The 72,089-nt window shown below is 39.9% G+C and overlaps 1 protein-coding gene across 1 annotated transcript; it reads left to right on the forward strand.

The window, feature by feature from the left end:
• Window positions 1-26,408: 26,408 nt before the first annotated feature.
• LOC113768903 lies at window positions 26,409-27,779 on the forward strand. Its single transcript, XM_027313410.1, has one exon. It carries the CDS (start codon window positions 26,409-26,411, stop codon window positions 27,777-27,779), a length of 1,371 nt encoding a protein of 456 aa, XP_027169211.1.
• The last annotated feature ends 44,310 nt before the right edge of the window (window positions 27,780-72,089 follow it).

Consider the following 72,089-nt stretch of genomic DNA (forward strand, 5'->3'; position numbering starts at 1 on the left):
GAAATTAATTAAAACAACTTGGTGGAATAAACTAAAGTTTGGACAGATTTGGCAAGAAACTTGCGCCCAAGGAAACCCTAGCGGCTGGATTTTTTTTTTTTACTCTAAACCAACACAAAACTTCAAGAACAATATAACAAGACACCAAAATAAGAAAGAAACACAAGTTATGAACAAAAGTTTTTTTTCGGGATGAACAGTGTCGCTACAGTAGCGATGAACAGTACGATGCTACAGTACCTTTTTTTTTTTTTTTTTTTGTAATAACAATCGGACTTGACACAAAGAGAGACACGACCAGATTTGCAAAATAAAATTGACTAGGAAGCTTACGAACAAACTCAACGGGATATACTTGATGTCGTCGACTAGCTCTGAATACCAACTGATGTGCGACGGATCTAGACGAACACCAAGTTGGGATGATTTGCGGAACTTTGACCCTTCTAGAATCACAAGCCACGAACTAAGGAGATTCCTTAACCCAAGACTAGCAAATTTAGTGAACCAAAAGTAAAGATAGAAGAACGCCACAATCAAGGAGACTACTTGATTGATAAGTTCAATGAACAGCTTGAGATTGATTCTCAAGTATTCAAAGGAAATTCTCTTGAGACAAGAGAGAGTGAATAAACTCACGAATATTTTATAAAATCTGAATTCCCCTTTAATGAATGAAAACCTAGGCTATATATAGCCTTACAACTTGAAAACCTAAAGTGACTTGAAAACCCTAACTCGGCTAGGCTAGGCCTTTGGCCCGATTCCACTACTCAAATCCACTATCTAATGGTCAGCTTATAATCGATCCAATGAAAGCTTTAAGCTGGCCCAACATAACCCAATAAAAGCTAATTAACCAACTTAAGTTATAGTGAGCCTAGACTCTATAAATCGGATTCAACTCAACATGAGGTCTTGGACCGAATTTATTCCTAGCAAATAAAATAGAAATCTAGAAAATAAACTACTAACTATTACTAAAAGATTCAATCTCTTGCAGCCCAAAACATGGCCCATAAGCGGCCCATATTTCGTATCATTCCCCTCCTCTTAAAAAAAAGATTTGTCCTCAAATCGTGTTTGGAAATGAATGGTACTACAAGAGTTGGCAGTATGAAACTTCAAATCTCCATATATTGGCTCTCTTAGAATGGATGATACTTGCATACGTCATGATTATTGTAATTCGGTGCACATGTCTCTTGGTTAGCTTGAAAATGCTCACAATCCGCCATGGGAAACTCAAGGCTTTGCTCCAACCACTCCAAAGCTCTCTAATCAGCATTGTGTCATGAATGGTCGAATTTGGACCTACACAATAAATCACACGATTAGGATTTGTAGGTATAAAATCACTTGACAGCTTACCATTCACATTCACAAGATAAGGATATTCATAGTGATGCTCAATCAGGTTAGAAAAGTCTCGGACATGATTGTGCAAAGTTATAAAATTCATTGCAAGTTGATTGTGGGTATGGCCTATCTTGCACAATGGAACAGATCGAATAGGTAGCTTTTGAACCCCTCAAATTGAAAATAAAACCAGGTGAAAGGGAATCAGAAATTTGGACCAATGAGAAAGATTGTCACCAACAAAATAAGAGGAATGTATAAACAAGTTTCAAGTGTAGAAACTCCCTTTGAAACTTCATTATTCCTGCCCAACAAAGCAAATCGGCTCATGTTGACGTTGAAAATTCAGTGCGATTGACAAGAAGAACAAACACTTAGTGCAAAACTCCAGTTTGAAAAGTTTGATATTCACCAATGGATTTAGGCATAGAACATGCCAAGATCACTCAATTTTCCTTGCTTAACCTGCATAAAAGTAGAAACACTAAACAAAGTAGAGTCAAGATCGTTTAGAAAAAACATATGATCTCACATCCTTTCTCACATCAGCTTATTCTAATTTTTAATCTCTTTCACATGCTAGTAGCTGGAACTTTTTTTTTTGCCCCTCATTATGTCTCAACCCTCTTTCTCCTTTCAACTCCCTCGAATGTTTACCTCTTCAGTCACAATTCTCTCCTCCAGCTCTTTCTTCATACTATAACGCTCATGCTCCACTCTTCATGATGCTAGCATTCCAATACAAAGTTGCTTAGAGTTAGCCGACACAAGCCTGGTACGACGGGCCATTAAAGTGAAGAATACTTATTACGTATATCCATCAGATTTGACTTCTCGGTATTAAACATCCACCATTGTCCCAACAGCACATTGCGTCACGTTGAATGGGACACATCACACAACACCCTTATCCACGTAATTAGACCAATTACCGAAAAGCGAACAAGTGTGTGCTTAGTAATCCAAATATCACCACTATCACTTTGCAACTTGTAAGGGGCGAAGGATGATCAAATGCGTTGAAGAGTTCTTTCTCAAACCAAGACAGTACTTGCGAGATTAACTTCACAAACCCTTATCAATGGCTAGCTGCAAACTTTATCCTTGATATGGCAAACGTGTATAAAACATCATTTTTTTTGAGCTTTTGATGATTGCCAATGCTCAGTTATCTCACGCCAATGCCACAGTATTTATGCCTTTAGGCACAGATGGTGCGAAGCTCCAGTTGAGCATTCGTTTGTCTCATACTTTTATTACCTGCAAAACTCAACAAAAATTAGTAGAACAGTCCTCACTCGCTCCCTTACGTGTTTCGCTCACTCTCGTGTTTTGCTCAAGTGTTTAAAACACTCTAATGATCTCACCAATTCACTTCTCAAACCACTTGTTTGTTTCCTTTGAAGAAATCAGAAATTTTCTCAAGGAAGTTCAATCAAACTTTAACCAAAATAGCTCCCAATTGTATCAAAGGAACAAGGAAACAAAAAGTAGAAATGGAAAGCTCAAGTAATGAATAAGGAATGGAAGAGGAAAGAATTGATGTACAAAGAAAAAAAGAAAGTCCAAGTACGATGATGGAGTTCCCAAGTGCTTTACTTAATTGCCCAATTGATTTTTTTGGAAACAAGTTAGGTGTTGGACTTATTTGGAAATTTCCTTAAAGTCGGCTAACCAAACAGAAGTATTACCAAAATTTTTCCGGATTCCCTCTCCAAAAGCCTTCCTAAAGTCGGCTATAACAAATCAGAATTGTTCCCAAAAAAATTCCAGATTTCCTTCTCTTTTGAAACCTCCCAAAGTCGGCTGCAAAACAGAATTTGGTAGCTAAAAAATTTCCAGATTTCTGCTCCTTTTCAACCTTCCAAAGTCGGCTGCAAAACAGAATTTGGTAGCTTCCTAACCGCTGAAAATTTCCAGATTTGGTACCTTATCAAATCAGAATTGCTTCCATGAAAAAAAATTCCAGATTTCTTGTCTTCTTGAATTCCCCTCAAAGTCGGCTGGAATTTCCTAAAATTTTTTCCAGATTTGGTAGCTTCCTAACCCCAAAAATTTTCCAGAATTACCTCTTCTTAAATCCCCTCAAAATTTTCGTCCCTTACTCTCCCTCAAGAACAACAATTCGGCCCTCCCCTCTTTGCTCCACACAAGGACAGTTTTGACGTTTGGTGCTAAACAATGGCTTCACAAGATGACACAAGCAACGTCACCCAAGAATACCCCAAGCGGCCTGCTCAAGAAACTCCCAAGAGGTTTACTCCTAAGCCAAGAAAGCCCCGTATGGATGCAAGGACGTACAAGAAACTGTTTATACGTAGGGAGGTGCAAATATTCAAGAACCAAGATGGTCAAGTTCCTCAAAAATCTCAACGGGTGATACAAGTGATCAAGACCCAAGGTGTGCAAGATTTTCAAGAGGAGGTTGGTCAAAACTTTTGAGTATGCTTTTCTTGATGTAATTTTCTGGTTTGTTGGAACAATTGCAACAAGACAGAATTGGCAAATAAAAGTGCGGCTTCCTCCTTTGTGGTTTGTCACCCGAATGCCCTTTGTTTTTTTTGTTTTTTTTTTGACTCTAAGAACACACAATTACTCGGCTGTTCTTGGGTAAAATTCCAGAATTTAATGTCAAACCAATGTTCTCCTTCAATCCTCCAACAACTATCAAGACATGTATCAAAGTTTCAAGACTTCAAGATTAGTTTCAAGGAACTCAAGAAACCCTAGATTATTGTAGTCCCTCTTCAAGATTCCAACCCCAAACAAGTTTAACCACAAAAATCAGTTTAGGAAATTAATGAAAACAACTTGGTGGAATAAACTAAAGTTTGGACAGATTCGGTAAGAAACTTGTGCCCAAGGAAAACCCTAGTTGCACGTGAAAACCCTAGCCGTCGCAGAATTAATTTTTTTTTGTTTGATATTTAAACAGAATATGCAACGAACAAAACACGGCTACACTTGAAGGCAGGCTTCAAGACAGAATCACACAACAAGTAATGCACGAAGTGGACACGAAGCAAAAGAAATCAAAGAGTGACTCAACAAGACAACAAAGGCGGACAGAAATTTTTTTTTTTTGTAATAATGACCGGACTTGACACAAAGGAAGACACGACCAGAATTGCAAAATAAAATTGACTAGAAAGCTTACGAACAAACTCAACGGGATATACTTGATGTCGTTGACTAGCTCTGGATACCAACTGATGTGCGACGGATCTAGACGAACACCAAGTTGGGATGATTTGCGGAACTTTGACCCTTCTAGAATCACGAGCCACGAACTAAGGAGATTCCTTAACCCAAGACTAGCAAATTTAGTGAACCAAAAGTAAAGATAGAAGAACGCCACAATCAAGGAGACTACTTGATTGATAAGTTCAATGAACAGCTTGAGATTGATTCTCAAGTATTCAAAGGAAATTCTCTTGAGACAAGAGAGAGTGAATAAACTCACGAATATTTTATAAAATCTGAATTCCCCTTTAATGAATGAAAACCTAGGCTATATATAGCCTTACAACTTGAAAACCTAAAGTGACTTGAAAACCCTAACTCGGCTAGGCTAGGCCTTTGGCCCGATTCCACTACTGAAATCCACTATCTAATGGTCAGCTTATAATCGATCCAATGAAAGCTTTAAGCTGGCCCAACATAACCCAATAAAAGCTAATTAACCAACTTAAGTTATAGTGAGCCTAGACTCTATAAATCGGATCCAACTCAACATGAGGTCTTGGACCGAATTTATTCCTAGCAAATAAAATAGAAATCTAGAAAATAAACTACTAACTATTACTAAAAGATTCAATCTCTTGCAGCCCAAAACATGGCCCATAAGCGGCCCATATTTCGTATCATGATTACAAAAAATTCCAGAATCTGGAAAATTTTCCCCAACATTCTGTCCGAATTTGTAACCCTATGTTCGAGGCTGAATTGGCCTTAGTTCAAAGAATGAAAGTTGTATATAATGGTATTTTATAGGTGCCTAAAAAATTTCAGCTCAATCGGAACAACGTAGGTCATCAAAAGTCCAAAATACCCTTACTGTTTTAAGTTTTTTCCCAGCAGTCCGTGTGATCAGTTTGTCCAGTTTATCACATTTTTTGACTAGGATCCGTACTGATTTAGCTTTTTTCCAAAACATTAAAGTTGTAGTATTCTGACTTATCTTTCAAATACCTCTAAGAACACCAGAATTGGACTTTTGTAGCCTGAGATATGTCCATTACAGTGTAATGCGGTTAAACAGCCGACAAAGTGGATTTTGGTTCTGTAATTTGAGGATTTGACTAATTTACATTAGAAACTGGACTAAGTGACCTTCATGAAAATTGTAGCCCTGAGTCTTAGCTTCGAAACGGCATAGGTTGTGCCTCAATCCGATAAGCGTAACCTCGGATATGTTATTTCCGCATCCATACGTCAAATCTGTCTTTTGCTAAATTGAATTTCTGCACTTGCTATTATTGTGAATCTTGATCTTATGATATTGTGAGCCTATGGAACGGCTCTTGACATGAATTGCTGATATATGTGATGTTGGGTTTTGGTTGAGGAAAAATAATGAAGCCTAAATGGCTGGAAAATTAGGTAAACACAAAGGGCATGCTGCCCGAATTTTTACTCGAGAACTAGAAAACTATATTTGCAACTTGAGTGAAGGTTAAGTGATTACCACTTGAACTAGCGAGAACTTTTGCTACTTTGTTATCGATGGTTATACGTTAAAACCTAAACGAACTTGTACTCTTGAGGAAAAGATATAATGGCCAATGTAAACTTGTATTTCCTTGTACTTTCAACTCAAGTATTGTTTCCAAGTATATATGCTACAAAAACCTTATGATTTGAAAAGCGAGCAAGTGTTTCACGAATGCCTTTCAAATGAATTTCAATTGGTTGATTCTTATGAACGGAATGTTTAAGTTTCAAATCTTACTCGTGTTTCAAAGTTCTCAAATCGGATTTTTATCGTAGATCTGGACTCCAAATCTGGAGTATAATTGAACGTGACTACTTCAGGCACTATAGTTTGAGTGAGTGATCCCTCAACTATTTCCAAAGTTACTTTTGAACTAATTCTTGCAATTATTACTCCATTGCATATCATTTGGGTTTGGGTGTATGCCATGACATAATTTGGCTCCAATGAGTTCCTGGAAAGTCTTGTGCTTAGAACCAATGTCTCCACTATTGTTTACACATTCTTTGGAGTACGATGGCTCCTTACTTCTGTTTCATGGTTACCTGATCTAAACGAGCATTGGATATTTAAGTACAAGAACTTCACTGGCTCACATGAGCAATAAATGAACATTTGATTACTGCATCATGACATCATATCAATGCTTTATTGTGAAAAAATACTTGGCTGTTGATTTTACTGGTCACTCGCTGAGCTTCTAGCTCACCCCCTATTATCTTCTTCTCCCCCCAGGGATCGAAGTAAAGGAAGAACTTGTTTTTGGATCTTTGTGTGGCTGGATGGCGTACATCTTGTATAGTTTAGTTTTAGTTTTGGTTTATGTACTTTTGGGCTTGTATAAATATTGGAATTGAATCGGATGTAAATCTACATTTTACGCTTAGAACTAGTTTCCGCTTCGCTTATGATATGTAATTTTGGAGAATTGGATGTATTATTTGAGTTGTACCTTGTAATTTACTTGAGAAATGTAGTAAGTGAGTGAGTCCCGGCGAGAGCTGGGCAGGCGGTCCGCTAAACCCTTTGGTTCGCCTTAGGGGGAGGTGGGGTCGTTACACCATGTATCCTACCTTGTGTTGTTATACGCTTTCCTAACTGTTCAATTTGGTTAAGTTATTTCTCGCTGTTTGATTTACGTGACTGCATGTTTTGGGGCACCACTGAGCTTTAGCTCACCCCACGTTTATTTATTTTCCTTGACAGGTTCTGGAAATTGAAAGCTTTGAAACTTATCCATGTTTCGTTTTGGGATGTATTTGTACACTATGACTATTTGTGTGGGCTGTAGTGTGTTAAATTTGGATAATGTACTTTTATTTTGGATTGCCACTTGAAGCTGGAAAATGTGTAAAACTTAATTTGGATGCTTGGCTTGATTGTTGTATTTTGTTGTATGAATTTTTTCTTAGTTGGGACGGTACGATTCTATTCCGCAGTTCGCAACACGTGAAATGTTTAGGAGCCGTCGTTTGGCTATTTTAAATCACTGCTATCTCTGAAGTTAATGTGATTTTAGCGACGGTCTTCTTCGGAGGAATTGTTTTGTAATAGACTAGGTTATTCTTCGAAAGGTTTTGGGTTAGAATGCTTGCGTGAGTCCTGGCGAGAGCTGGGTAGACGGCCCGCCAACCCTTTGGTTCGCCTTAGGGGGAAGTGGGGTCGCCACAGGTGGTATCAGAGCTCTTATCGAGCTCAAACCGGGAAAAGGTTCTCGGACTGTGGGGATTGGCTTGTTAAGTGTGAAACAAAAGTCTATAGTTGGGGATATTAGATATGTATGTTGGGTAGGAATCTCAAATATAGGTAAGTTACTCTTGGGACTGGCCAGCCTGAGATGTGAATTACCCTATTGTCGGATTCTTGTACCCGAATACCAGATATTTCATTCAATGGTGTATTTGCAAATTGGGAAGAATTTAGTATATTGCATTATGATATGACTAGAGATTAAATCCAGAAAAGTAGAATCGAAAGTTTCAAGTTTAGCTTTTGAAAGATAAAAGTGAAAAGCCAATAGTGAGATCCTGAAGATTAGTGCCAATTCTGTACTTAAGATGAATAATTTTGCTAGTCATTCACATGGTAAGTGGAATGTATTCCATCTTTTACCCAAAATATTGGTTTAGACATAGAGATTGAGCGAAATCGTAGTTTATATTAAGTAAGAACTATGCAGTTGTGAATAGCTCTAAACCTTGAGGAGAGTTTTTAAAATTGAGGTGAGATGAGTTTGACGAATTTGCCATGTGAGGTGAATTTTCGACGGCATTATGGCTCCTTAAATTTTGTTGGAGAATTATTTGGGGGTGAATGTCCAATAGAATAAAGATAACTAGTTGATAGGTTATTTAAAAAGCCAATGTATGAAATGTTTGAGATCATTTAGAATACTTAAGAGCCATTGATGTACTTAAGTAATGATCATGTTATTCGATTTAATATTAGACGTGGTAGATCTACAATCCACTAAGGTTAAGTTGAATCTAAACTAAGGGTTAAGCTATTAGCTATGTGGTTATAATAATTTGTGTATTGTTGTATTGATTTCTTTCATGCTTATAAAGATTGAAGTTTGAGTTATGTATAAAAAGATTGAATGTATTCGTGAATTGTTTGGCTCTTGAAGTTGTATGAAGTTGGTGTGCAATGTGACTCATATTGCGAGTATGAAATTTGATGATTACGCGTCTATTTTGTTATAATGTTGTAAAATACATTAGTCTTTGGGATTAAATAATTCCTAACTCGAGTAAAATTTGATAACCAAAGTAGTGTAAAGAAACTATGAGATTGATGAACAATAATAGGGAAGTGGTGATAGGATCGGCGAAAATTTTTGGTAATATCGCTACTGGCCGAACATGTTTAGTTACCTTTAGCCCTGTTTTCTTACAAATCATTGGCAAAATTTTGCTTAATATTTTAAACGTTGATTCTTGAAAATGAAATTTGAAGTTGAAAGGAAATAAATTTTAAACCTGGTTTTGCCAAAATTTTGTTCAAAAAAAAAAAAAAAATCTAGTTTCGTTTATTAGATTTAAGAGTTGACAATGACTCTTTTCACCGTGTAAAAATTTCCAAATTTTCTTAAATTCTATGAGCATCGGAAATTTTTCCTAAGATAAATGAAATGTCAAATCCATTCTTGTTTTTCCTATTTGTTAAAGCTGTAATTTAAGGTCAAGATCCATTTATTTACAAATTTCATCTTGAAAGAATGCCTTTTGGGACAAATGTAGAATTTTGAGTGGTATAGGACTGGTGCTTTTTGGATTTATGGAACTTAAAACTACAAACAAGTTTAGTGTGAAATAAAAGTGTCCTTTTAAACTTTATGGCCTTAAATTTGAAAATATTGATCCGATGTGAACTTGAAAAGAGACACGAGAAAAAGTTAAGATTAACTCGTCAAAGGATATTAATGGTTTGAAACCGTTAGAAGAGTTGTACAGATAAAAGAAGGAAAGATTGATAGATAGTCTTGTACAATCCAATGGGATCCTAGCACTTGATCTAAGTTGAAACTGAACAAGGAGATGAGATCTACTGGTATTATGATGAATTGACCTGGTTGAGTAACTAGTAATGTTCTTCCTTGTGAACTTAATGATTTTTTTACATATATCTTGTGATTGGCCCTATAGGCATGTTTTAAACCTTTACGAATATTTGAACTTCTCTTATAAATAAGAATGAATATTGGTCGTGAAATGGGAGAGTAAATAGTTAAGTTTTATGTGGCATAAAAGTTAATTCTCAGATTAGGTGTGAAGAGTAGAGGCTTTGGACCAAAGTTTAAGTATATACGAACCTGCATGTCTGCTTATTTTCTTAAAAGCATTTTATTCTCAAAAAGTGATTTGTGGGGTTAAATGGTTTATCTTGATCAAACGTTCAAATAACAAATGTTGAACTTCTTATCAAAAGTCGAATGTATTTAGAAATTTTGACTATCAAGATCAGAACCAATTTATTTTCTTCTTGTCTTCCATTCGAATAGCCATTTTATTTATATGTACATAGACCACAATTTTTCCAAATGTGTATTTGATATTCTGTTATTAGTTTGGTTACGAAAGGTACGTGGAAAAAAAAAACTTTCCTCAAACGAATAAGATTTTCGGTTTGGGACAAAAGAATTGGGTCAATTCTAAAATTGTTAATTTTGAAAATCACACACTAGTAAATAATTTTGGACAATTGGAGTACGACAATTTGGTGAGTGAAGTCTTTTATAAAAATATATATGTTTGTACTCAAGTTTTGAACTACATAATTGAGTCATTTGATTTAGTCGAAAAAAAAAATATATATTGTTAAAGTTGAGCCTATAATGATGTTATAATTGTTGCAAGGGCCAATGGTAGACAGACTTTGACAAAGATGCTATCAATGGGAATTTAGAAGGAACCCACCCATGTAGCTACCCCTATTGACCATATGACTGATATCTTAGAACGGTTGGTGGAATACCAAAGCTCTAGGCCAGTCAACTAACCTAGGAACCAAAAGAGTTGCGAAAATGGAATGACTCTTGAAATTCGTCTATCTAGGTTTCATGGGGAATCTGACCTCAAAATAATATGATTGAATCGAAGGAATACAATAAGGCCCTAGTGAGAATAAGAATTATGACTGTTGTTTTAAACAACTTTGAAGGTAAGTATTGAACAGTGCACTAAGACATGAAATTTTTCTTTGGGAAAAGACTTCCTTATTCTGTCGTGATAGTGATTAACGATGGTAATCTCGGTGACATTTAAGAACTCGCTGGGTTAAGTAGAAAGTAGTTAAGGTTTATATTTTGGAGTAACCATCAGTAAAAGGATGAAAGAGTATTACGGCTCAAGCTTCCAGTATGAATAGTTGCTTATTTTGATCCTATGATTTGTCTGGCAGGCTAGCTAATTGATTTAAGCCAACTAGTAAGATGACAACTTTGGAAGACATGCGTAAGGAAATGGACATCCTCCGAAATGAGGTAGAATTTCAAAGGAAATTGGCTGACTACTGGGAAGGACGATGGAAACAAGAATATGCAGAAAAAACTGAGCTACTACGCCAAAATATAGAACTGGAGAAGGAAAATAAAGAAAACCCTCGAAAGCGCCAGGCCGCCACTTTTCATGGAAATTGTGGATATTGTGGTAAGGTTAACCACACTGAGGCCGCGTGTTGGTTAAAGCAAAGAAAGTGTCTGAGGTGCGGTAGTACCCAGCACAAGATTTCGAATTGCCCTAGAGCATTTAAAAACAGGAAGAACTCAGCAGTTAACTAAGTCAGCTACAGAGCGACCAAGTGCCAGATGGAAGTAATTCGTGCTAATGGCCATGAATGGGGTCCTAGTAGTGAATGTTTCACAAATCAAGAGGGTTTGACCTCACTCGAGGAATAGCGGTTATAGTTACCCTAAACTAGAATAGCACTTTTGGAGGTTGTGATCCTTCGCTATGAATGATATGTACGCTATGAATTATATGTACGCTACGAATTGTATGTACACTACGAGTATCCTTTATTTTTAATTGCTTTGCTATTAGAAATATTATAACAAATAAATGGTTAAAATAAGTGCCTAATTGAATATAATATATATATATATATATATACATACCCCGACCTATCTCTTGAGAAAGTAAGAATTTTGAGGACAAAATTCATTTTAAGGAGGGAAGGATGTGAGAACCCCAAAAATATATATAAGCCTGTGCATATTTCATTTGCATTTCTTTTAATTCTTTAATAAATTTCTAGCATTATTTTTACTTGTTCGTAATTAAGTACGTAAAAATAGGTTTATGTGAAAAATAATATAATGTTCCTACGTTATGAAATTTCTTGGTTTTGCTAGATTAAATTAATATCTTTAGAGTTAGATTAAATTTTTTCGCCTTAACATAAAATGTTAGAATACTTAAATTCCATTATGCTAAATTAATGATACTTGAGCCGATTAATCTTATTACTTTAAAATAAATTACTCAAAACTCAATGATTAATTCCAATTAGTTGCTAGCATTATAGGTTAAAAAGGAAAGTTTTCACAATAAGTGCGTAAAAATAATTTTTGTGCAAACTGACACACTGGTATTAAATTATTATTTCACTTGATTCTATCTTACTAAATCGATAAATATTCGATAAAAATGGTTTAGGTATACTAGTGTATAATTAGGCGTTCAAATCACACTTGGGGATAATTTTTGGGATTAAGTTAGAATTGAGAAATTAAGTTGAGGTTAGGAAGCAAAGTGAAAAGACTAAAATGCCCTTGCAACCACAACATTTCCATGCAAACCAAACAAACCCTCTGACAGCAATTTCAATCACCGCAACTATCGGCCAATCACATTTTCACCAATTCGATACGCAACCTATTCGTACACTCAATCCCTTCTACTAAACCGCGGCACCATATACCTTTCTCTCCATTTCAGATCTCAAAACCACCATTTCATTTTTCCTCTGCACAAACTCCTCGCAAACCATTTCCTCTTCCTTCTTAATACCAAGATACCGCCACACTTCACCATTTCATCTCTGACTCACCACAACACCTCTCCAGCCGCAACTCAAGAACCAGGACCAGCCGACCTGCGCTTGAAGCCGAGAGGAAGGAAAGAAAATTCTGGAATTTTCGTGTGTGAGCTTAGCTGGTATTTGAGGTAATTTCTGGACTAATTAGGTTGATTACTAGTAGAGAAAGCTATATCAGAGCTTGCATGTATGGATTGTTCAGTCGGTTGATGAAATCATGTGACGACCCCACTTCTCCCAAGGGCGAACCCAAGGGTATCGGCGGGCCGCCTGCCTAGCTCGCGCCAGGACTCAAAACTTAAAGCAATAAAACTAGATAAATCGAAAGAGCACTATATACAATATATATACAATCCCAAAAGTTACATTTACATCCTCAAAAGTCTCGAGTCAAACAACTCTAATACACTATAACCACAACCAGCAGAAGATAGACCCTAAGAAGGGTCCTTATACAAACCACCAAAACTAAAACAAACATCCTAACTGTTTAACTAATACAAGCCAATCTATCTATACTAGTGTACGAGCCAAAAGTCCCCGCGTCGGCCCCTGCTAAGGAAAACAAAAGGAAAGGGGTAAGCTATATGCTTAGTAAGTAAACAGGGGCGAAAGCATAAATTTCACGTAACAACAGTTACACAGTAAGAGTAAAGCAAAAGCAGAAAAGTAACATCACATAATAAGGATACAGGTGGCTCCAAAGCCAATTCATATGCCATGCGTGATCTCCTGCCGACACTCCGTCGACCACACTCAATGGTCCGTAGAACTTCACTTGTACACCCACCGACACCTTATCACCCTCACTGGCCAGTCACCTCACAAACTTGCCCGGGCGAACGAAATCACAAACTTGAGCTTGAGTCACAAGCTCGGGTCACAAACTTGGTCACCTTCTCGGTGAACCGGATTCACAAAATTGGTTCATAACATGAACCTACAAACTTGGTGACCTCAGACTAAGTTGGACTGACTTCGACCAAGCCCTAACCGGCTCGAATAGTCCATACAGGTCTTAGATCGGGCCCACGAACTCACAAACTTTGCAAACTTCACAAACTTTACTCGAAAGTCGCCCCGAGCCACAAGCTCAAGGGTTTTGGTTCCAAAAGGTTCATATACATATGCCAAGTACAATTATACATTCAAATTAGGGTTTAGGTCGAGTGCGATAAAGTACACCCTCGCCTAAGTACCCTTTTCACATATCTCAAACACATAGCAAAGAAAACACACCAAACTGGCCTGAATACTTACTCAAAACGGAAATAGCAAAAGTACGAAGTCGGATCGAAACGAACAGCTAGTAGTGGACCCCACCAGATCCGCCCAGCTCACCACCGTCTGAAATAGGAGATTGTGTCACATAATATCGTAAACGGCTACTATCGTGCCTCAAACAAACAAAACGGCAAAAACGGCACGCGCGCACGTACATATGACGGACGGAAACGGAAACGGCCGTTAGCGGAAACGGCAGATTTGACACTCGTTTCTATTTTAATCATAAGTTGAGCTACGAATATCGGATTAAGGCGTATGAGATGCCATATCGAAGCTTACAGGATGAACAACAACTGTTATGAAGACATCCAGAACTAAAACTGGAGGCTTCAGTCCCAAATGAACCAAACACAATCACATACGAAATCTGGCCAATGCACAAATGGTCAGTTTTGAGTGCAAACTGTTTTCTATGCTACACATGGGCAAAAGAGCTGAAAATTGGCAGTTAGATAGTTCATTCCAAATGGAACAACTTTCATGAAGGTCGGCAATCCAAATTCGGAACGGAAGTTGGTCATCAGGACCAAAACAGATCTGACCAGAAAATGGTCATTTTCACGGGCAGGCCTTATTTGCTCGGCTATATCTCAGGTTTTATAAATCCGATTCATGAAATTCCAAGGGCGTTAGAAAGCTCTGATATAGGGCTATAAGTTTGGTGTTTTGGTCGCAAGCCCAAACAGCTTGTAACCTAGTCAAACGTGAAGCCAAAGTTCCAGTCGTAAACTGTCCGGATATAAGAACAGAACAGAATTTGACGGTCAAAACAGGTCTGAGTATTTCGTTTATAACTCAGGTTATACCACTCCGTTAATCCTGAAAATTTACAGGGATATCCAGGACTTAAGGGGCTACAACAATGTAGAAGGCCTCTCAATCCAAATCCTAGCACAACTAAGTCAAAATGCAGAAAACCAACCCAGAACCGTAATTGCAGGTTCCCAAATCACACAAAACTGTAATCAGTCCAAGTCAGTCTATACAGGTCCAAAAGCATTGATTCCAAAGGCATATGAAATCTAAGACATCAAGCTACATTTCATCAGAAGACACCAACAACAAAATCCAAACCAATTCCAGTCAAAACAGACAATTACTATCGCAGTTCGGACATTCTGTTCACCAAAAACAGCAACAGTAAAAACGGCATAACTCACTCTATACTACTCCAAATGCCCTGAAATTTTGCAGGCACTTTAACTTCATCAATACCTACAACTTTCATGTTTTGAGAAAAGTCCAATTCGGCCTCTATATATGACCTAAAATTTCGGACAGAATGTTCAACCAAGAACCCTAATTTTCCAGAAATTCTTCCAAATCCAAAATTGAGTGCAATTATCAACTATTCACACCTACTAGTGTCATTATAGGCCATTGCCAATCATCATAAACAACCACACCATCAAGAACATATGAAACCAGAAAATTCCTCAAAAAAATAAAAACTCAACCAATTCACTTCAAATCAAGAAATAAAATACATAATCCCTCACTTAAGCCACCATTAGGCATAAATTCAACATCATTAAATATAGGAGGGTGTTCATATACCACTTACCAAGTAATCAAGAGAGAGGAAGATGTTGGACACCTTAAGTCTTCAAACAAACTTCACTAAACTACTTACTAGCACCCAAGGGAGAAATTTTATGGAGTAGAATCTAAGTTATGTGGTTGGTTTTGGAAGATTGAGTGAAATGGAAACTAGAAAGTTGAAGAATTTCTTTCTTCTTTGCTCAAGGAAGAATCGGCCATGAAGGAGAAGAAAATGGTGATTTTTGAGCAATTTTTCAAGATATTTACTCAATTTGGTCAAAAGTCAAAAATTGAAATAGTAAATCTTAACTTGGAACCACTAAGAAGGTGACACTTGTCACCTCTTAAATGCAATCTTATCTTTTCTTTTCTCTCTCACATCAATCAAATCACCTCCTCTACTTATCTCCTAACACCCGATAAATTTTTCACAGTATCCGAAATTTAAGCTTATTGGCCGAATTTTCCCGAACTTTTCGCACTAGTGGGTCCCACGTCCGAAATCCGTTCTTCTTTTCTCAAAATCTAACCGATACTAGAAAAATCATCTAAAACCCATATTTACTCATAAAAATTATCTGGAGAAAGTTCTAGTAAAGAAAAATGTAGAAAAGGCGGGCGATAAAGAAAAGAAACAAAAACCCCACTTAAACTTTCTAATAAAATAAACTAGGGTTTCCAACCTTAACCGAGGTTAGGGTTTTACTCCTTAGCCTTAAAACCCGAATTCCATCCCACCGATTTACGAATAACCCTCATCTCAGCTTACGGACGGACTGGGGCCTCACAAATCAAGCCATTAGAAAATTTCTGTTTTGGCTAAATGGTTCTGCCGAGGAGCTGGCTTGGAATTGTAGCTTCATCTCTGATTCCCTGCGACAATCTGAGCGTAATTAAGTGTTTAACTAATCACAAACAGGAAAATTAAGTCATCTTGTAACATGCATGTGATGTTAGGCATCCGGATGAGGGTATTAAGAAAAGAAGAAAATTGATGTGTCAAAGGTTGAGACTGCCGAGAGCTTAGCTTGATTATTGCAGCCTGATTTGGTCTAATGTTGTTGTTTGAGCTTATAACCATAATTAGATAGTTAATAACAAGTTAATTAGGCTCTGCATGTAGTTAATTAATTAGTTTAAACCAGAAAAATAAAATCAAAATAAAACCTGCCACATGCATGTTCATCCGAGCCAAGCTGGAATAATTTTTTGGAAATTTTGATGTTGATGGCTGTGATTTGAACTCGATTTCTGAATTGGAAATGTTTATTTTCTAGCTAAGTAATTGCATGAGGAATTTGAGAGTTTAAAAGCATGTTTTAACCAAGAAAATAAAATGAAAACAGAAAGTTTCTTCATGCATGTTCATCCGTGACTGGTTGGACAGATTTCTGGATTTTTGCTGGATGATTTTAGGGGCTGTGTGAATCCGGTGTTGAAGTGGAAATCTTTAATGGCTAGCTAAGTGTTTAAATGCTGAATTTGAGTACCTAACACCATGTTTAAACCAAGGGAAAATTTGATCTAAAGTATATTAGTTGCTGGAATTTCTTTTGTGATAGCCAAAGGTTGAGTTGGAATCTCAGCTTGGTTTTTAAATGTTTCCTTGAAACATGATGGATGGAAATGCCTGGAATATGTTGTCTTGGAGTTCTATAAGAAATGTATGGATGGTTGAATAAAAACATTTTGGTGTTAAAAGAGAAAAAAGAGTTTTTCACAAGTGAAAAATGAAATTTCAGATTTTCGGATGTCCCTGATCAGTCTCAGTAAAATGTTTATATCTTGGTGTAGGAAAATCCGTTTAAGGTGCCGTCAGTGGCATTTGAAACTAGAATCATAGGTCTTTGTTCTGTATAAATTTCATATTTTTCCTCCATGTGTACTGCTGTCTGTGAATCCTCAAAGTAGACTGTTCTGTATTAATGCCCTGTTTCTTCGTTAAACTGAATTTTGACTTGGATCGAGCCTTTAGCTTATTTGTGGTTTGAATCCTTGATTGAATTGTGGTTGGAAGTGTTTGATGGTTGTCAAGGGCTAATGATTGATGAAGCCCTTGGCCATTTGAATGATTTTATAAATGTTAAAGGGTGATGACATTTGATTGCTGGAATTTCTTGGAGGCCTTACCTTCATTTTGTTTTAGTTAAGATGTAATATGAGCTTGTCCAAAACCAAGTGCTAATGATTGACGAAGCCTTGGTCATTTATTTATTCTTGATTTGATATGAATCTATTGAAACCTAGGGCTACTGATTGACGGAGCCCTAGTGAGATTTCTATTTGAAATGTGAGTTGGTTATATTGACAAATCTGAAATATTATGTAAATTGGAATCGTAAGGAATCCATTTTGGGTCCTGTGATCTTGAGAAAGTTTTAAACAGGCATTTTAAATGTAACTTCACTCTAGTATGGTGCGATAAAACTCAGTATCTAGTGTTTTGCTTAAAATTTTCCAAACCGACAATTTTCCTTTAGCTCAAAATAGCCCTGATGGTTATAGAAAATAATTTCTCTAGCTTTGAAGTTAAGAGGTTTGTCGACTTATTTCAAGAAAATAATACCAGTTACCCTTTTATAAGGAAAAAAATATCTCAGGAAAACTATAAGAAACATTTCTACTACTTTTGTCAAGCTTCAACTTAAGTAGATTCTTGAATTTACTATAGGAAGTAAACTAGTAATATAGTAGATAAACCTCGATTTGTATAAGCTTAAAAACTGAATAGAAACTTATAGTTTCAAAATTTTGGTATTCTAGGATATTGCGAGGACGCGGAATTCGATTCCCAATTTGACATCTGAACTTCACTCTTGGTGAGTGTTCCAGCTTGTTCTATGCTTACTTGGTTAAAGTGCTTTCTTGACTCAATATGTGATAATTTGCAAAACTAGTTTTTGATCCATCGAAGTGAGCAGTGTGTACTTTATCGCACTAGCCGTTCGAGTGGTGACTTGCGTGAATCATTTTCTCGTGAATCCATGAATCTAAATGTAGTTGCGTCGTTGGGTGAATCCCTCGACTTCTGAATCCAACTACCATGAATCTAAATGTAGTTACGTCGTTGGGTGAATCCCTCGACGCATGAATCTAACTACAATAACGTCGTTGGGTGAATCCCTCGACCAATCATCTACGGGTATATCTCGAGTATACTGCGTCCTTAGTCGGTGTGCGGGCCCGGGACAGGGGTAAGAACGGTGACGGGTTAGGATTACAATGAGTGGATCTACATGGACTATAAGTAGTGAGAGTTGACGGAGAGTCAACTACGATGAATGGTGATCAAGCGAGGAAAATGGCTCCTGAGAGCCCCTGTATCCTACCTTGTGCTGTTATACGCTTTCGTATCTGTTCAATTTGGTTAAGTTATTTCTCGCTGTTTGATTTACGTGACTGCATGTTTTGGGGCACCACTGAGCTTTAGCTCACCCCACGTTTATTTGTTTTCCTTGACAGGTTCTGGAAATTGAAAGCTTTGAAACTTATCCATGTTTCGTTTTGGGATGTATTTGTACACTATGACTATTTGTGTGGGCTGTAGCGTGTTAAATTTGGATAATGTACTTTTATTTTGGATTGCCACTTGAAGCTGGAAAATGTGTAAAACTTAATTTGGATGCTTGGCTTGATTGTTGTATTTTGTTGTATGAATTTTTTCTTAGTTGGGACAGTACGATTCTATTCCGCAGTTCGCAACGCGTGAAATGTTTAGGAGCCGTCGTTTGGCTATTTTAAATCACTGCTATCTCTGAAGTTAATGTGGTTTTAGTGATGGTCTTCTTCAGAGGAATTGTTTTGTAATAGATTAGGTTATTCTTCGAAAGGTTTTGGGTTAGAATGCTTGCGTGAGTCCTGGCGAGAGCTGGGCAGACGGCCCGCCAACCCTTTGGTTCGCCTTAGGGGGAAGTGGGGTCGCCACAGGATATCTCAGGGCTTGGTTCCAGCCCGGTTCCAAGGGTAGACGAACTATTCGAGCCAGCAGGGGGTTGGTCGAAGATAGTTCCATGCTAACCTTGGGATTTAGTTCTTTGTTAAAGTTTTGATGAAAGCTAAGTTATTTTGTTTCGCTCGAGCTGCTGTGTGCTGTTGACTGGCCAGCGGGGGTTGATAAGGTGAATGAGGAAAGTTAAGTGGAGTCTACGGTCTATGAGTACTTTGGTTGACGGAGTGTCAACAGGCGTTCAAGCTCGGGGAATTGAACTGGCTTTGGAGCCACCTGTATCCTACCATTGTGTTGTTACCTTTTTGTTATTGATGTGAAATAACCCTGATTACTTGTTATTTGGATGTGAGTTTACATTTATACCCCTGATTACTCACTAAGTATATAGCTTACTCTATTCTATTTGTTTTCCTTAGCAGGGGACCGACGCGGGGATCGCTCGGGAAGGTGTTTAGACTTTTGATTATAGAATAGTTGAATTTGTACTTGTTCTAAGTTGACTAGTAAGATATATATAGTTGTCGTGTTGGTTGTAGTTCTCAGCTTTTCTAGGGTTTACTTTCTGGTACTTGTGGTATGTATGATTTGATGTATTAGTTTATGCAACTTTTGAAGCTGTAATAGAGTAAATAGAACTTTCTTTTGGCGTGAAATCTATTTTCTCATGATAAGTAGTGAGTCGTGGTGCGAGTTAGGCAGGCGTCCCCCCGATACCCTCGGGTTCGCCCTTGGGAGAAGTGGGGGTGTCACAGGTGGTATCAGAACTCCTAGGTTAGAGGACTTGGGCAGTTGGGAAATGTGTTATAGAACATCGAAGTATTCGATTGTATTTAAGATGAATCGTGTCTCTTAAGTTGAAATGCCGGAAAACTGATTCGGTGATGTCTTGTTGTGTAGGTACGGAGGCTGGTGGACCTAGCGATACCGGTTGACCTAGCTACACTACGAATTGGACTGAGTTATCTTCATCAAAGTTGTAGGCCTTTGTCTTAGCTTCAAAATGGTATAAATTTCATCCCAATCCAATAAGCATAGCCTTGGTTGTGTCCGTTACGCAAAACAACGTCAAATATGTCTTTTGCTAAACTTCATTTCCGCACATGTCGTTAGCTTGATTTTGTACTTGTACGACTTTGAGCCTATTGAACGGCTATTGAAATGAGATTATTTGGTGTGTGACTTTGGGACTGTTTGAGGAAAATATTGAAGCCATGAATGGCTGGAAAATAGGTAAACACAAGAGGCATGTCGCCAAATTTTCACTAGAGATATAAACTAGCCTTTGGAGTTCTAGTTCTGTCTTTTGCAAATTTGACTTGGATACACCGAAAATTGGGTTGAGGTGTCTTCATGGAAGGTGTAATCTTTTGTCTAAGCTTCGAGACATTACCAAGTGCCTTTTGATCCGATAGCCACAGCTTTGATTATGGTCCAAACCGTGTAACCTATTGTTATACCTTTTTCATTTTCACGCACGCGTACATGCATGTCTCAACCGTTTTTGCCGTTTTGGAGCGTTTAAGCCTAATTTTGTTATTTAGTTACCATTCCGGCCGTTTCGACCAATTTCGACATTCTTTTGGCATTAACGTCGTTTTTGACCGTTTTTGATTATTTTCGACCGTTTTCAATCGTTTAAGTAATAAACTGCTATTGTATGGCCGTTTCACTTATGTGTGTATATAATCTGTCAATACAGACTGTGAGGCTTTTGACGGTGACAGTCAAGCTCAGTGAATTACATCATTTTTCGTGCCAAGCTTTATCAAGTGAGTAATTGGGTTGTTTCTTGATGTGAAATTATCAAATTGCTTTGTATATGTTAAATGGGTACTTAGACGAGGGTGTACTTTATCTCACTCGACCTAACCCTATCCTTTGTTTTGATTTCATATGTGAGAATACATGTCTTATGTTGAGTATCACCCTCTTGCTGTGTGCTGATGGGGATGGTTACATGATTTGAGTCGAACCCCTTTTGCTGTGTGTTGTTGGGGTAAGTACTTTGTTGTGTACTTTGTTGAGAGATATCATCTATTGAGAGATTGGATATCTCAGGGCTTGGTTCCAGCCCGGTTCCAAGGGTAGACGAACTATTCGAGCCAGCCGGGGGTTGGTCGAAGATAGTTCCATGCTAACCTTGGGATTTAGTTCTTTGTTAAATCTTTGATGAAAGCTAAGTTATTTTGTTTCGCTCGAGCTGCTGTGTGCTATTGACTGGCCAGCGGGGATTGATAAGGTGAACGGGGAAAGTTAAGTGGAGTCTACGGTCTATGAGTACTTTGGTTGACGGAGTGTCAACAGGCGTTCAAGCTCGGGGAATTGAACTGGCTTTGGAGCCACCTGTATCCTACCATTACGTTGTTACCTTTTTGTTATTGATGTGAAATAACCTGATTACTTGTTATTTGGATGTGAGTTTACATTTATACCCCTGATTACTCACTAAGCATATAGGTTACCCCATTCTATTTGTTTTCCTTAGTAGGGGGCCGACGCGGGGATCGCTCGGGAAGGTGTTTAGACTTTTGATTATAGAATAGTTGAATTTGTACTTGTTCTAAGTTGACTAGTAAGATGTATATAGTTGTCGTGGTGGTTATAGTTCTCAGCTTTTCGAGGGTTTACTTTCTGGTACTTGTGGTATGTATGACTTGATGTATTAGTTTATGCAACTTTTGAAGTTGTAATAGAGTAAATTGAACTTTCTTTTGGTGTGAAATCTATTTTCTCATGATAAGTAGTGAGTCCTGGCACGAGCTAGGCAGGTGTCCCGCCGATATCCTCGGGTTCGCCCTTGGGAGAAGTGGGGGCGTCACACCATCAACAACCCAACAACTATCTTGCTATCACTAACTAACTACTAGCTTACTGCTATGAATTGAAGAGAAAAAGTTGAGGGTTTCTTGGATGATTACCTTGCTGCCAAAAGAAGATTAAACACTAGGATTTGAGCTTCTAAATCACCAAGTTTCTTCCTTGATCAGGTCCTCTTCCAAGCTTGTATGATGACCCAAGAAAAGAAGCAAGTGTAGAGAGCTTTCTTGGAGCAACAATGGAAGAAGCAAGTTGAAATTTTTGAGGGGAAATGAGGAGAGGAAGGGCCGGCCATGGAGAGGAAAGAAAGAGACTGTTTGTGTGGTAGTTGGGTGACTTGATTGAGTGACAAGAGAAATGACATAAAGGTGGTCTTGGCCCAAAAGTCAACGATTGATTAGCGAGCCATTAGTGCTCCTAATTGAGCTTAACTTAACTCACTCACACCTAATCCCTCAATTAAATTTTCTTAGTCTACTATTGATCATTCTTAATTCTCCAAGATTATTGCACTCTCGGACCGAATTTTTCTCAAAAAATGTGCATTACTATTTCTCGCTAAACGAGCCGCAGAAAAATGAAATTCGCTAACGAAACGTTTTAAAAATATAAATGAGACATTGTCCCATACAAATGGATTTAAAATGAATGAAATAAATTATTTGGAGTAAATGGATAATTAAATAATTAAATAAGCCGGTAAAATGAAATAAAAGTAAGAAAAATTGAAAATTCGAGTCCTCGCAGGAGGATCACCCGTCAAGATTCTTGTGGATACTGGGAGCTCAGACTGTTTCATCCATTATGGGCTGGTTGAATTTTTACGATTGCCTCATCAAGCAATCCTGAATTTTTTTGTAGAGGTGACGCTGTTGAATTTTTACGATTGCCTCATCAACCAAAGAATTTTTGAATTTTTGTTGGGGTGGGAGAAGTCGGGGCCAGGTGACGCTGGTGTAGTGGAGGGGCTCCACCAAACGACAGTGGAGGGCGGGTGCCAGGGGGATGCGGAGGGACATGCGTCTGATACGTTAACGGTGGCGGTCATAGAGGAGGCAGGAGCAGGGGACCCAGAGTCAAGGGGGTTGCAAGCTTTGATGCTTGCGCCTATTGGGAGGAAGGGAGCTGAGTCACAGGTTTCTCTCAGTAATGCATTTGCAGCCTTGGAAGGGGAGAGTGAGGAGCTGTTGGAGATGGGGATCCCTAGGGGAGCGAGGTCGCTGAGTCCAGTGCGGGGAGAGGCTAAGAGGTGGGTGACGATGCAGGAACTCCGTGAGGCGCAGATGCAGCTGACGCGTCGCTTGAAGGCGGACAGGGTGGGGATGGGCTGGAGGTCAGGGGCAAGCACGATGGCGGAGGGGCAGATTCAGACCCTACTGGACAGCAGCATGGGGGCTGATAAGGATAGGCAACAAGGCACGGCGACAAGGGGTAGGGGCACAAGAAAGAGGTATGCACTCCGATCTAATGTTAAGTCCCATTAATTTTTTGGTTTGGAATATACAGGGTGCGTCAAAAAAAGACTCGCTTCGTTATTTAAAGAAGATGAAGCATGACTATAGCATAAAAATTCTGGTTTTGTTGGAACCTATGTTGGAGGAGGGACGGTTGGAATACGTGCAAAGATTTTTAGGGTGTGCTTCGGCAGGATCCTATGCGGAGGGGAAAATATGGGTTTTATGGGATTTTCCTCTCAACATATCTTTCAACACACATGCGGACCAGTTGGTGGATATGGAACTAAGTTTCCCTACGGGTAAAGTCTATTTTTCAGCGGTCTATGCGCGATGCACAGGTGTAGCTCGAAGACCCCTTTGGGGTGTCATGGAGACGTTGGCGGGAGACCGACAATCCCCCTGGATGCTGGCCGGGGACTTCAACGTTATCTCGGCGGTCTCGGAACGACAAGGGGGGGCGCCTCCGAATGCTCGGAACATGGAGGAGTTTAATCAAGCAATATTTAATAGTGGCCTGGCTCCGGTGGTCTTCGAGGGGTCTCCTTTCACTTGGACGAATGGGACAGTGTGGCAACGGTTGGACAGGGTTTTGGCGAATAGCGCTTGGACCGAACAGTATGGTATTTCAAGGGTGCTGCATCTTGTAAGGGGTCGGTCGGATCATGCACCTCTCTTGATTAAGTGTGGCATGTCGGGACGGGGCTCAGCGGCCTTCAGATTCCTCAATGTTTGGACTCGGCATGATGCTTTGTTGGGAATGGTGCGCAGGGCATGGGAAGAGGGTAACTCAGCACGTACAATGTCTGACCTACATAGGAAGCTGGCAAGCGTGCGAAGCAAGTTACGGGTGTGGAACAAGGAGGTGTTCGGCAACATTGGCGACAGGGTGGCGGAGCTTGGCCAAGCTATGAAGGTAAAGGAGGAGGGGTATGACAGGGAACAGACTTCTGCGGCCAAGATTGACTATCATGAGGCTAGGGCAGCATACATGCATCAGTTGGCGATTGAGTGTGACTTTTGGAGACAAGAAATCAAGAGTTAAATGGATTCAAGCGGGGGACGCAAATACTGCTTTTTTCCACGCAGTGGTGAGGCAAAGACGTGCTGCTAACTATATTGGCAGGATAAGAAGTCCGACGGGGCAGTGGTTCACAACGAAGGAGGATATTAAGGATTCGCAGCGCATTTCTTTGCACAGCTTTTCAGCTCCGATAGAAGTACGGATCGCCACCCAACTTTGACTTGCTCCCTGCCGAGGGTCTCGCGGGAGGATAACGAGAACTTGGTGCTCCTGCCAAGCATGGAAGAGGTGCGCGAGGTGGTCTTTTCAATCAATGCCGACAGTGCTGCTGGGCCCGATGGTTTTGGGTCGGGATTTTATCAAGCATGTTGGGAGATAATTAAGGTTGACGTGGTGTCGGCGGTGCAGGATTTCTTTCAAGGCGGATGGCTATCAAAGGGAGTCACCAGCACATCAATTGTGTTGATACCCAAAGTGCAGGGGGCATCTTCCTGGCAGGAGTTTCGGCCAATCAGCTTGTGCAATGTAAGCTCCAAGATTGTCTCCAAAATTGTGGCCAATAGGTTAAATAGGTTGCTTCCCGCACTGATCTCGCCGTGGCAGTCCGGCTTTGTGCCGGGTCGCCAAATCATTGACAACATTTTGTTGGCTCAGGAACATGCGCAGGAGCTGGATCGCCGATTGGAAATTCCTAATCTAATGCTCAAACTAGATATGGAAAAGGCGTATGATAGAGTGGAGTGGTCTTTCCTACTATTCATGCTCAGGGAGTTCGGCTTTGAGGAGAACGTGGTGGATCTGATTTTCCGTTTGGTGGCAAACAACTGGTTCTCCGTGCTCATCAATGGGGAGCCGGCGGGATTTTTCAAATCGACAAGGGGGGTCAGACAGGGGGATCCTATATCCCCCTCGCTTTTCCTACTAGTCGCGGAATTTTTCGGGAGGGGATTGGAGGCCTTGTTTCAGTCGGGTCGGCATAGGTTTTTTCACACTGGAGGTATGAAAGTCCCGTATTTGGCTTTCGCCGATGATGTCATTGTGTTCACACGATTGTCGAGGGACGTTTTGGAGGCAGTGGCAGATTTCTTTAGGCTCTACCAGCAGTATTCCGGTCAAAAGATTAATGTGGACAAAAGTTGCTTTGTCTGTCCGTCAGGAACTCCCGATGAGCAGGTACAACTGGTGACTCGCATCCTGCGTTTTCAACGCCAATTCTTTCCGATGATTTATCTCGGGGTCCCTATCTCTCGAGGTAGGAGTGCATCATTGGCCTTTGATGGGATTGTCGCAAAAGTGCGGGCGCGTGTATGTCATTGGAGCACGAGATTGCTGTCTGCAGGGGGGAAATTAATTCTGATTAAGCATGTGTTGAATTCAATGCCATTATACTTACTCCAAGTGCTGAAACCTCCCAAGGCTGTCTTGACGACACTGGGGAGGGTATTTAATGCGTTCCTGTGGGACAAAAATCAGCATGATAAAAGAATACATTGGAAGTCCTGGGAGTCAATGTGTTTTCCAACGGAGGAGGGTGGAGTGGGGGTGAGGTCTTTGGAGGACATGGTTAAGGCGTTTTCTTGTAAGCTGTGGTGGAGGCTGAGGCAGAGAAGGTCAGTCTGGGCGGAGTACATGTTTTCAAAGTATATAGGGGATTAGCATCCGATTCAGGCGTTAGCAGTCAGACCGAAAGGGTCATGGAAGCGGCTTATCGGTATACGCGAGATGGCGGAGGCGAATATTTCGTGGAGCCTTGGCCCAGGTCTGGTAGATTTCTGGTTGGATACCTGGTGTGAGCGGGGACCTCTTCAGTCTTTGGTGCCAGCAGAGAGTGACCGTCCTCATTTCTTGGTGGCAGAGTTTTTGGGACGGGACGGGTGGAACAAGGACCGGCTCCTGCAGTGGCTGCCGCGGCATCTTGTGGAGATGGTAGTTGAAGTACCCTTTGACCTGGAGGGTCAGGATCAAATCATGTGGTCTCCATCGTCGTCGGCGGGGTTCTTACTAAGCTCGGCTTGGGAGAGCTGTCGAAGGCGCCAAGGTACATTCCCCATGCACGGGATGGTGTGGAATAGGGGTGTACTGTTGAAGATGTCTCTGTTCTCTTGGCGTCTGTTGAGAAGCTTTGTACCGGTGGATTCGGTTATCCGCCAGCGAGGGATACCTTTGGTCTCTCGCTGCTCGTGTTGTCTTGACCATGAAGAATCGATACTACACCTCTTTGCCAATGGCCCTGTGGCAACGGAGGTTTGGGGACACTTTGGGGGCAGGTTTGGGATAGGTCGGCGACCAATTGAGGGGTTGGAGAGTCTGTGGAAGAAATGGGCGGCATCACTTCCACGGTTGCCGGTCTATCATATCAGGTGTATCCTCCCGGTTCTGATATGGTGGTTCCTCTGGAAGGGACGAAACAAGGCACGTTACGAAGGTCAGACATTCTCTGCGCAGCGAGTTAGTTGGGAGGTGGACAACTTCATACAGGATATGGGCCGTGCGGGGAGGCTGAGGAAGGCGCAGTTCTATGGTGACATGGAGGACACTTGGGCAAGGCTGGCTGGTTCGGTCGCTCGTCAACGGCGGCCAACAGTGGTTTCCTGGCACAGGCCCCCACTCCATATGAGCAAATTAAACACAGACGCCAGCGTGATCAATGGCAGGGCGACTGGAGGAGGAGTTTTGCGTGACTCGAATGGTAGGCTCATTTTCGCGTTTTACAAGGAGTTTGGGGAGAAGGGGGTACTGGGGGCTGAGGCGTTGGCGCTTCAGGAAGGGTTGCGGGAATGTGTGACACGGGGGGTTCAGGGGGTATTGGTGGAAGTAGACTCGGCGGCTCTGGTATCGCTTGTCAATTCGTCGGCGTTGGGAAGATGGGCACATTGCAATATACTGCGTCGGATTCGTCGTCTGCTGAGGCAGGTGGTTGGGACGGTTACACACATTTTCAGAGAGGCAAACATGGTGGCAGACAGGTTAGCGGCCATGCAAGGCTGGCCAAGTACGGTTTTTGAGTCAGCTCGGCAGTTGCCGAGGGACGTTCGCGGGTGTCTAGTCATGGATGCTAGGGAATTCCCGTCCTTTAGATTAGTACCCGGGTAGATAGTGGCTCTTTTGTGGTGTCGTGTCGCTGTAGTTCGTGATCTTGAATAAATATAACGAGTGTTTTTAATAAAAAAAAAAAAAAAAAAAAACAGTTAGTCCTTTTACTGTGACTTTGGCTGATCGAACTGACATTACCAATGGGACAATTTGTCCAAAAGTAATTTGGCTAATATAGGGTTATCAATTTCAATTTGATTTGAAGATAATGGAGCTAGGAGAATGGGACATTATCCTAGGAGTAGACTGGATGTGCCAATTTAGTCCCATCACCTTTGATTTCTATGCACTCAGCATTGCCCTTAATAGTAGGGGTGATTTATTGTATCTCCAAGGTTTCATCAATCAACTTGTAATGGAACTTGTGAGAGGCAAAGATCTCAGGTCATTTATACAGGAAAAACAAAGGAGTTGTGCCACTTTGCAGGCAGAACTTAAAGGGAACTAGGAGAAGGGTATTCCTGAGTAGATAGAACACATCATGCAATAGTACCCTCAAGCGTTTGACACTCCAAAGGTCTACCTCCAGAGAGAGAACTAGATCATCAAATCATTCTTAAACTAGAAGCTGAACCATTCAAGCTCAAACCATACAAGTATCCTCATTCCCATAAAATTGAAATTAAGAAGCAGGTTGTTGAGATGCTCACTAATGGGATTGTTAAACATAGTAGTATTCCCTTTGCTACACCTGTTTTGTTAGTCAAAAAGAAGGACAATTCCTGGAAATTGTGTGCAGATTACAGAAAGCTAAATGAGTTAACTGTTAAGGATAGATTCCCCATTCCAAACATTGATGCATTACTAAATGAACTGCATGGGATGAAATATATGCCTAACCTCGACCTTAGAGTTGGTTACCATCAATTAAGGGTCAAAGCAGTTGACACACCTAAAACTACTTTTCAAGCATATCATGGCCATTTTGAATTCTTAGTGATGCCATTTTGATTGACAAATGCTCCAGCTACTTTCCAAGCTTTGAGGAATAGAATATTTCATCCATATATGAGGAGATTTGTATTGGTATTCTTTAATGACATCCTGATTTACAGTCCCACATTAGAATTACGTGCACAGTACTTGCAAACTATTTTAAGAGTTTTAGCTAACAACCATCTCTACTATAAGAGGTCTAAGTGTACTTTTGCTCAAACTTCAGTCGAATATTTGGGGTATGTGATCTCTAAAGCTGGAGTGAGTATGGATACAACTAAGGTGGAATGTATAAAATCCTAGCCTACTCCCAGTACAGTTAAAGAGTTGAGAGGATTTTTGCAGTTAACTGGGTACTATAGGAGGTTCATTAAAGGATATGGGGTGATCTGCAAGCCATTAACTCAGCTATTAAAGAAAGAGGGGTTTGTGTGGAACCATAATGCTTAGATAGCTTTTGAAGATCTAAAAAAATCATGAAAACGGCACCAGTTCTGAGCATGCCAAACTTTGAGATTCCTTTTGTAATAGAAACTGATGCATGTGGAGTTGGCATTGGGGCAGTATTGATGCAGCGAGGACATCCTAGAGCTTTCCTTAGCAAGGCCTTATCATCTCAGAACTTGGGAATGTCTGTTTATGAAAATGAGATATTTGCTCTGGTGCTAGCTGTGACCAAATGGAAGCACTACTTAGTTGGTCACCACTTTATCATCAAAACAGACCATCAAGCTCTCAAATATCTATTGGAACAAAGACTTACTCATCCATTGCAAAATAAGTGGCTCACCAAACTGTTAGGCTTGGACTATGAGATTAATACAAAAAAGGCCTCTGACAATGGGGTGGCTGATGCCTTATCTAGAAGAAGATTGGAAGGAATCAGTGGAAATCAGGGAGTAGTAAATCAACTATGTCATTTCATCAGTAGAACCAGCTTGGATGGAGGAGTTACTTGAGAGTTACGATGGTGATACAGAGACTCAACACATAATATCTCAATTATTATTAGATCCAAATGCTAATCCCATGTATCAACTAGAACAAGGGTTGCTCAAATTCAAAGGGAAGTTATATGTGGGATCAGCTAATGAAATCAAGCATAGTTTAATCAAAACTTTACATGATTCAACTGTTGGGGGCAAGAGGATGCTTACATAGGGTACAGATTCTATTTTACTGGCCAGGAATCAAGAAGGATGTTATACACTTTGTATAGTCTTGTGATACTACAACCTATTCTAGTTCCTCAATAGGCATGGTCACACTTGACCATGGACTTTATTGAACAACTTCCTTTATCTAATGGGTATGATACCATTTTGGCAGTGGTGGATCATTTCACCAAGTTTAATCACTTCATGAAGCTCACTCGTCCTTACTCTACACAGTAGGCAACTTAGGTGTTCCTTGACAATGTGTACAAATTACATGGCCTACAAGAATCAATCATTTCTAGTAGAGATAGGATATTCATTAGCAGATTCTAGCAGAAGTTGTTTAGAATGATGGGCATTGACCTGCATTATAGCTCATCTTACCATCCTCAATCAAATGGTCAAAGTGAAAGGGTGAACCAATGCCTAGAAAATTATCTCAGGTGTATGTGCAGTGAACATCTCTCACACTGGAGTAATTGGTTATCTACAGTTGAAATATGGTATAATACCAATATTCATACAAGTTTGCAACGTACACCATTTGAAGCATTATGTGGTTATAAACCAGTCCATCTTCCTTTAGGACCCTTCCATGATAATATAATACCTGCTGCAACTAACATGGTACAAGAGAGACTCCAGGTCCTATCCAACATCAAGGAGAATCTTGCCAAGGCTCAGAACCAAATGAAACATTATGCTGATAAACACAGGACAGAGAGGGTTTTCCAAGTGGGAGATTAGGTTTTCCTTAAATTACAACCTTATAGACAGTAAATAGTGGCTATTAGAAGAAACTTGAGGTTGTCTGCTAAGACTTTGGACCATTCAAGGTCATTGAGAATGTAGGAGTAGTAGCATATAAACCACAACTACAAGACAGAGCTAGGATCCATCCGGTATTTCATGTCTCATTGTTGAAGAAGAAGATCGGAGTCACTCAAGATATTGAGCCTACGCTTCCTGAAGTGGATGCATCAGATCAATGTTTATTAAAGCTTGAGAGGGTACTTAAAAGGAGAGTTATCATGTGCAACTCCCAGCCAACCATTCAGTATCTGGTGAAATGGAACCATCTGCTAGAATCTGAATCTTCTTGGGAAGATAAGAGTTTTATTAACAAGCAATTTCCAGATTTTCAAGCTTGCGGACAAGCTTAATTTTAGAAGGGAGGGAATGTCAGGCACTTCAAGAATTAAAGGCTAGCATTTTACCATTGAAGCTCTGCATTTTAGTCATATGAAGTTTGCTGATATTGAAACTACATCGTTAAACTTAGTCTGGTAATTATTTCCATTATTACAAGTTAGTTAGCAGTAATTGTATAAAGGATTAGTTTTGTAATAGAAATAGTTAACGAATTAGTGCAGAACCAATTTTCTCTCTCATTTCGATTATTCATTCTACTTTTCCTTCTCTTCCCTACTTTATCTTCCTCTGATCATTTATTTTTCTTCTCCCAATCTTACTCAATTCTTTCAATTCTAGTTCTTTAGTCCATTTCCTAAGCTTCACAGCCTAACACATAACCACCAATCAATCAGCCCTTCTTCCTTTGATGGCTCAAATCACTTCAGAACCCCATCAAATCTTGGCCAAAAATTTGTCTCTTACATCCTGAATTTTTTTATTGGATAAGAGTCACCTGTAGCTCTCACCATCCCAGAGTGACTGTGTGAGAACCCGTAAATTTTCCCATTTTCTAGGTTTTATTATCTTTCATGGCTTGTTTTCTGCATTTTCGTGAGTAGGAAAAAATTCTAGATACTTTTAAGGAGCAGATATAGTTTTTAGATGATTTTTCTAGTATCGAATAGTTTCTGAGAAATTAAGAGCGTATACCGGACGTGGGATCCCCTAGTGCGAAAAGTTCGGAAAAATTCGGCCAACTAGGTTAAGTTTTGGATACTGGAATTAATTTACCGGATGTTAAGAGATAAGTAGAGGTTGCAATTTGGATTGGTGTGAGAGGAAACAAAGTGATAGACTTGCATTAATGAAGGTGACAAGTGTCACCATGGGATTTGTCCTTAAGTAAGACTACTATTCCTTTTCTTACCATTGACCAAATAAATCAAAAAAATACCAAAATTTCACCAGTTTTCTCTTCATCTTGGCCGAGCTCCTTGAGCAACAAAAGAAAGAAAACTCTTCAAGTTTTTGGCTTCAATCTTGCTTCAATCAACTCACTCAACCATTGAACCTTGATTTTGCTCCATAAAAACCATTAATGAAGTGATAGTGAGGTGTTGTGTGGAGTTATTTGGAAAGCTAAGAGGCCTAGTTGCTCTCTCTCTCTTGTTTCTAAGGTGAGTTATGAAGAACCACTCTCCTCCCTCTAATGATGCTTAATTTATGCTTAGTGGTGGTATAAGATGCAACTTTATGGATTATATTGTGATTTTTTGTTGAATTGATGAAGTTTTGTAATTATTGGGGATTTTTCTGTTTTAATATGAATATGATTGTGTGGCTATGTATGATGATTGGAAATGGTATGTAAGGGACCTAGGAGGTGGAAAAAGTGGTTAATTGCAATCAATTGCTGTTTTGGAAGAAAATTGAAAAAAATTAGGGTTTGATGTTCTTCATTCTGCCTGGTACTGTAGCTCATAGCTAGGGGCCGACTTGGCCTTGTCTTAAAACATGAAAGTTGTAGGGAATGATATTCTAGAGGTTCCTACAAAATTTCAGGTCAATCGGAGTAGCGTAACTTGAGAAAAGTCGAAATTACCCTTGCTGTCCTGGTTTTACCCGAATTTGGGAATTGCTTCTGTAATTGGTTATTTTGGTCAGGAATGCTTCCGAATTGGTTCTTGAGGTCTTCTGATGAAACGTATCCCTGATTCTTATATTTCATCTGGTTTTGGAATTTATGGATTTGGACTTATGTAGCCTGTTTTATGATGTTTGCACTAGAATGCGTTCTGTGAATCTGTTTTTGCGGTTCTGGTATTGTAGATTGCATTTTTGACCTGGTTACACTAGAAACTGGGTTGAGTGACCTTCTAAAATATTTTAGCCCTATCTCTTAGCTTCGAAAAGGTGGGTCTTGCACCTTCATCCGATAAGCGTAGTGCCTTTGGTGCCATTACAGCAAAATGACGTCAAAAACTGTTTTTTTCAGGGTTAAAGCTAGTTCCATTTCCGGATTTTTCTGGTTTCCTCTATTGCTTGTGTGTGCTTATGGAACCCTATTTTGGGAATATTTGGCATTGGATTATGACTCGTTATCGAGTCTCATTGTACTTGTTTGCATGTTTTAGGGCATGACGGTGGTTCACGACGTTCCTTTGACGGAAGTGCATGAAATATCACTTTCGAGCTTGGTGAGTGTACTACTCACTTGTGTGTTACTATATGGCTTTGATACTCGAACTTGATGAGTTAAATGTTATTGTACCATCAATATTAATTGAATTAAGGGTGTACTTTATCACTCTCACTTATTTCTCATGTTATTGGAATGTCACATGAAATGTTACATGAAATGAAAAGTACTTGACTTGGCGTCGTTTGGAAGCTTGTATCCAATGACCTTTCTGTGACCTCTGAGCTCAACACCTGTGGCCAGTTACTCGAGTCGGGCCGGCAAGGGCCTGATCAATTAGATAACGAACCGCGGTAGTCTGTTTTGGGATCTTTGGGTATTGAGACCCTTGATTCCGGTATACTCGAGTAATACCACAGTGCAAGTGTTTGGATTTCGGGCCCGGTAGGGGTATGTTGGGTGGAAGGAATGGAAGTAAAGTGGAGTCTACGGTTGGTTACTCTTAAACATTGACGGAGGGTCAATGAGCTTCGATCAAGAATGCAAACGAGGAAAAGGGCTCTTGAGAGCCGCCCGTATCCTTTTATCACCATTAATGTGTGCCTTTGTTTACTTTTGATGTATTGAAATGAAAAGCTTGATGCTTATATGAACTTGGTTGCTTGAGTAGTATTATCTCACTGGGCAATTAGCTCACTCTATTCCTTTTGTTTTTCTTACAGGAAAATAAATACTTTTGGACTGTAATTGATAATTGGTTGCCGAAATGAGCTAGTTGGACATATCTTTTGTATAGCTCATTTAGTGAAACCCTAAATGTACTTTTGGGACCGTTTCTCTTTTGATTTGGCAAACCAGACATGTATCCACTTTTGAATACTTTTGTATGCCACTTTGGCTTGTAATTGCTAAAGTTCAAGATGTGAATGTTTGCTTGATAGTTGGTTGGGTTCTGACGGGTCGGTTACTATTCATGGCCGACTCCGGATTTCATTTTTTTTATTTTGGGGTTATTTTGCCATTTTGACCTGTTTACGCGCGTTGTAAGTTTCGGAACGCAATAGATTGCTCTAAACTGCACCGTTAGTCCTGGCGAGAGCTGGGCAGGCAGTCCGCTAACCCCTTTGGTTCGCCTTAGGGGAAGGTGGGGCTGTCACAGACTTCCAGCAATTGTCTTGAACATTTCTGTCATGGTCTAATAAGCATAATTCCTCCACAATTTGGAAATTTATCCTTTCTTGTCACTTGGGATATGAGCAGAAACAATTTCCATGGGAAACTGTCCTATGACTTGGCTAGTTTGCGCCATTTAACAGTCTTTGATCTTGGGGTCAACAGTATCAGTGGAATGCTTCCCTCATGGTTTGATTCTTTATAGAAACTGAAACAATAGCTTTACAGTTTTGATCCCATCTTCTATCTTTAATATATCAAGTCTATAGATGTTAAACCTGTCGTTCAATTTGATACATGGAAAAATTTGAGTGGAATTTGGCAAAACAAATCTACTCAAATTGAAGAAAGTGAACATGAATTTTAATTAGCTTTCTGATTCATTCATTGCCATCATTCATCTTTAATATTTCCTCATTGGCTATCATGGCATTTCAAAGTAATAGCCTATCTGGCAATCTTCCACCTTACATCTGCGAGACCCCCGCATGGCTTGACCTATCAGCAAACAAGTTAATTGGGAATTGTTTCCAACACATTAGGAAACTAAATACATGGCTAGAGTCTCAGCATCACTGCAACTACTGATATACAGGTAAACTTTGCTCATAAATGCTTACATTTACAGTTTTGGAGGGACGATTCCAAAAGAAGTTGGTGTAAGGAATCACAGAGACATGCACAGTGAAACATTTAAAATTTTTAATTCCTTTAGTAGATCGATCTTTGATTAAATCTATGTAACATAGAGTTATTCAAGAAGATTATCTCAATCCATGGAGATCTTATTGGACCGATAGAGACCTGATGCAGAAAAGAAAAGTGATCCACATAGCTGTACAAGTGTCCGGCCTCTAATGGTGATCCACATGAATATCCTTGATTAGAATCTCCTTAGGTGGAATTAGGTTAAGCTAGATTACTGTAGCTATTTCCAAGACACCTCTCACAAATTGGTTGAGATGCGATTTTTAGGAAAACTTGCCCTAATAAGAGAAATAAGAGATGCGATTTTTTCCTTATCTTATTGGGCGAATTTTAGGTAACTTTTCTCTCAAGATTTTTCTCAAAAATCTCACAAGCTAATTTGTGTGTCGATTAGTCTTGCTAGCAAAAACTTAGTGAGTATTTACACACAAATAAGTTATCCATATCCTTATGGAAAACTGAAATCAGTTTCCTATAGGACTTAACTTTCTTATTCCAATACAACGTTTGTGTTTCGAAGACTTAAACTTATTTGCACTATAAGTCCCTCGAGTTTAATTTATTTCACAAATTAAATTATAAGTTATCTATCAAGTCTCTATTTGAAATTCTTTTAATCCAATTAAAGAAGTCATAAATAAAAATCACCGAAACACTCCTTACTTTAGATATATTTTCCTAACTATTAACTGGTTGTATGTTGGCGCTTGCCCTATAGCGACTTTCTCGGGGAATAGGGTTCGGCACTTGTGGTTTCTTCACCAGGCGGCTGCGCGGCATGGCAGCCCTTCAGCCTTCGGCTGAGGGGCAAGGGTCTCCGGCTACAAGAAAATCCTTCGCACAGCTATTCACAGAACCTACTGCGTCTCCGATCCACGTGAAGCCTGTATCAAAATACAAAGGGGAAGCTGCGGTGATCTTCTCGAAACAAGACGCTGAAAAATTGGCAGCTCCATTCCGCTAGGCTCTGGTGGGAAAATTTTCGCATGGAAGACCTCCGTTGAAGGAAATACGTAAGTTCTTTGCGTCGTTGAATCTCAAGGATCATATTTCTTCACCATGCGGCTGCGCGGCATGGCAGCCCTTCAGCCTTTGGCTGAGGGGCAAGGGTCTCCAGCTACAAGAAAATCCTTCGCACAGCTATTCACCGAACCTGCTGCGTCTCCGATCCACGTGAAGCCTGTATCAACATACAAAGGGGAAGCTGCGGTGATCTTCTCGAAACAAGACGCTGAATGTGACAGCCCCACCTTCCCCTAAGGCGAACCAAAGGGGTTAGCGAACTGCCTGCCCAGCTCTCGCCATGACTAACGGTTCGGTATAGAACGAGCTAATACATTCCGGAGCTTACCAACGCGGGTAAACAAATCAAAATATTAAAATAAAAAAAAATGAAACCGAAGTCGGCTATGAATAGTAACCGACCCGTCAGAACCCAACCAAATATCAAGCAAACATTCACATCTTGAAACTTAGCATTTACAAGCCAAAGTGGCATACAAAAGTATTCAAAAGTGGATACATGTCTGGTTTGCCAAATCAAAAGGAAAACGGTCCCAAAAGTACATTTAGGGTTTCAATACATGAGCTATACAAAAGATATGTTCAACTAGCTCAATTTGGCAGCCAATTGTCAAATCCAGTCCAAAAGTATTTATTTTCCTGTAAGGAAAACAAAAAGGAACAGAAAGGGGTGAGCTTGCGCTCAATGAGGTACCAGACATATAGCAGTAAAATCATGGCATTTCACATTTAACAAATCAGGTACACATGCCAGATGTAAAGTAAATGAACCAATGATTCAAATCAGAAGGATACAGGTGGCTCTCAGGAGCCAAATTCCCATTAGCATCATCGAAGCTTGATCGAAATAATAGTTGACACTCCGTCAACGCTAAAGGAGTAACCAATACCGTAGACTCCACTTTCTTCGATTCCTTCCACCTCACATACCCCACCGGGCCCGAAATCCAATCAGATCAGAAATGGTAATACTCGAGTATACCTGGAATCAAGGGTCTCAATACCCAAAGATCCCAAAACAGACTACCGTGGTTCGTTATCTAATCGACCAGGCCCTTGCCGGCCCGACTCGAGTAACTGGCCACAGGTGTTGAGCTCAGAGGTCACAGAAAGGTCGTTGGACACAAGATTCCAAACGATGTCAGAACAGATACAGATCTAGATACAGATAACATATACAGATACAGATACAGATAGCAGATTCAGATACGCGTTCAAAATTGGCATATGAACAGACCAGAGAACGAGTGTGATAAAGTAGACCCTCGCCTCCCTTTTATCAAAACAGTATTTGGCTCCAACAGTCATAAATCAAGTATTCAGATATTCAGATATTTCACATAACGGGTAGCAGGTAGTGGAACACTCACCGGGGTCAGTACAGATACCTCCCAAAAGAGAGCTTTAATCACCAAGAAACCCTAAGATAATCCAAAGAAAACAATTGAAGGTTCCACTTTCAAAATCGAGTATACAGAATGCACATGTGAGGCTCGACTACCAGTCGTATGCCTCGCCAAATAATGATTAAAGCAAGGGTGCAAAACATGAATTTTTGGAAACGAAAAGGTAAAATGAAGACCTAGGCTCAAACAACCCAAAAGTCTCTCGCTCAAATCACAAGTAAATCCAACTAGCCTTCAAGTAAAATTTCGGCAGCATATCCCTTGTGTTTACCTAATTTCCAGCCATCATGGCTTCATTATTTCCTCAAATCAGTCCCAACATCTCGTACAAAAATAATCTCATTCCCAAAAGCCGTTCACTAGGCTTAATGGCATTCAAGTACAAAATTTAGTTAGGAAATGACCGGATATGAAAGTCAAGCCCTAAACTATTCAAATAAACACAATAAGACTCGATTACAAGTCATAAACCAATTCTACATACTACCAAAATAGGGTTCCCTAAGCATACACAAACAATAGAGGAAACCAGAAAAATCCGGAAATGATTTAGCTTTAGCCCTAAAAAAACAGTTTTTGTCCTCATTTTGCGGTAATGGTGCCAAAGGCACTACGATTATCGGATGAAGGTGACAAGACCCACTGTTTCGAAGCTAAGAGAGAGGTCTACAACATTACAGAAGGTCACTCAACCCAGTTTCGAGTGTAACCAGGTAAAAAATGCAAGATGCCATACCAGAATCACAAAAACAGATTCACAGAACGCATTCTAGAGGAAACATCATAACTCAGGCTCTCCAAGTCCAAATCCAGAAATTCCAAAACCATCTGAAAGCTAAGAAACAGGGATAAATTTCATCAGAAGGCCTCAACAACCAATTCGGAAGCAATTCCAGCCAAAACAACCAATTACAGGCGCAATTCTTACATTCGGGTAAAACCAGAACAGCAATAGTAATTTCGACTTTTCTCACTCTACGCTACTCCAATTGACCTGAAATTTTGTAGGCACCTCTAAAATGTCATTTCCTACAACTTTCATGTTTTAATCCAAGGCCAATTCGCCCTATAACTAGGAGCTAAAAATTCAGGCAGAATGTTCCTTCACAAAAACCTAATTTTCTGAAATTTCTTCCAAAACAGAAATTGATTGCAATTGTCCACTTTTTCCACCTTCTAGAATCATTATATACCATTTCCAATCATCATAGATAGCCACACAACCATGTTTATATTAAAACAGAAAAATCCCCAAAAATAATAAAACTTCATCACTTCAACCACAAATCAAGAAATAATCCATAATATTGCATCTCATACTACCACTAATCATGATTTAAGCATCAATTAAGGGAGGAGGGTGGTTCTTCACAACTCACCTTAGAAACAAGAGAGAGAGAGCAATAGGTCCTCTTAGCTTTCCAAATAACTCCACAAATCAACTCACTAACACTAATTGAAGAGGTTTTATGGAAGGAATTCAAGATGAAACGGTTAGTTTGTGAGATTGGGCAAGATTGGAGCAAGAAACTTGGAAGCTTTTCTTTATTTTCTTGTAGGAAGAGGTTCGGCCAAGAGGAAGACAAAAATGAGGAATTTTTGGTGAATTTTTTATTTATTTGGTCAATGGTAAGAAAATGAATAGTGGTCTTACAAGTTCCTCCAATCAAATGGTGACACTTGTCACTTATTTAATGCAAGTCTATCACTTTGTTCCCTCTCACATCAATCCAAATAGCTTCCTCTAATTATCTCTTAACACCCGGTAAATTAAACCCAGTATCCGAAACTTAACCTAGTTGGCCGAATTTTTCCGAACTTTTCGCACTAGTGGGTCCCACCTCCGGTATACGCTCTTAATTTCTCAAAAACTATTCGATACTAGAAAAATCATCTAAAAACTATATTTACTCATAAAAATTATCTAGAAAAATTTCCGGATACAGAAAGTGCAGAAAACAAGCCATTGAAGATAAGAAAACCTAGAAAGATAATAAAACCTAGAAAATGGAAAAGTTACGGGTTCTCACACTGAAAAATTGGCAGCTCCATTCCGCTGGGCTCTAGTGGGAAAATTTTTGCATGGAAGACCTCCGTTGGAGGAAATACGTAAGTTCTTTGCGTCGTTGAATCTCAAGGATCATATTTTTGTTGGGCTACTGGATTATCGACATGTTCTCCTCAAGTGTGCGGCGAAAGTGGATCTCAATCGCATTTGGACGCGAGGTCTATGGTAGTTGGGGAAGTTTCCTATGCGTGTCTTCCGCTGGACAAGAGATTTCCACGTTCACAAGGAATCCTCTCTAGCTCCGGTCTGGTTTTCGTTACCGGCGCTGCCGATACATTACTTTGACAAGCACTCGCTGTTTTCCATTGTTTCACAGGTGGGAAATCCGTTGTTCCTGGATTCGGCAACGGCGGCAGCTTCGCGCCCGAGTGTAGCACGCGTTTGTGTGGAGGTGGACTTGCTGAAGCCCCTCTCCACCAGGGTGTGGGTAGCTGTGGAGGGTGAGGTGGGGTTCTGGCAACAATTCGTGCCTAAGGGGCTGCCTTCATATTGCTCTACCTGCTGGAGAATGGGTCACTCGATGGAAGAGTGCAGGAGAAATACAGTGGAGCAGCCTGGACCTCAGTTTCAGCGATAGGATGGGAGGGTGCGGGGTTCGTTGAAACCTGGCGCAGAGGTTGAAGGCCTACCTGTTACCGAGACGCGTGCTGTTGGGGAGGTTCCAGGACCAACCGCTGGGGCTGGGACGGCTTGCATGGAGTCGCTGACTGGTTTGGCAGCGGAGGAGGCGAGTGGGGGCGAGGACAAGAGTATGGAGGTGGGGGAACAGGGGGGCGTGAACAGGCAAGTTGGTGCGGGTGTATCCAAAATAGCAGAACAGGGGATGCATGGGGTGGTTGATATGGTCCAACAGGTGCAGCGGAAGGAGGCATTGAACATAGAGGTAGGGGAACACAGAGATGCGGCACACATGGGTGGCGCAGAAGAACCTGAAGCAGTGCAGACGAAGGAGGCTGTTTTGTTCCCACAGGAGCAGCGCACTTTGCTGCCTACGGCTGGGCAGAATGGGACCAAGAATGCATTGTCTAACGCAGTGGAAGAGGAGCTACAGCAGCCTGATTGTACCCAGGAAATGGGGGGAATGCAACGGCTCCAGGAGGGCAGGATGCGACGATAGCGGAGTTGCACCAAGAGAGCAGCGATGGGAGTGAAGCTGAGAGATATCTAGAACTGCCCCAAGTGGCAGGTAACTTGTCGCCCAGGCTGGTGGCCACGCGAGAGGTGCATCTGAATAATTCCCTTATGGAATTAAACATTGATTCCGTCAGTGAAAATGCCAAGCATGGTCGAAAGGCGAGGGGAAAAGGCATACGTGTTCAGCTTCAATCAGACAGGCAGCTGCGGTCCACAACTGCTATCAATAACTCATTCCAGGTGTTACGCTATGATTAATACACTTCTATGGAATATTAGAGGGGTGTCCAAGGCGCCCAATTTAAGAAGATTGATCAAAATTGTACGTTTGCATGGGGTCCAGTTTGTAGCAATATCTGAGCCAAAATTAGATGTGTCTCGACTTGAGTATATTCGCATGAGGCTATCGTTCGATCATGCCATTGTTAACATATCGGGGGATCTTTGGATTTTCTATTGTTGTCCGTTTGCTTGTACGGTAGTTGGTAACACTAGTCAGCATATTACACTTTCTATCCAACACCCATGGCTGCCGGGGCCCATGATCTTCTCATTTGTCCATGTTGTGTGCTCGGTGGAGGGACGGTGGGATCTTTGGCAAAATTTGTTATCAGATAAGCCTCGCTCCCTGCCTTGGTGTATTGGGGGAGATTTTAACGTCATTATAGATGCTAGTGAAAAAAGAGGAGGGCGTCCATACTCTGTCTCCGAGGGGGTTGAGGTTTTGCCGTTCATGGAGGAGGCCGAGGTATTCGATGCTGGCTTTTCAAGGTCGAGCTTTACATGGTGTAATAATCGGAGGGGACGGGCACGAATTTAGAAGCGACTAGATCGATTTCTAATTAATGGAGAGTGCGCGGATTTGGCCTCGGTGATCTCAGTTGCTCACTTAGCGAGGCACCCATCGGATCATGCCCCGATGAAAATCTCCTTCGCATCAAGGTTGGATAATGGGCCGCGACCTTTCAGATTCTTGAATGTCTGGACATCAAAGCCAGGTTTTTTAGACGTCATTAGGGCCACCTGGGATCGGGAGATACAAGGATCACCATTACGTGTTTTGTGTTCCAAGTTGTTGGCAACCCGACGGGCGATTCAGCATTGGAATAAGCAACACTTTGGAAATATTTTTAATGCTGTGAGAGAGGCGGAGGCCGAGCTTTTGAGGATAGAAGACGGAATGGTAACCTCTGGATCTGCGGAGGACCAGGATGAGCTGCTCAAGGCGCGAGCGGAGCTTAATAGGGCATTAGCGGTCGAAGACCAATTCTGGAGGCAGAAAGCTAGGGTGAAATGGCTTAGGAGTGGGGATCGTAATACAAGGTACTTTCATGCGGTTGTCAAGCAACGGAGAGTGCAGGGGGCGATACACAGGGTGAAAACTTGTAGTGGGTGTGGGTGGAGACGGATGTGGCCATAGCTAAGAAGGCAGTGGATTATTTCTCGAAACTTTTCTCAGGGTCCATAGATACTAACTAGGGGGAGTTGTTGCGATTAATCCCAACAGTGGTCACAGGAGAGGACAACGCACTATTGGAGGAGGCCCCGGACATGGAGACAGTCCGGTGTCTAGTTTTCGCTATGGATGGGGAGAGCGCAGCTGGTCCGGATGGCTTTACGGGAAGGTTCTTTACGTTTACATGGGATGTCATTGCATAGGACGTACATAGAGCAGTGGTGAGTTTCTTCTGTGGGAGTGAGCTGCCTAGATTCATTACCTCGACTTCAATTGCATTGCTTCCCAAAGTATAAAATCCCAAGTGTGATACCCCAACTTTTAGGATACTATTGTTGTTTAGTTTCAAAAGAAAAAAAAATATTATGCTTCCTTTAGTTTATTTTTATTTTAAGATATTGTTTTGTTTTAAAGACTAGAAACCCAAAATTCTAGAAATAAAGTCTAATCAAAACCCTAGTTTCATTTGTGACTGACCGTTTTCTCAAATTTCTCATATTTTAACCGAAACCCTAAATTCAATTTATGGAATTGTAAAACCCTCACGTTTTCTTAAAAATGCCCTTTTTATTAGAAATTATGATTTTATAATAGCCCTACCACCCAATCACCCCACAATAAGTGCAAATGAACATGAAAGTAAAGGTTTTCACTTTTTGTTTTCAAGTTGCAGCAAGTTAGGGTTTTCACGTTTTTCCGTAGGGTGATTCTTCGGTATGGAGTAAGGATCAAATTTGGTACTTAAGAGTGACTTTTAGGTGAGAAATAATATGTGATTAGAAGCAATGATAAAAAGTTAGTGAATAGGAAGTAAAAACCCTAGTACATGTGATTTAAAGAAAAACGGTGCGAACCGACGTGTACCGTGCACTACCGATTGAACGCACCACTTGACCACCACTTTCTTACCATACAAGATCATTATTATTTGAGCAAAATATCTCCTTATTTCCAGCTGGCTTTGACCGAAATTTAGGGCTAAAAATGCAAGGAAAGAAAAAGAAATTTTGGTTGGCTTTGGTGGTGACAAGTGTCACTCACCTATGGCCACTTGACCAAGCCAAAAGTCCAACCTTCTTATCCTCCATTTTGCTCCATTCCCCTTCATTTTTCTGCTGGTTGGCCGAGACAAGAGAGGAGAAAGAGAGAGCAAGAAACAACCTTCCTTCATCTTGAGTTTGAGTCATCCAAGTGAGGAAACAAAATTCTAAACCGATTAATTTGTGAGTTGTGACCTTGGGAAGGTAGGGGAAACAAAAATTTCAAGAGGAGGTGAAGTATTACTCTTGCAAGCTTCTTTTGTTGAGGTATAAAGTCTAACCATGGCTTTGGTCCTTTTATTTTTGCTTAAGTTGTTATATAACTCATATTTTGGTTAGATTAGTAGTTATCCAAGTTGTTGGGATGAATTCGAGGTGATGAATGTAAGTTAGGGTTTGATGATTTTCTGCCTAAACTTGTTGTATGGATAATATATGTTGTATCTAAGCTTATATAAGAGGTTGTGGTGATGATTGGAGCAAGAAATGAAGAAAGTTTCCATTGAAAACGAAAAATTCCAGATTTCTGGAAAAATGTAGCCCTGTTCTGTCCGGTTCCAGTTTGTGATGTTAGAGGCCAAATTAGGCTTAGCATTAAACATTAAAGTTGTAGAGAATGATTTTTTATAGTTTCCTACAAAATTTCAACTCAATCGGAGCAACGTAGCCTGTGAAAAGATCAAAATACCCTCGCTGCCCTAGGATGTTTCCAGTGATCCGTTTTAGACAGTTCATCTAGTTGACCGTGTCTATTCACTATGATCCGTGCTGATTTAGCCATTTGCCAAAACATGAAAGTTTTAGTACTCTGTCTTAGATTTTCAACTCCTCAAAGAATTCCTTAAACGGACTTTGGTAGCCTGAGATATGGCCATTTAAATGTAGTACGGTTAACTAGCTAGTTAGTTGGAAGTCGGTTCTGTGAATTGGGAATTTGACTGGGTTACACTGGAAATTTGACTAAGTGATCTTCATGAAAGTTGTAGGCCTTCGTCTTAGCTTCAAAATGGTGTAATTTTCACCCCAATCCGATAAGCGTAGCTTAGGTTGTGTCCGTTATGCAAAACTCTATCAAATCTGTCTTTTACTAAAGCTCATTTCCGCACTTGTTATTAGTTTGATTTTTGTCCTTGTATTGTCTTGAGCCTATGGAATGGCTATTGAAATTAGATTGTTGTGTGTGTACCTTTGGGTTTGAATGAGGAAAATAATGAAGCCATAAATGGTTGGAAATAGGAAAATACAAAGGGCATGCTGCCCAAATTTACGCTCGAGAACTAGAGAAATATACTTGCGACTTCAGTAAGGGTTAAGAGTGATTACTACTTGAACTATCTAGGATACTTGCTGTAGACACCAAATTTTTGATTTTTTTTAACTTTATTTGTTTAATTAATTTAATTGGTTTATTTGTTTCAATTCTAGGGTTTTTATTTTTATTTTATTTCATTTTGTTCTGGTTTATTTTATTTTTATTTTTGTCTTCATACTAAATTTCAGAAAACAAAAGAAAAAGGAAAAAAGAGAAAAGGGAAAAAAGAGTGAAAATGGCAAGTGGGGAGGCATGCATTTGGACAAGTGTCTCTTTTATGTTATAGACAACTATGCACCTAAGGGGTGAGGTGTTAGGGACACTTGGTAAGTTTAAGGAATTTTTTGGGGAAAGAAAATGAAAAAAAGAAAAGAAAAGATGGGGTTTTTAGGGCCGAAAGAGAAAGAGAGAAAATGGGGGGCTTCGGTTGAAAGGAAAAAAAAGAGTGCTTCATCGGAGGCTAAAAAAAAAAACAGAAGCAAAGAAAGAAACAGAGGAGGGTGCGGCGGATGGAGCAAAAGGAGAAAGCTGAGAGGGCAGTGGCGGCTGAGTTTTTGATCAAGAGCGAAAGAAAGAAAAACAGAGGGAGCAGGAAGGGAGGTCGTGACCTGCAAAACAAAAAGGAAAAACAGGGGAAGGGCCTGCGCAAGAGAAAAAGAGAACGCAGGGCTTCATCTTGGGGACTAAGGGAAAACAGAGGAAACGAAAAAGAAAGAACAAGATGGAACCTAGAAATTGAGAAAAGTTGAACAAGAGGGAAAGTTTTGAAACAGAAATAGAGGAGGAAAGAAAAGATTACGGACGCAGGAGCGACCAGAGGAGGAAAAGTCCAAGGAGGTCTTCATCTGAGGAGCCAGGAAAAGAAGAGAGACATCAAAGCAAGGGGCGGCACAATGAGAGCCCACACCAACTGGGTCACGGCCATCGCCACTCGGCCCACTCCAATCAACCACACCGACAAAACCTACGGCGTCCCTCGGCGGGAGGAGAAAGAGGAAAAGCTTGGTTTTTTTTTTCGTTTGAGAAAACAAAAGAAAGAACGGAAAAGATGAGAGTGTCGGCTGAATCTGGAGGAGATGGAGAAAAACGCAGAAAAGAAAAAAGAAAGCCAGGGGGACAAGTTTTTGGGCTGAGAAAGAAACTGAAAACAGGGAAAGGGGGAGAAGCAAGAAGAGTTTCGGGAAGAAAAGGAAAAAGCCAAGAAAACAGAAAAGGGAGGTCAGCCAAAATAACACAAGGAAACTAAGAATTGAGGGAGGAATTGAAACAATTTCGGCTGTGTAAAGGGCAAGAAATTGAAGAAGAAAGCAACAGAGGAATTGAAGTTTGTAGCCGCCGCCGCTCACTAGATCCGCCTCTGCTCGCCACCACAACGTCGGACTCCACCGCCACCGTCTGTAAATTTCCGTTGTGATAGGCCCCTATAAGTCAGCCTTTTCTTTTACATTCCAGTCCCTTTTCGGAGCATGTCTACCGTGGATTGTGGTGGCAAATTTTCATGTTGGCTGTTCATGATTTTTTGATTGTACATGTTATATGTGTTGATTGGGTTGAATGTCTTGGGTTGCTGGTAAAAATTTCGGGACAGGATATAGCTTCCATTAAGCCGGGAATCGATAATGTTTTTATGCCCATTTGGTGTTCGATGAAATGACCAAGTGAAAGTTTTACTTTAAAAATGATTCATCCGCATTTTGCCGGGAATCGATAATGTTTTTATGCCCATTTGGTGTTCGATGAAATGACCAAGTGAAAGTTTTACTTTAAAAATGATTCATCCGCATTTTGCATATGAATAAAACAAGCGGACTGCCAGTTCAACGTTTGTCATGATTTTTCATGGAAGAAAATGGAGTTGTAGGAAAGGTTCTGACATGCTATTTTTGCATCTTTTCTGTTTTAATCTCTCTTAAATGAACTCGAATTAGTGTCATGAGTTTGGGAGAGATGAAGCTTGTACGAGTTCTAGGAATGACTAGAGTTGAAGTTGAACCTTCTGTTGTTTTCTATCTGCAAAGGAGAATGAAACCGCAACTGAAATTTTGCCCGCTTGAAGAAGATGATTATTTTTCTGTTCTTGTAATTTCAGTCCCGCGATTTCCTATTTCTTTGTAATTTAACCCCTTGATTTGTGTTAATGCTACTATGGCCCAATGGCTTGATCTATTAAAGAACCAGAAAACAAATTTGCAGAATGGTCCTCGGACTTTTCCTTAATTATGTTACAACCCTAAAACTTTTAATTTCTTTCAATTGGATCCCTAATTTAATTGTAAATAGGCCCCTAAACTTTATTTTTCTTTAATTTTGGCCCCAAAACTTTGTTAATTTTGTTAATTAAGTCCCCTCTTCTTTTAACTTCTTAAATGTGGGTTGTTTACATGATTTAATTGATTCAATTTCATGTTTATTTTTATCTTTTGTGATTACTTGTTAACTAAAGTGATGCCTTGACCCTTTCTTTGTTTTTTGGAGGATAAATAAATAAATTCGTTTCATTAGGGCCCCAACTCAAGGGAGGTACATTCTACCCCTTATTTTTACTTTATTTGACCCTATGTGTATTTATGTGATTTATGTGTTAATTGCATGCCTTTTGAATGTTATTTTATTTTATTTATTTATTAATTCGCTTTATTCGTTTTAATTTCGTATATTTATTTTAGTTCATTTTGATCATTTAAAAGGCATTTAAATCCCAAGTTGTAATAGTTAGGTTTATTTTATTTATTTTCATTTCCCCCGTTAGATTGTAGTAGCCCCCCCCAAATGTAATAGTTAGGGTTTTATTTGCTTTATATTTGTCTTGTGTGATTTGCATGCTTACGTGCTATGTGTTACCGCTTTCTTAGGACCTTGCATTTAGATATCATGATTATGTGTTAAGTGTTTATGTGATATTATATGTTTACATGCTTTTATTATGTCTTACATGATTAGTTAGTTATAATTGATGTATGACGTCACCACACTAGTCCAACGCTAGTAGTGGCTGTTCCTGATTTCTCACTAGTCCAACGCTAGTGGAGACCTTTTATTTTCCGATTTCTCACAAGTCTAACGCTTGTGAAAATTTATAGATATGGGCTAGTCCAATGCTAGACCCTTAGGAGCCCTTTGAGCGTTAGATCATGATTGTGTGATAAATTCACTTCATCTCATGCATATTTTTCATTTTTTAGGGTCTTTTATCATTTATTTGCATGATCCCCTTTATATGTATATCCCTCATCCCATATTCTCCCTTATACATATATCCCTTACCCCATGTTCCCCTTATATATATATATTCCTTATCCCTTTGTATGATACATAACATTAGATTTGCATTTCATTTAAGAATTAGAATTAGGATAGTACATTTGTTTGATTAGATTAGGGAACATCCCTTGGATATGGGATATGGACGAGTTTGGCTTTTAGCCATAGCACACTCGTATTCCCTCTATTAAAGGGAAAATTGAGTCACGAACATTAGTCCCCCGTACCCGATATGATGCATTCCTTTAGGCCACGTATATTTGTATAATTACTTTTATTTTCTTTTTCTTTTCTTAAAGCCTCATATTCTTGCATTATTCGTGACCTCTCCAAAGAGTCCACATTGGGCATCACAATTAATGTGATTGGCATCAATTGAGCTTTGAAGAGAAATTTCGACCCCCGATACCCTCTTAGGTCTAGGGTTTGCATTCATATAGTACATCCAAATGTGATAAATCTTTAGGTTAAAATAAGGAAATCTTTGACTAAATCCTTGGCTAGGTTGAAAGAGTGCCTTGGATTCTTATCCTTGCCTTCCCTTTCTTCAAATGTGACTCCCGAATCTTTTTCTCTGATTTTCGTAGACTTGGAGTCGTTTAAAAAGGGTTTTCTATTTTTTTTCTTTAAAAATTCATTTTTTTAGGTGACTTGGTACACCTCAACTCAATACCAAGTGGCGACTCCATTTTCCATTCAAAAAACCCTTTTTAAACTATATTTTGGGTCAAATCGTCGCATTTTCAAGTCCCATTTAGACCCATATTTTCCTTCATTTTCTTGTAAATCAAAAGAAATTCATTTTCCAATCAAAAATTGAATCAATAGCCATTTTTCTAAACTTGTCTTTTTATTTATTTCTTAAAAAATGGGGCGCGACACTTGTATCTTCTTGTTCCTAGGTATATAAGTAAGGACTTGGCCGAACTTGTACCCTTGGGAAATAAAATAATAATTGCTCGAAGTATGTTTTCCTTGTCCTTTCGACTCAAATGGCATTTCCAAGTATAAATGTTACAAAGTTATATAGTTTGAAAAGCGAGCGAGTGTTTCACGAATATTCTCCAAGTGAATTTCCATTTCTTGATTCTTATTGAACGAAACGTCTAAGTTTCGAATCTTAGTCATGTTTCAAAGTTCTCAAATTGAGTTTTATCGCAGATTTGGACTCCGAACCCAGAGTATAAACCAGACGTGATTACTAGGGGCACTTCATTTTGGTGAGTGCTTTCAAATACCAAATTGAACTTGATACTTGTATTTGATACGTGACCAATGTGATTACATGTTGTATACGTGAATTGTTAGGGCGAGAGTGTACTTTATCGCACTTGCCCTTATTTGATATATACTTGTTTATAGTTGAAATTGAATTGATATACTTGTTTATGTTGTGCGCACTTCCTGGAATTCCAGAAACCCTGCGGCAAGTTACTCGGGTCGAGCCGGCAAGGGTTTGGTCGATTGGGTAACGAACCCTGGGTCTCTTGATTGTCGAGTGGAGTGATATCTCCTCGACTAATCGTTATACTCGACTATTACCACCCGTGTTTATTGAGAATTTTGGGCCCACTAGGGGGTTTGAATGGTGGACGGAGAGTAGTGTAAGTGGTGTTCTACTGGATTGGTTAATTACTTGAAAGTTGACGGAGTGTCAACTATTACGTGATCAAGCTCCTGATGATGAATGGAAGTTGGCTCCTGAGAGCCATCCGTATCCTTATGCTTTGGAATGATTATTGCTTATTGGATTATTGTTTATTTTGAAAAACTTTTACACTCGCTCATTTTGAGATTGCTACTTGACGTGTTATTGCTCCCTTTTATGAACTCTTCATGCTCGTTACTTTGCTATATCGAAAACTTGTACTTATAAATAATGGTCAATTTGCTATTTGGAACCTCACTGGGCTTTTAGCTCATTCCACTCCATTTGTTTTCCTTTCAGGGGTACGAGCGAGGCGTGAGATATGTAAAGACTAGCGTAGACTAGTTGTTTTTGACTTTTGACTTGTACTCGCGCTATTACTCGAATAGAATGTTTTGTATCTGGATTGTATACACTTTGAACCAGTTTGGGTATATTGAGGTTTTGTATCTTGATTGTGCATCAATGTAAATTATAAGCTTGAATTGCGATGTTATTTATTGTCGACGGTTGTATGCACGTGATACGAGGGAGTGAGTCCTGGCGAGAGTTGGGCAGGCGGTCCGCTAAACCCTAGGGTACGCCCAGGGGGAGGTGGGGCCGTCACACCCAGGACTTCTCCAAGTTCAGACCAATTAGCCTCTGCAATTTTTTCAATAAATTGCTATCAAGGATTTTGGTGGAACGCATGGCCCCGGTGCTTCAGAGAATTATCTCTCCCCAACAGACGGGATTCGTCCAAGGGCGTAGTATAACGGATAATTATTTGCTAGCTCAGGAGGTGATATCACATATTGGCAAGAAGACAAGAGGGGGGAATGTAGCCTTGAAGTTGGATATGGCTAAGGCTTACGATCGAATGTCTTGGTGGCATATTATTTCTGTGTTGCACAAATTTGGGTTCGGGGAGCGATTCATAGACATGGTCTGGCGGTTAATTTCTAACGTGTGGTTCTCCATCATCATTAATGGAGCATCCCATGGCTACTTTAAGTCTAGCAGAGGTTTACGGCAGAGGGATCCGTTGTCTCCTGTGTTGTTCATTATTGGTTCGGAGGTGCTTTCGTGGGGTCTCAATGCTCTGGCAATACAGCGGGGGTTCGTAGGGTTTCGAGTCCCGATGGGCTGTCCAGCAGTCACGCATCTAGCTTTTGCGGATGATGTGTTAATTTTCACAAATGGAGCCACTGCTGCCTTGAAGCGACTGATGCAGGTCCTTGATGCCTACCAGCAATCGTCGGGGCAACTGGTCAATGCACAAAAGAGTGGATACTTGGTCTATACAGCACTCCCAACAGTTCGGAGAAGGGTGATTGAGCGGCTGACACACTTCACTAGACAGCGGTTCCCAATTCGGTACCTTGGCTTTCCCTTGTTTGTGGGGCGAAGCAAGTATGAGTATTTTGGCGAGGTGTGTCAGGCGGTGATGGCTAGAATTTTGTCTTGGAAGTCAACGTTGATATCCCCGGGAGGGAGAATAGTTTTGATCAAACATGGGCTCGCATCCATTCCTGTCCACTTACTATCAGCAACCGTGTGTCCTGCCTCGGTGTTTAAAAGAATTGAGCAGATTTGCGCGAATTTTTTATGGGGAACATCTGGAGAAGGAATGAAGTATCATTGGATCAGATGGTCTCATCTATGCCATCCGATTGAGAAGGGGGGAGTGGGGTTCAGGAAGCTTCGGGATATGTACTCGGCTTTTTCTTGCAAATTGTGGTGGAATTTTCGAACAGGAAAGTCACTATGGGGGGAATTTATGCAAGCAAAGTACTGCAGGGGTCTCCACCCTTGTCAGGTGGAGATGAAACGGCTTGATTCAGGGACGTGGAGAAGAATATTAAACATAAGTCGACAGGTGGAATTATCCATGTTATGTGTGGTGAAGGCGGGATCCTGTAGCTTTTGGTACGACAATTGGCTGGGCAATGGGGCTCTTTATCTAAAAACTACGGCCCGCCCGGATCTCAACTTTAACGACTTTATCACGAATGGGGAATGGGATGTTGGGTTGCTTAACCAGTATATTCCACACGAACTCATCAGCCTAATACTTCAGTATCCGGTTCCGGAGGGGGATGGGTGCGATGAGGTTGTATGGAGGCCGACGGCATCGGGAAGGTTCACTATGGCATCGGCCTTTAAGGAGGTTCGGCAAGCTCGTAACTATTCTATGATACACTCGCTGGTGTGGCACCCTCAGATCCCGGTGAAAGTCTCTTTCTTCATGATGCGTTTGCTTTTGGGTAGGGTGCCGCTAACTGATGCCTTGAGGAGGGTGGGGGTCCAATTGGCCTCCAAATGTTTGTGTTGCCAGGAGGGATCGACTGAGGACGTGGAGCATGTTTTTCGGAGGGTCAGACTGCGCAGGGAGTCTGGGATCATTTTGGTAGGGTGTGTGGGGTAAGACTGGGAGGCACCTCAGCACGGACACGGATGACGGGGTGGTGGATGTTGGCGTCTAGGTGTCAGAAAAAAAAGGCTTCTCTTCCTAGTTCTTCCGAGTTTTATATGTTGGCATATTTGAAAGGCTCGCAATCGTGCATATTTTGATGGGATTCGCATGCGAGTGGCGAAGATTTGCCATGATATTTCCTGGATGTGAAAGGGGCGGTGGAAGCTCAGTTTAACCAGAGGGTTGAGGTGCAAACATTTCTTCAGTTTTATGAGTGGACAACGCAATTGTCACCTCGATGCGGTTATCAGCTGGTGGGATGGAAGGCGAAGGGGGCTGGGATGTTAACGTTGAATACTGATGGATGCTCGAAAGGCAATCCAGGAGAAAGTGGGGGAGGGGGAATACTGCGCGACTCGTCTGGTTTGCCGTTATTTGCTTTCTCGGCTTATTTTGGGAAAACTACTAGTTTGCGGGCAGAGACTTTGGCCCTATTAACGGGGCTCCGGTTGTGCATCCAAAAGGGGTTCACAAATGTGAGTGTACAAGTGGATTCTCTTATCCTAGTTGGGATTCCTCAACGCCGGTGGCAGTGCCCATGGGTGGTACGCAGGGAGGTGGAACAGATTTGGGGCATGGCTGAGGGTGCGGCGCGATTTGAGCATTACTACAGAGAAGCTAACAGGGTGGCGGACCGATTGGCAAATGTGGGCGTTTCCGACCGCAACCATAATGTCAGCGTATATGTCCAGTTCAGTGAAATCCCAAGGTTAGCGCGTGAGGAAATTCACATTGATAGGTTAGGCATGCCTTCGATCAGGAGGAGGGAGGTACGATAGCTGTGCGAGTTGTTTGTGTCAGGAAAGTAGGGAAATTTTGTAACCATGGGATTTTCCCTAAATGAATAAAGTGCCTATTTTAAAAAAAAAATATGTGTGAACCATTAGATTTTCATATATGTTAGCAATAAGTATGAGTTATAATTCTTATTATTAAAATTCCTTTTAATTTATCATTGATTCCATTAATCAATCAACTCATTCTTATAGATCAAAATCGGCATCTAGCAATGCATCATGACCACCCAAGTAATGAGAAAAGTCAAGTGGATGACTTCACCTATCAGTAATCGTTTATTGTGTAATTAATATACTTTTACCATATTTATCTCACATTAATTTTGGAATAAGTTGTGTCTATTCCAATATGTGATTAATATTCATTTTTTGTATCAAAGTATAATTCTATTGAAGAGAAACTTAGAAACACTTTCTAAGACTCTTTCATTTTGCACAACGAATTGTGAGTTATATTTTTACAAGTGACCAGTTATGAGATAACTCCTCTTTTATAAGAGTTGGTAAATCCTTATAGATTATTCACCATCTTTCTATTCTTCAAGTATATATCCATAAGCTAATGTTGTAAGCATTCCCTATTACGGGAACAATCATATAACTAACAAAATATATCCATTCGTACGCAAGATGTCCTGATAATCTTAAATCTAAGGATCACTTAGACAAATGTCACTTAGAGTTAATCCTTTGGCACTTAAAGGATATCTCTATGCGGATCAATTTAGTAAATTTGATCATTTTATCAAGCACCCATATACTAGTTTAGGTGTTTCACACACCATAGTAGATGAGGTCTACTAATTCTCACATAGAAGAGGCATAGTATATGCTAGTCTAAATGTATTAGCGATGCCCTTTCTTGTTAATAATTGGACTAGAGATATTTAAAAATAAATTTTACCTATAATCGAATGAACCTCATAATCATAACTCTTATGATTTCATCAATCAAATTTATTCTAACGATTTTATCATACAAATATAAAATATATTTACAATCAATATGATAAAGATGTCATTTATATTAACATAAATAGCTCAAGTGCATATTAAACTCTAGAAGTTCATTGACTTTAGGGCAATTTCCCACTTGCACTAAAACCAATCACTCATAAGTCAAAAACCAAATGAACCTATATGACCATCATATTTCCTTTGAGATAAAATTTGGTAAATGGATCAAACATGGCGTCTTCTATTGCTACTCTTTCTATCTTCACTTTTATTCCTACCAATAATTTCACCAAATCATATGGCGACATCTTAACAAGTCTATGGATCTGTGATGAGACCTTGGTTCCTTAATTTGCTAGGGAAAATTTCTATTATAGTTATAACACAGGATAAAGGACCTAAAATGGAGAGAACAGTCCAAATTCCTGTTTGAACTTGTAGATCCAAAATGCTTCCTTTTGCCACTTCTCAAGTAGCTACTTGTTAAAATTTAATTGTAGAAACTTTAGTTATATGTCACTTGAAACTCTTTCAACACACAATAATATTATAATTAAAAGTGTAATTGCTTGTAAATCATCTTTGTAAGATTGTTTACAAGTATATTCTCGAACTTTCAATTTTAGTCCTGCATGGATAAAAGGAGACAATAGCCTACTGCATTGAAAGGATTATTCTATACAAAGTAGATAAAACCCCTTATTAGATCACATCATACTAAATGACTTTAGCATCTCATCTATGTACTATGAAAAAGCCAAACAATCATGGTGTATCAACATGGATCTTTATTTTTAAAGAGAAGATTGCTTCTCCTTAACACCATAGAGAAAGTTTTGGATAGCTATACCTATGATTTTGGGGTATAGGTATATTTTTTCCATTTATCATATGTCAACTACAAATATAACAAGGAAACAATAATAGCTTCCACTAATTCACATATTAACATAAGGCCTATCCTCACTTTTGATAAAATCAAACACTCTGATTATCCATCAAAATGAAACAACTCTTAGAGATTTGTTTTATTGGCATACAAGATGTAGAAACTCTTAAGTTGGGTCACATACACAACCATTTATTGTTTGCATTAAAGAAAAGCAGTTTTAACATCTGTTTGACATGCTATACTTCACAGCTAAAGCAAGTAAGCTGTGACGACTTGAAAATTTGCTTATATGTTCTTATAATTCCCTCTTATTTTGAATAAATTATTTTATAATTCCTTTACTACTAATTTTATTCCCTCAATAGTTGTAATCTATAATAGAATCGAGAGTTTTTCTAATTTTATTCCCTCAATAGTTGTAATATATAATAGAATCGAGAGTTTTACTTTTACTTTTATAGTTAGAGCAAATTAGGGTTTTTGCATATTTTGGTAGTGTGATTAGTTGGTGAGGTGTGTGTACTAAAATTGGTGGATAAGAGTGAGTATTAGGTAAGAGAAAGTGTGACGGCCCCACCTTTCCCTAGGGCGTACCCCAGGGTTCGGCGGGTCGCCTGTCCAGCTCTCGCCAGGACTTAGTCGTTCACTACAGTCCTCAAACAAATACAATGTACATCTCAAATATACATCACATGGTCCACAAATATACATCCAAGTCTCCAATAATTACATGTCATAAGCGAAGCGGAAACAATTCCAAATAAGCCATCCAGTCACGTGAATAAGTACTACAAGTCCTTCCTTCGCCTTGAGCCCTGTGGAGGGGAATAAAATCGTTTTGGGGTGAGCTAGAAGCTCAGCGAGTAACCAGTAAAATCAGTAATCAAATCGGTTTCACAATAGTTCATTTCAATGATGTCATATATCAAACGATAAGTCAAGAAACAATTACAACATTTACAAGAAACCATACATGAAAAGGATACGTTTGTTCGTTCATTCGTTCATTCCTTCGTTCTCCTGTCATTCCCCTTTCCTTCATTCATTTGAAAATGCATTTTTCATTTATCAATAAAACCCTCGTTCGTTCGTTCGTTCATTCAACCTTTCCTGGACACCGGCCAAGCTCCACCAACCTCCACCAACCTACAAGGTAATACTCGAGTATACCAAACGTTCACCCAGGTCACCATATCGCCCGACCGAGTCCGCTTCTGGCTCGAGTCGATCGGTAACAAGGGGCAGTGGCCAGTTCAGCCAAAAGGCTTACATTCATGCACAAGTAACATTTCAATCGTTCCATCTTTGAAAATTTCACATTTATCGAGGTCGAGTGCGATAAAGTACACACTCGCCTAGAAAACTCGTTTTGGAAATCATTGAAAGCACTTAACACGTTATCAAACAATAATACAAGTCATGAAGTCAAGAAAATACAACAAACAAGGAACACTCACATACAAGCACGCATGATATGCAATCGAGTAAATAATGCAAGAAAACAGTTCAAAAGTAACTTTGGAAACAGTTTAGGGTCACTCACCTCCATGGCTCAGAAACCATCCATCATATATCATTGCCTTGCTCAAATCCAAGTCTTAGATCACAAACTCAATGCAATCAAGTCCTTTCAAAGCTCGGACAACACTTCCATTAAATTTGCTAACTTTTCCAGCCATCATGGCTTCATTATTTCCTCATTCAAACCCAAAGGTACACACACAACAATAAGTTCATTCAATAGCCATCCAGCAAGCTCCCAGTAGTACAAGTACAAGTCAAGCTAGGGAAAAGTCCGGAAATGAAAGTTAAGCTCAAAACCAGAAAAACAGTTTTTGACATCATTTTACGGTTTTGGTACCATTGGCACTACGATTATCGGATGGAGGTGAAAGATACACCGTTTCGAAGCTAAGGGATAGGGTTACAATATTCCAGAAGGTCAATCATCCCAGTTTCGAGTGTAACCAGGTCAAAAATGCAATATCCTACACCAGAACCGCAAAAACAGGTTCACAATCGCATTCTGGTGCAAACATCATAAATCAGGCTACCTAAGTCCAAATCCAGTAATTCCAAATCCATCCGAAAGCTAAGAAACAGGGATACAATTCATCAGAAGACCTCAACAACCCATTTCGAAGAATTCCCAACCAAAATAACCCATTACAGAAGCAATTCTCAAATTCGGGTAGAAACAGGGCAGCAAGGGTAATTCCATCTTTTCACAATATACGTTGCTCCGATTGACCTGAAATTTGGTAGGAATCTCTAAAATATCATTCCCTACAACTTTCATGTTTTAACCCAAGGCCAATTCAGCCTATAACTATGAGTTAAAAAACCGGGCAGAATGTAGATCAAAGAACCCTAAGTTTCCAATTTTCTTTCCAAAACAGAAATTGCTTGCAATTTACCACTTTTTCCACCTTCTAGCTTCATTCTAGATCATTTACAATTATCATACATAGCCACACCATAACAATCATATGAAATCAGAAAAATTCATGAACAAAAGAAAAATCCATCAATCCCACCCATAGGTCATGAAATCATCCATAAAATGACATGCTCTACCATTAGAAATCCTTAATTGATCATTATTAGCATGAGAGGGAAGATATTTAACACCTCACCTTTGCAACTCCAAAAAACAAGACAACTAGAGCTTGTTCTTCACAAATGGCTCCACTCAACACCTTAAACTAGCTTAGCAACTCACTTTTGTGGAGAAATTTGGAATTTAATCGGTAGGTTTGCAAGATTCAAGCTAGAAATGAAGGAAAATTGAAGAAACTCTCTCTCTCTTTCTCTCCTCCATGGCCGGCCAAGAGCAAGGGAAAATGAAGCTCATTTTGGTCAATTTTTGGTATTTAGTAAAGTTGGTGAATAGTGGTCAAAACCAAGGACCAGTGAAAACGCGACACCTAGCATCTCTTTTGGCTTATAATTATCCTTTTGTCTCTCCACTCTCATCCATATAACAACCTCTAATTATCTCTTAGCACCTGATAAAATAAATCCGGTATCAAAAACTTAACCTAACTGGCCGAAGTTTTTCGAACTTTTCGCACTAGCGGGTCCCACGTACGGTATATGTTCTTAATTTCTCAAAAACTAACTGATACTAGAAAAATCATCTAAAAACTATATTTACTCAATAAACTTATCTGGGGAATTTTCTAATAAAGAAAATGTCGAAAAGGCGGGCGAACAATAAAATAAACCCTAGAAACTTAGAAAATTTTCGGGTTCTCGCACTCATTCTTTTCGGGGCGTCACAAACTCCCCTCCTTAAAAGAATGTCATCCTCTGTGAGAACCCGTAAATTGCATTTTCTAGGTTTTCGTATTTTTCATGACTTGTTTTCTGCACTTTCTGTATCCGGAAAATTTTCTAGATAATTTTATGAGTAAATATAGTTTTTAGATGATTTTTCTAGTATCGAATAGATTTTGAGAAATTAAGAGCGTATACCGGACGTGGGACCCACTAGTGTGAGAAGTTTGGAAAAATTCGGCCAATTAGGTTAAGTTTCGGATACTGGTTGAAATTTATCGGGTGTTAAGAGATAAGTAGAGGTTGAGATGTGATTGATGTGAGAGGGACTTAAAGGATAGAGATGTTTTAAAGGAAGTGACAAGTGTCACCTTAAGAGTGGTTGTAACTTATGACAACTATTCACCTTTTTGACTTATTTGACCAATTGATTAAATATCTCAAAAATTACCACAAAAATCACCATTTCTTACCTCCATTGTGGCCGGCCACCTTGAGCAAGGAAGAAAGAAAAACTCTTCAAAGTTTGGCATCCATCTAGTGCAAATCATCCAAAGCAATCACTTAGACTTGTTTCTACTCCATAAAATCTCTTCTTTAGGTGTTAGTAAGTGGTTTGGTGAAGTGTTTTGGGAAGCTAAGGTGACAAACAACTCTTCCTCTCTTGTTTACTAGGTGAGTGGTGATTGAACTTTCTCCTTCACTTAATGAAGCTTAATTAGTACCTAGTGGTAGTTAAAGTGATGAATTTTGTGGTTTACTTCTTGGTTTTGGATGAATTGATGAAGTTTTCAATTTATTGATGAATTTTCTGGTTTAATATGAATGTGATGTTGTGGCTATCCTTGAAAATCTATTCGATACTAGAAAAATCATCTAAAAACTATATCTGCTCCTTAAAATTATATAAAAAAATTTTCTGATCACGAAAATGTAGAAAACAAGCCATGAAAAATTCTAAAACCTAGAAAATGAAAATTACGGGTTCTCACAACGCCACCCCTCAAAGCTTTATTAGAAATAAACCCTTACAAGTTTGGAGCGATCACACTCTTACATAGCGAATGTAGGGGTACTGCCTAGAGTCTAGCTTACAGAGGCCTGTTGTGAGTGTAGGAAGAGAAAGGGCATAAAAAACCTTCGAGTCGCCAGATGAAACTGCCCGTTTTGCAAGGCTATCAGCTGCAGCATTGGTTTCTCTGTAGCAATGTGTTAATTCAAAGGAAGCTTGACAAAGGGCTACACGAGCCCTAGCTATCACCTCATCAATGAGCCAGGGGCACCTGCGTTCCCCATTAATGACATTTAGTAGAACAAGAGAATCCAGTTCCACCTTTATGTACTGCATACCCAAGGAGATACATAAATGTAAACCCTCAAGAAGAGCCATGGCCTCTGCTTGCATATTTGTCCGAAACCCGTAAAAGGAGGAGAAAGCACTAAGGACGTGGCCATGCTGATCGTGTATAATGCCCCCCCACTAGAGTTTCCAGGATTACCGCTTGAAGAGCCATCAATATTGAGCTTGATGTAAGATGCAGGAGGCGGAGCCCATGCATGAGATAGGACTTGCATAGATTTTGCCTTTTTAAGAAAAGGAACAACTCCCCGTTTCAGAAGCCGGTCATCGTCCATGCATGCCAAGGAGAGAGGGTGAGCAAGGGCCACCAAATGTATCAAACACAGGATCTGGCGCACAACATGAGTTGCCGACGGCGTAGTAGCATCGAAAATGGCCCGATTACGTGCCTTCCAAAGTTCCCAGCAGACAAATAAGGGGACAATGTGTGACAGTTTTGCCATGGCAAATTTACCTTAAATGTTGCTCCACCAGGCTTGAAGTTTCAGTATGATATCATGATGAGAAGGTGCCCGGATGTCTAGCAATTGTTCCAGCTTTCCCCACACTTGGGTTGCCAAAGAACATTCCACAAACCAATGGGCTAGTGTGTCGGTACTTTCGCAGTAAGGGCACTTGGAGGGTAAATTAAAGCCCAACCGCTGTAAAATGTCAGGGAAAGGCAGAATGCAATTAAGCAGTCTCCACATGAATACCGAAACTTTCAGCGGTATGCATTTATTCCAGAGCAACACGCGGGAAGGCATTGGGAGAGAGTGATCACGAAGGCTCTCCAACGCAGAAGATATTTGGAAGCCCCCATGCGAAGTAGGACACCGGATTAGGCAGTCAGGAGCAGCTCCCGGACTGAGCCGCACCTGTGAATGGTGAATACGCGACATCTCCTCGCTGGAAAGGCTCACCTGGTCCAAGTGCCAAATGTTTTCGTGCAATACATCCCGAAGGCAGAGGTTCGGGGAGGGGACGTGCAATCGATGCTTGCCCAACGGACCGGAGCCGATCCAGTTGTCATACCAGAAGGAAGCACTCCCATTCTTAATCAAGGTTTGCGAATGTTCCTCAACGAAGTCCCTAACTCGCAACATTCTCTTCCAAACAACTGAGCTTGTCTGGCTGGCAGGAGCAGTGGTTAGATGCTCCGTGACTGCGACATGTTTCGCACGCATAAACCTGGTCCACAAGGTATCTGAAGTGCGCATTTTCCACCATAGCTTGCACCCAAAAGCATCCTGGACATCCTGTAAACGACGAAGGCCTAGGCCATTTTCTTGGGTAGGCTTACACAATGCTTGCCATTTCCTCCAATGACGCTTGTCACGTCCCTCAACCTCTCCCCAAAGGAAAGTTGACCTTAGTTTTTCAATCCTCTTAATCACACCTCGCGGGAGCTCCGAGACGGCCAGAGTGTAGATGGGTATAGAAGATAGCACATGCTGAATGAGAATTAACCGTCCCCCTGGCGACAGGAGCCGGTTTTTCCATCCAGCCAACTTAGCCTGTATCCTATCAATCAAAGGCTGAAAATGCTCCATCCTCCTTTTTCCTTTCACAAGCTTGCATCCCAAGTAGACAAAAGGAAGTCCCCTATATTGAAAGCCGGTTCTCCGAGCTAGAAGCCTTTTAGCCGCCAGAGGACACTTCAGAGAGACAATGTAGAAACTTTTATCCTTGTTCACTCGCTGACCGGAGCCGTGTTGATACAACTCCAAGAAGCCCATGAGAGACTGCACCGAGCGCTTTTCCCCCCGAGTAAAAATGACTATATCGTCTGCAAAATCCAGATGCAATACCGTCGGGCAGTGGCAGCCCAAAGCAAAAGGCTGTAACTTCCGCTGCAGAGCCAAGTTATTAACCCCTCGGCTTAAAGCTTCAGACACCAAGATGAAGAGGAAGGGGGATAACGGGTCGCCTTGCTTCATTCCCTGCTTAGCTTGAAAGAAACCATGAGGTCGACCGTTGACCAATATTGAAAACCATGCAGATGTGAGGTTGTTCATAATTAAAGAGACAAAGTGGGAGTGAAAGCCAAATTGAAGCAATAATCGGGAGAGGAAATCCCACGAAACTCGATCAAAAGCTTTCATCATGTCTAACTTGAAAATGACGTTGTGACCTATGAATTCTTAGACCAATATTTCTTAGACCTATGAATTCTTTTAAAAGCTTTCACTATGCCTCATCATCATGAAATGTAAGCTCCAATTCCATATTTTTGTTTTATTTCCTTTCATGATATTTGAAACCCTTTCAAGTTTTAAATTTTATCTTACTCCCATTACTTTATATAGAATTAACTATTTATCTAGAAAATAGTAGTTTTTTGAGATAAAACGCTTTTGCTCTTAGAGATGATAAAACTAGCATTCTTAGAGAAAATAAGGAAAATCTAACTTATAAATTAGAAGAAATCAAACCAATGAATTAGTGAGAGTCGATTTTCTCTTCTTCTTTTTGGCTGAATTCCCTTTTCCTTTATTTCTCAAGAATATTCTACAAAAGATTCTGATTGGATCTTAGCTCCAACTTTTTCGATTGTATCTACGTCATAAGCAAGTTAACCCAATCTTTCACAAAAATTTGGATTCTTTGACACTCCATATCTTATATGGTATATTTTGAACAAACATGGAATCAGTTTTAGTGTATAAGAGACAATTTATTTAGGATAAACCCCAAAACTATTTTGATAGACTTGCACCATGCATTTTATCTCATAACATATATTTCTTTATCTGGATTACTCAATAATAATCAAGATATCTAGAAAGAATTATTTTTACTTGTGCATCTCATTCTCCATTAGATAATTTTCAAACCCTTTGAACCGAATATACTTCACCTTGATCAAATCAGGTGTTCCAATACTTCCACCAATTTATTTCTCTATTTTATTCTTAAACATTTTAACTTCTCAAAACTTTGGATTTGTACTTCAAAATATACATGTATCCAATTCGAGTAGTTATTAGTAAAAGTAGTAACGTCTGGGAAATTATTATCTCCAACACGAATTGTTAATATCTCACATTACATCATAATGTATGAATTATAATAATTCTTTAAACCTTTATTTAAAAGGCCAACTCAGTCTTTTATTAGTGAATAAGATCCACATGTCTCAAATGATTCATAATCAGTTAATTCAAATCATCATGTGATTTGAATATATGTTTCTTATTCAGACGACTAAATTCATATTTGCCAAAGATAAGATGGTTTCAAATCATCTAACATTATATTGAGAAATGGACTTTTAGAAATTAATAACATTTATTAAGTTCTAAAATGAGTCCACTAGATTAAGAAAAATAATTTGTCATTACATTTAAATAAAGTAACTTTTACTTCACAAAAGTAAATACGTATCATCCTTCTCTTCAGTTTACTTCTTTTAAATCCTTCTATATCGAATATTCGGTATCTCATACCGAAGGAACTTAACTTAGAAGTAAATGTACTATTTAATCTCAATTATAAACTTAAAATAAAACTTTGACAAAGTTACATTTCATTCCAATTAAGACCATGCAATGAATGTTTGTACCATGAGCCTTATTCTTTAAAACCTTTTAACTTATCAACTCTTGATAATTGATTCACTTTATCAATTCTTGATAAGTAAAATCTTTTTAGTCAATACTTAATGACAAAACTTGAGTGAACTAATTTTTTAATATAATCAACCATTCTCTAATAAATCAATATTTATTATCCATCATTCAACTCTTCAGATGTCTAATCATGGTGAAAGAAAATGAATCCTTTGTAACATAGGAGACTTAGGAAGCAGCTATAGTACACTATCATCAACTCATTTTTACTTACTACAAGTATTTACTATTAATTCCATTCTATCTTCCATGATTGAAAATATAAAGGTTTTAAAAGATATAGCCAAATTTATTAGAGAACTTTGCTCAATTTCTTTGCCAATTCAAGAAATTGGAAATATTATATATATATATATAGAATAATACGCAATTACTCATAATTTTTACTATAAGTAGTATAGATAAAAGAGAATTGCTATTTATGTAAAAACAAAATCAAGTAAAAATGACATAAAAGTAAGTTTGGTTTTGCTCCCACTATTTTATTCAAATGTATAACCCTTTAGTACAGATTCGAGAATTTCAATAATTCTTAGTAGGTTAGAATCCCATTTAGTTATTTGATCTTAAGTGTGCTCAACAAACCAAAATAATTTCAACAGGTGGGTACTTATTACCAATTACAACTCTTGTAACTTCTAGATAGTTATATTATCAATTCTTGATAAATCACATCATATGTGTTACGCAACCTTTGCTTCTAAAACTTTGTGACCTTGAGTGTACTCAACAAGTAATAAGTTTTGGTTAAATCCCAATTAGTACTCATGTAACTTCTAGATAGTTAAAACTCCTTTTGGTAGAGCAACCTTGAATGTACTCAACAGGTTAACTCAAACATGATTTCATTTTAGTTATAATAATGGAAGGCAACTTAAGTTTGACTTAATATTGAAGTAGAGGGATTTTACGTATAATATATCCAAGTTGGTCTCATCAAGTATGTAGCATGCATATCCATTCATCAACATAAATAAATAAACATACTACAATTATATATAGATGATTATGGACTTTATTCCTAAAATATAGTTTCCATGAGGCAAAAGAAAACTAGATGGTCAAACTAAGGGAAATGACATCTCCATGCCTTGTATGCCTTTTAATGTCCGCCACAGTGGAATTGGTGCCATCTCCATCTTCTTTATACATTACAAATGTAAATCTAATCTAAACATTTTAGATCCTCACCTTCTCCCTGTCCCTAATATAGTATATTATACAATATTGAGAGAAACCTTGAATTACATTCAAGGGGAGTGAGATGAGAAGAACATTTATATTGAGAAGATTAAATGAAGGGAGGACACGCAAACTCTAGTGCAACAGGCTGGGCACGGGTCCACTTGCCTACGGCAAACCAACTACTCCTCTACCCACCATCACAATTGCGGAGCTGCTAACGGAGGGGGTGTGGGTTCTGGATCGGGTTGGGGAGTCCCTCACCAGGGAGGAAAGGCACAGCATCCTAGCTTTCCCGATTCTCCCCTTGCAAGGTAAGGACTGTGTGGTTTGGCAACCCTCTGTAACTGGTGCTTTTAAGGTTTCGTCAGCGATGGAGAGGCTTCGGCCCCCCTCCAACCCTTTAATCTCCCGCAAGCTCATCTGGGATCAATGCACACCGCTCAAGATCTCCATTTTCATGTGGCGCTTGCTTAATCACCTGCTGCCGTTCTCTAATATCCTGTGGCAATTTGGCCTCCAACTGCCTTCCAAATGCCCCTTTTGCCCCCACGAGGACTCTCTGGCTCACTGCTTCACCGACCACCCAGCGGCGGTCCAGGTCTGGGGCTGGTTTGAGCGAGGCCTCAATCTACATGTACGCATCTCAGACTCGCTGTTACTTAAGCTGCAGGTTTGGTGGATGCACTCCTTCGGGAAGATGCTTTTGGCCACCATCACCCATCTATTACCGGTGCTCATCTGCTGGGAGCTGTGGAAGGCGCGGAACAAGGCAGTTTTTGAGAACATTGTGACTTCGCCAACGCAGGTCCGCCGTCAGGATATGGCATTACTGAATAGTATAGGTGAAGCGCACCCCTTACCTTACTCCCCCCCTCAGGATTCCACCTTGCAACACTTGGGTTTGAAAACGACAGTAGCACATCAGCGGGGCAAGACATGCGTTCCACTCTCATGGTCTTTGCTGCCTTACCCTTACGCAAAACTGAATATAGACGGCTCCTCCCTTAGTAGCCCGGGTTACTCAGGGGGAGGGGGGATTATACGTGATCATACTGGTCGTGCCCTACAGGCTTTCTCTACTTTCTATGGCCCACGTACCAACATGGAATCGGAAGCCATGGCTCTTTTGGTGGGACTTAGGTTGTGCATCTCTCTGTGTGACGCCCCCACTTCTCCCAAAGGCGAACCAATGGGTATCCGCGGGATGCCTGCCCAACTCTCGCCAGGACTCAAGACAATTCCCGTTCAACCTTAATGAAATACCAGCCATCACGATGATATAAGTAAGAAAGGGAGGTCACTCCCATAAATAACATTCAAACATACATCACGAGTTCCAAAATACGTCAAGTATCCAATCCTTACATCAAGTTCTCAAAGGTTACATCAAATCTCAAAATATACAATAATCAAGAGTCTAACCCAGTACATTGAAAAACCCTAATACAAAAGTACATTCAAAAGGGGTGTCTCCGAGATTCACTCCAGATCCTTCCATGTTAAGGAAAACAAATCTACAGGATGAGCAAAACGCTCGTGAGGCCAAGAACACACATGCAGACACGATATTCAAGTAACAATCCCAATTTAACAAGTAGAGCAATAATATTGTAATAAATAACAATTCGAGTGAGAAAAGTAAACAGAAACAATTCAAGGATATAGGATCTCTCAGGAGCTATTTTTCACTTGCACGATCACGAACCTCCACGAGTTGACACTCCGTCAATCGGGTAGGTTTAGTCCGTAGAACTTCACTTATCATGTCCCCTTTAACCTTACATACCCCTGTATCGGGCCTGCCTATCTTTTGTTTGAGGCGATACTGCTCGAGTACGCCAAGCAAGACCTCTTCATAGGTCAAGCTTTCATTTCACATGGTTCTCCAAGGAGCCCGACCAAGCCCATGCCGGCTCGAGTCCTGTGACAGCCCCACCTCACCCTAAGACAAACCAAAGGGTTCGGCGGACCGCTTGCCCAGCTCTCGCCAGGACTACGGAGTCGATTCACACAAACCCAATATAGTACGCGTGATAGGACCCAAAGAAAATGAACAATCGGAAACTACTAAGGTGAGAACATGCCTACCAAACCATAAAATCATAGTCTCAACGGAATACATTTAATAGACAAGGTTAAATAGTTATACTTTTTTTTTTACATTGGAGTCTTGAACAAATTAACATACAGTGCAATCCGAGGTATTCATACTACACAAAATACAATTAGGGCTTCGTTTTCAAAAGAGGTTAACAACACGACATATATACTAGCTTGACCCTTTCCTTCCAAAATCGTGATTTCCAAGTTTGTCCCCTGTAAGGAAAACAAAGGTAACAGAAAGGGGTGAGCTTGCGCTCAATGAGGTACCAAACATATAGGGGTAAAATCATGGTCTTTCACTTTTTACCAATCAGATACATATACCAGATATAAAGGAAAGCAGTTAGACACAGTGATTCAAAGGGAAGAATACAAGTGGCTCTCAGGAGCCAGATTTTCATTTGCAGTACTTGATCCGAACCCGTTGACTCTCCGTCAACGTAAATAGAACCAACATACCCCTACCGGGCCCGAACGCCGAACAGGAACAGTAATGGTAATACTCGAGTATACCGGAATCAAGGGTCTCAATACCCAAAGATTCCAAGAACAGACTACTGTGGTTCGTTATCTAATCGACCAGACCCTTGCCGGCTCGACTCGAGTAACTAGCCACAGGTGTTGAGCTTAGAGGTCACAGAAAGGTCGTTGGATACCAGCCTCCAAACAACGTCCGAACAGTCTCAGATACAGATAACAGATTATACACAATAAATAGGCATACAGACAGACAAGAGAACGAGTGTGATAAAGTACACCCTCGTCTCAAACAGAATAAACAGATAGTACGGTCATTCAGATCATAGATTGCAAGTGCAGAAATCAAGTTAAGCAATAAATGAGGGGAGTGGTACACTCACCGGTTCCAGTTCAGATACTTCAAAAGTTTTTAGCCATGAAACCCTAAAATAATCAAGATAAAAGAATTATAGTTCGCACATCCACAAACCCAGTAAATGAAATGCATAAATGAGGCTCGACTACACGTCGTACGCCTTTCCAGGTTAAGTACTAGTACAGAAGAATAAAAATATGACTTTTGAGTAAAAAAATAACAGTTGGTCCTAGGGTTACAAACAACTCCCAAAACCCATTCATTTTTACCAAGATCAACTCAACTTGAAGGAATCACGTAGCTCTAAAATTTTGGGCAGCATGCCCTCTGTATTTACCTATTTTCCAGCCATTTATGGCTTTATTATTTTTCCTCAAGTCAGTCCAATTCAACACATAAGAAATCTCAATACAATAGCCCTTCAACTAGGCTCAAGTTCATCCAAGTACAAAGCAAGTCTAGGAATGCAACTAGAAATCAAGTAAGCTAAATAGCAGGTTTGACGTCTCTTAGCGGAACAGACACAACCGAAGCTACACTTATCGGATTGGGGTGCCATTTATACCATTTTGAAGCTAAGATAAAGGCCTACAACTTTGATGAATACCACTTAGTCCAGTTCATAGTCTATCTAGGTCAAAATGTCAAATTACAGGACTGGCATCTCACAATCAGACTAGTTAACCGCACTATGATTAAACGACAATAACTCAGGCTATCGAAGTCCGATTGAGGTGTATCTTATGGAGTTTCGAAGAAAATACATATACCTACATTTTTTATGAAGAGTTCCAAAGCTAAATCATGCATTTTCAGAGTCAAAAATTGAAATCTCCACGAAGACAGAAAACTGTCCGCGAAAATAGGGCATATGGGCAGTCAAGGGTATTTCAGTCATTTCATGGGTTACAGTACTCCGATTGAGCTGAAATTTTACAGGAGGCTATAAAACATCATTTCCTAAAACTTTCATGTTTTGTGCCAAGCCTAATTCGTCCCCTAACCTAGTCAAACAGAACCAGGTAGAACAGGGCAAATCGAAACCCTAAAACTGGAATTTCCGCACCAAACCGAAATTTTCCACAACCAATCATATCCAACATATACCAACTCCATTTTACACTATAACAAACCATCAATCCATGACTAAAAAATAATTACTATATATAAAACATAAAAATTACTAACAAATCAAAAATCCATCAAAACTCTACCTTTAACCATAAAACATACCACAAAGCAACATTTTTAGCCACTAAAGCCACTAATTTAACGTTATTAAGGACAAAGGAAGAAATTCTTAGTAACTCACCTTACAACTCAAGAAAGATTGCAACTTAACACCTTTTCTTCTCAAACCACTCCACCACTCTCCTTAATCCTACCAAGAGAAAGGTTTTTATGGAGCAAATCAAAGTTTTAACGGTTGGTTTACAAGATCAAAGCAAGGAATGGAAGGAATAAGTTGGAAGCTTTCTTTCTTTTTCTTCTCCAAAAGCTCGGCCAAGAGAGAGAAAAATAAGATGATGTTTGGTCAATTTTTTGGTATTAGTAAAGTTGATGAATAGTGGTCCAAGTCCAAGAGCAAGTAGGGACGTGACACCTAGCACCTTTTGGTTCAAAGCTATCCTTTTATCTCTCCAACATTAATCCATTTTATGTAACCTCTAATTAACTCTTAACACCTAATAAAATAATATCACTTGATACAAAACTCCAACAAGTTGTCAAAAATATATCGCATTTACCGCACTAGCGGGCCCCATGTCAATAATACATTTCAAACTTATCATGAATTAACTTAAACTAGGAAAATGTTTTTAAAACTCTATTCACTTATAAAATCTCTAGAAAAAATGAAATAGTAGGCTATAATGAAGAAAAATACACGCGAGGAAATAAAATAAATAATATAAGATTAGGGAAATTTACGGGTCCTCACACTCTCTCCCCCTTAAAGAAATTTCGTCCTCGAAATTTTCTTATCAACGGGATCTATCAAAATCTAAGGTAGCCAATGGATCATACCTTCCACTTCCTCCGACGAGTTAGGGACCTGATGATACTCCAGGGAATATACCCGAGCCGGTACCTTCGATCCAGTCCCTTCCCCTTTTGACTGTCCAGGGTTGGTCTTGGCTGGTTGCTGGGTCCCTTTTCCTTTTCGCAATCGAACCGGGCAGTCAGCAATCCGATGATCTGTACTTCCACATCGCAAACACTTTCCTTCCTTCTTCCAACAATTCCCTTCTGTATGATTTGGCCCTCCACAATATCCACAGGGATCACGAGTAGCAGAGACGGAACCTCCTGGTGAAACACCACTTGACACCCCCGGTAGTCGTACTCCTCTATTTTCCTTTCCAATCTTAGGATGTGTACTCTTATCCTCTTGTTCCGAGCCACTCCCAGGAAATCCCCTTTTCTTGACTTGGAAGTTTCTCACCTATAACCTCGCATTTTCAACCCGCTGGGCATTCTCCACAGCATCGCTAAAGGCACTAAGTTGGGCTACAGCCAAGTCCTTCTGCATTTCAACATTTAAGCCTTGGACAAAACGCCTTATCCGTCTTTGTTCGGTTACAATCAATTCGGGCGCAAACTTAGATAACCGAGTAAATTGACTCTCATACTCAGCCACGGTCTGAGTTCCTTGGCGAAATCGAATGAATTCATCTTCCTTCTTTTCTTGGATTAGAGGAGGGAAAAACTTGGTATTAAATTCCCTCATAAAGTTCGCCCATGTCCTTGAGGTTTGTTTTCGTTCCCATTTCAGTCTAATGATATTCCACCAAGATCGGGCTGCTCCCTCCAGTTGGAAGATAGCGAAGGTCACTTGTCTCTCCTCAGTATAATGTAACGCAGCAAAAATATCGATCATCTTCTCCAGCCACCTCTCAACCACGTCAAGATCAGGGCCTTCAAGAAATTTTGGTGGGGAGAACTTCTGAAATCTTTCAAGGGCTCTATCCTCTCCCTCTATATAGTTACCAGGATTTCCAGGTTGAGGATTAGGGTTCTGGCCCTGGTGTTCCACTACATGGGCTAGTAGATCGGTCATGCGCTGGATAGTAGCGGCTACTTGAATATTTGGATCGACCCTAGGTTCAAGAGTTGGTTCAAGTATTGGTTCCCGACTACCCCTTTCATTCGAGGGTTGCTTACGTCCGCGCCCACGACCTTGTCCACTATGAGTACCCTCCATTGGTCTAATCAATCTAGGGTCGAAACGTGAATGTAACATTAAAGATAATTATAGGCATAAGCAAGTAACAAGAGGTACACACAGATCAAAAGCATATATACATAACACAACTGTACCGAACCAGTCACATAGTAGCAGTCAATTAGATACAAATATGAGAGATCCATGAAAGTAGCGGGGTCATCCAAAAGTACTATAGACAGACTAGGTCACAAGTACAAAAATAACTAACGAAAAGTTTTTCCCCTTCTAGGGCTCCATCCATAATCTACGAGAACAACACCATTTATATCTTAATGAAGGTTGATCACGCTTAACAACACCCGAACAAACCACACGAAATTTCATAGAATCACATTTCTAGTTCGCCCAAGTCCTTTCTAACCTAGGCTCTCATCTCTTTTGTATCCGGGCGCAAGAATCCCATCTAAAATAATTCACAACTCGAGCCGGCCGGTCCCAAGCGTAAATCATCCATATTAAAGATTCCAACCCGACATACATACCTAGCTTCCTCAAGTCCCATGATAAAGATCTTTACACTTATGACATGCACGGTTCATAGCTTATGCTCAAAAGAGCAATTATACCTTTAGACGCATTCACGAAAACAGGACCATAACACCACTTGGCCCAAGCTCACTCCGCGTAGAGACCACACGAAGTGGCTCTGATACCACCTGTGACAGCCCTCCTCACCCTAAGGCGAACCAAAGAGTTCGACGGACCGCCTGCCCAGCTCTCGCCAAGACTACGGAGTCGATTCACACAAACCCAATATAGTACGCGCGATAGCACCCAAAGAAAATGAACAATCGGAAACTACTAAGGTGAGAACATGCCTACCAAACCATAAAATCATAGTCTCAACGGAATACATTTAATAGATAAGGTTAAACACTTATACTTTTTTTTTTACATTGGAGTCTTGAACAAATTAACATACAGTGCAATCCGAGGTATTCATACTACACAAAATACAATTAAGGCTTCGTTTTCAAAAGAGGTTAACAACACGACATATATACTAGCTTGACCCTTTTCTTCCAAAATCGTGATTTCCAAGTTTGTCTCTTGTAAGGAAAACAAAGGTAACAGAAAGGGGTGAGTTTACGCTCAATGAGGTACCAAACATATAGGGGTAAAATCATGGTCTTTCACGTTTAACCAATCAGATACATATACCAGATATAAAGGAAAGCAGTTAGACACAGTGATTCAAAGGGAAGGATACAAGTGGCTCTCAGGAGCCATGTGACAGCCCCACTTCCCCCTAAGGCGAACCAGAGGGTTCGGCGGGCCGCCTGCCCAACTCTCGCCGGGACTCAGTCGTTCACTACAATCCTCAAACAGATTACAAGAATAAACCTCAAATATTACATCAAATTCTCCAATAATTACATGTCAAAAGCGAAGCGAAAATAATTCTCAACTATACATAAAATGATTTCCAAATCCAAACTGTACAAAACATAGGCCATCCAGACATGTGAATAAGCACAACAAGACCTTCCTTCGCTTTGAGCCCTGTGGAGGGGAATAAAATATTTTTGGGGTGAGATAGAAGCTCAGCGAGTAACCAGTAAAATCCTTAAACAAATATATTTCACAATGTTGCATTTCGATCATTTCGATGATGTCATGATTCAGAGATCAAATGTTCGTTTAGTGCTCTCGTGAGCCAGGGAAATCATAGCACTTGAACAAATGAACTCTCAAATAGATCATTTAACATTAACATTAACATTAAGAGGGAGCCCCTTCTTGAGCTCCAGATAAACATGAACATGAACCCATAAACAGAGTGGAGACGTTGGTGTCCAGCACAAGACTTTCCCAGAACTCATTGAAGCCAAATCATGTCATGAACTCACATGCAAGCACGCATGATATGCAATCGAGTACATAATGCAAGAAACATTTCACAAGTATTTTGGAAATAGTTTAGGGTCACTCACCTCCACGGCTCAGAAATCATCCATCATATAACATTGCCTTGCTCAAATCCAAGTCTAAGATCACAAACTCAATGCAA

Source organism: Coffea eugenioides, chromosome 1 (assembly GCF_003713205.1).
Source record: "Coffea eugenioides isolate CCC68of chromosome 1, Ceug_1.0, whole genome shotgun sequence".
Classification (NCBI taxonomy): Eukaryota; Viridiplantae; Streptophyta; class Magnoliopsida; order Gentianales; family Rubiaceae; genus Coffea; species Coffea eugenioides.

Excerpts from the sequence above, each read along its gene's own strand:
- LOC113768903 (XM_027313410.1), top strand. The coding sequence starts at position 26,409 with ATGGCGGAGGCGAATATTTCGTGGAGCCTTGGCCCAGGTCTGGTAGAT.